This window comes from Ostrea edulis, chromosome 6, assembly GCF_947568905.1.
Source record: "Ostrea edulis chromosome 6, xbOstEdul1.1, whole genome shotgun sequence".
Taxonomy (NCBI): domain Eukaryota; kingdom Metazoa; phylum Mollusca; class Bivalvia; order Ostreida; family Ostreidae; genus Ostrea; species Ostrea edulis.
Genome location: NC_079169.1, coordinates 21604814 through 21676902, shown reverse-complemented (window position 1 = coordinate 21676902; position 72089 = coordinate 21604814). Strand labels below are relative to the sequence as shown.

General features: G+C 35.7%; 3 protein-coding genes across 6 annotated transcripts in view; 1 reads left to right on the top strand and 2 right to left on the bottom strand.

Annotated features, from left to right (window-relative positions):
* The window catches only part of LOC125648202 (putative ammonium transporter 1), a 16253-nt gene extending 11489 nt beyond the window's left edge, over positions 1-4764 (bottom strand). The window contains exons 1-4 of the mRNA XM_056142078.1: positions 4246-4764; positions 3735-3824; positions 984-1211; positions 540-658 (exon numbers count right to left, since the gene is read on the bottom strand). Of these exons, the coding sequence (XP_055998053.1) occupies positions 540-658; positions 984-1211; positions 3735-3824; positions 4246-4384 (576 nt within the window). The 5' untranslated portion in view covers positions 4385-4764. The remainder of the gene's footprint in view (positions 1-539; positions 659-983; positions 1212-3734; positions 3825-4245) is intronic.
* A 12460-nt stretch (positions 4765-17224) lies between these two features.
* Positions 17225-47691, top strand: LOC125683871 (homeodomain-interacting protein kinase 2-like). 4 transcript variants are annotated; one of them, XM_056142076.1, is made up of 17 exons: positions 17225-17261; positions 17435-17767; positions 18369-19364; positions 29132-29255; positions 30883-31005; positions 31602-31688; positions 34746-34930; positions 36253-36415; positions 36685-36886; positions 37371-37459; positions 38396-38461; positions 40219-40413; positions 40527-40621; positions 41063-41326; positions 41414-41502; positions 41611-42262; positions 42979-47691. In XM_056142076.1, the coding sequence occupies exons 3-17, from the start codon at positions 18382-18384 to the stop codon at positions 43325-43327; spliced, it is 3666 nt and encodes a 1221-aa protein (XP_055998051.1). In that variant the 5' UTR covers positions 17225-17261; positions 17435-17767; positions 18369-18381; the 3' UTR covers positions 43328-47691. The 4 variants fall into 4 exon arrangements, with proteins under 4 accessions (XP_055998051.1, XP_048781326.1, XP_055998052.1 ...); XM_048925369.2 differs by having other exon boundaries at positions 17241-17767; positions 41066-41326; XM_056142077.1 differs by lacking the exon at positions 38396-38461 and having other exon boundaries at positions 17241-17767; positions 41066-41326.
* Positions 47692-56023: 8332 nt separating this feature from the next.
* Positions 56024-56470, bottom strand: LOC130047215 (uncharacterized). The gene has a single exon (XM_056141824.1). The coding sequence runs from the start codon at positions 56468-56470 to the stop codon at positions 56024-56026; it is 447 nt and encodes a 148-aa protein (XP_055997799.1).
* Positions 56471-72089: the final 15619 nt, after the last annotated feature.

Sequence of the window (72089 nt, the reverse complement as noted above, 5' to 3'; positions counted from 1 at the left end):
CAGTAAAACTGATGGCTGTTCCTTGAGATACATCTAACCAATGTACTACTTCATACGACGAATGACTCACACAATTTAATTGTTGTAAAATTGTTGAAATGAATGTTTTTATTTCATTATTACGGTATGTTGAGTGATGTTGACATTTACTAAATCACCTTGAGTTCTGAAAATCATTTCCTTATTACTTATTTGTGTGATATATATTCAATACCTGTTCAAAAACTGTTGAAATAAGGCACTTTTTTTCTTATATAAGGTATATGTCCTTAGTGATATTGACCTTTCTTAAATGACTTTAGTCCAAAAGTCCCTGTCTCAAGGAATATTTGTGACTAATTATGAGCAATTTCTGATGGACATGTGCATATAAAACAACGTGAGATGGGGAACTTTTATGTTCTGAGTGACCTTGAACCTTTCCAAAATGACCTTGAAAGACCTTGGTCCATAAGTCAATTTTCGGGGAGCATAAAAAAAAATGAACATGGATATCAATTCGTGTTTCTATGAATAACTCCACCAAATGCGGTCTGTACCTGGTATGATATGGTAACTGTACCGGTAGTTGAGTTGTCGCCCGAGTCATAAGTAAAGCCCCGACTCAACCAACCTTCAGAGGTCCATGCCCAATGCGTCAATACTGGGTAAATAAATCCTGCAATACACACGAAAAGGAGGTAAATATTCTAAATGTATTTTCGAACGAACGTCTCTTTAAAAAAATTAATGCTTCGTGGAAATTCTTTTCTCTGTTTTTAGTGTTGAGGGGTGGGGGGTGGGGGTCACATAGTTTCGAGGTCCTCTTCCTGCATTCTAAGACGTGGTTCTCTGAGCTTGATTTGACAATGCTTCCGCTATCATCAGAGGAAATATTTAGGGCCGGGCTGTACACATACAAAAAATTCCTCAGTATACCTCGGCCGATTTCGTGAGGCGAGCTTTATCGACCGAGGTTTGCTGATGGAACCAAAATATTTTACCTGTAATTACAGAGCTATATACAAGGTAGGCTGCGAACTCGCATCTCTCTGCCACTGCTCCAGAAACTATGGTGGCGGCGGTAGCCGCGAAAACATACTGAAAAAACCACGAGGAGTACGAGGAATCACTGAGGCCGATGTGGGCAAAATGCTCGTGTCCAATGAAGGCGTTCCCCGCCCCAAAGGCAAAGGCGTAACCGAAAATCCAATAGAAAACTCCCGAGATAACTGAAAACGGAAATCGGCTGTCAATAATCAAACCAACCCAACCCGTGAACCCCCCCCCCCCCCACCCCCACCCCCCCACACACAAACATGAACGTGTCTTATCAACAGTCACAAACATGAAATTGTCTTATCAACATTACAGTTACAAGCATGAAATTGTCTTATCAACTGTCACAAACATGAAATTCTCTTATCAACATTACAGTTACAAGCATGAAATTGTCTTATCAACTGTCACAAGCATGAAATTGTCTTATCAACATTACAGTTACAAGCATGAAATTGTCTTATCAACTGTCACAAACATGAAATTGTCTTATCAACATTACAGTTACAAGCATGAAATTGTCTTATCAACTGTCACAAACATGAAATTCTCTTATCAACAGTCACAAACATGAAATTGTCTTATCAACTGTCACAAACATGAAATTGTCTTATCAACATTACAGTTACAAGCATGAAATTGTCTTATCAACTGTCACAAACATGAAATTCTCTTATCAACATTACAGTTACAAGCATGAAATTGTCTTATCAACTGTCACAAGCATGAAATTGTCTTATCAACATTACAGTTACAAGCATGAAATTGTCTTATCAACTGTCACAAACATGAAATTGTCTTATCAACATTACAGTTACAAGCATGAAATTGTCTTATCAACTGTCACAAACATGAAATTCTCTTATCAACAGTCACAAACATGAAATTGTCTTATCAACTGTCACAAACATGAAATTGTCTTATCAACATTACAGTTACAAGCATGAAATTGTCTTATCAACTGTCACAAACATGAAATTGTCTTATCAACATTACAGTTACAAGCATGAAATTGTCTTATCAACTGTCACAAACATGAAATTGTCTTATCAACATTACAGTTACAAGCATGAAATTGCTTATCAACAGTCACAAACATGAAATTCTCTTATCAACAGTCACAAACATGAAATTGTCTTATCAACTGTCACAAACATGAAATTGTCTTATCAACAGTCACAAACATGAAATTGTCTTATCAACATTACAGTTACAAACATAAAATTGTCTTATTAACGTCATAGGAGTACGAATTTAATTCTTAAAAAGGTTGTTTTTAAAGAATGGATTTTGACACTTAACGTTATGCTTTCATTTCATTTACGTTGATAGTATTTCTGTATCGGACTTGTCATGCATATTGCTTGATGTGAGGATGATGGTTCTTAACATAACAGTCGTTGCATTATGGTTTCAGAGTTGTACATAAACTCACATCGTTCAAATCGTTATCAGTATAGATGTTTAGCTACCAAGTCAACCATGGAATGGGTAACCGCCTTAAAATGTACACTTATTTTTGATGCGGTTTAATGGCTCTCCTCGCGGTAGGCGGATTGTTGATCAGAAAGGTTATGCATTACCAATTAAAGAGATAGGAATGTTTGCCTCTTCTAGCTTACAGTACCTATATGAGGCTGTTCATAGTCGCACATGATGTAATAGTTCCCACCCAACCTCCCCCTCCCCCTCTCCCTACTCACTATGTTCAACCTGACATGCATTTGCAAGAAGTCAGGGTTTTTTTCTGCTGCGAATGTAGTTGGTACAATCAAGCAATACACGTATATATTGTGGAGTATCAGTAAGAGTTATCTGCCTTTTCTATTGTGGAGTATCAGTAAGAGTTATCTGCCTTTTCTATTGTGGAGTATCAGTAAGAGTCATCTGCCTTTTCTATTGTGGAGTATCAGTAAGAGTTATCTGCCTTTTCTATTGTGGAGTATCAGTAAGAGTTATCTGCCTTTTCTATTGTGGAGTATCAGTAAGAGTCATCTGCCTTTTCTATTGTGGAGTATCAGTAAGAGTTATCTGCCTTTTCTATTGTGGAGTATCAGTAAGAGTTATCTGCCTTTTCTATTGTGGAGTATCAGTAAGAGTTATCTGCCTTTTCTATTGTGGAGTATCAGTAAGAGTTATCTGCCTTTTATGATACAGTTTTCATAGGATTTGGTCAAGAATTTAGAAAACCGAGTCTGAAAGGCGAGGTTTTTATTTTACAACAATATTTCCTGACCAGGGTGATTATTCCTGATTAATTCAAACAAAGAGGCAACTACATGTGTATTTCTATTCTACTATGATAATGTTTGGTGAAAGTTGAATATAACGAACAGTGATCAATCTCATAACTCCTATAAGCAACACAAAATAGAGAGTTAGGCACACATGGACCCCTGGATATACATGTACCAGAGGTGGGATCAGGTGTCTAGGAGGAGTAAGCATCCCCTGTACATCGTGGGAATTTAAATAATAAGTATCAATACCATAATGCTCTTCTATTGTTCAAATAATTCAACAATAAATTGTGGTAACTAATAGAAACTGGATGTGCTGCTCACAGTCTAACGTTTGGACCATGAACAAGCCCTTTCAGAATACACAATAAACATGCAATAACGAATTAAAAGATTAAATTATATACATACGTTAAACTAACTGAAAGCGTTTAGAGGTAAGATTTTAAAACTTACAAGAATCTAACAGGTTCTTAATAAGAATGTTGGTAGTATTTTTACTTCGGACACAGCCAGCCTCGATCAAGGCAAAACCACCCTGCATCACTGCAAAATGAAAAAGTATTTTACTAATGAAAATAAAAAGAGTATGTCATGTACATCTGTGTACTACACGGTGTGTATAGTGAATTTCACCCATACATGTTTGTGCTTGATACACTTCATCAAAATTCTATCACATCTTCAGCTGTGATTGAGAGACTGATTGCTTGCCTCGGGAGTTAGCAAAATTTCACTTTTATGACCTTGTTTGGGTTTTTTTCCTCTCAAATTCGTCATTAGGATTCTAAAGAATTCTTTCTCATCAAATTTAAACAATTTTATTTAAATATCGCTGGCACATCTCTTTTCTAAATAAACATTTGGATGATTAACATCCATTTAAAATTGGGTACTTGATGTTTTTATACTGTATGCAATCAGTAATTCAGTGCAGCAAATAAATGAATGAATAAAACCAACTTACGGTAGATGATTATCCCCATAATGATTAAGAACATATCGTCCATATTTTTCGCCGTACTAATCTTCCATTCCTCTAAAACTTTGGCTGCTCTTGCGAAACTTTCAAATTCTTCTGTCAGGTTCGCTAAGCCGGTAGCCATTCTGCAATTTCTGGCACTTTTCAAATTATACTTTGACTGTAGAGTGAATTATCATACATGCAGCTCGTCGTAAATCCGATGTGACATTCGATGACCAGTCAGCCAATAAACCCCAGTGGCGATATTTCACACACATATTTCTATCTTCTATGCTAAAAGGCTACTTAAACCAATTTAAACGTATCTATGGCCACGCTGGAAAGTGTCTGGTATGCCGCTAGGCGTAATGAAATCAGAAATATGTTTAAGGAGATCATTGAAATATAACCCGTCCGCAAATGAGCAATTTACATACTGAGTTTTCCTCTGCAATTACATTGCTCTGTCAACACATCGATTCTCGCGCTGTTATATATCTTTACATTGTATCATATCGTGCACACCATTCTTCTATTATAAAACTGATTTCAGTTAAACAAAAGTATATATATATATATATATATATATATATATATAACGCAGATCTATACAAGGTCCAATACAAGAATTTTACAATTTAACCTAAGCACTAAGATGACCGACGACTTGGAACATGTCCCTCAGGTCGAATAAAAGATTCACATCAGATGGCGAAAGAAATACAAAAACACTAGCACTAAAACTACACTAAATCAGCAAACGTAATTACACTGCGCATCACATGTTTATTGTTTGTTTGTTTTTACTTTCTGGGGAGCGAATTTGGAAACGTCCTATTCGTCAAATAGGCTGATCCACAACGGGCAAACTAGTAATGATAGACTTAATTAATGCAAAGGTCAACTCGTACCTGGTGAGATTCTCTCGTTATTGTGTACTAAGAATAAAAAAAAAACCATAGATGATTGATAATAGATATATAAAATAGATATAAAGAAATGAATAAAAAAATTCAATAAAAAGACACCCCCCCCAAAAAAAAAGAAGAAAAAGTATACAATGTGGACCAAATAATCATCAGGTATTCCCGTTCTGATCATGTCCAGGGTAGAAGGGTAAAATAAGCTATCACATAATCTCAGAAAACTAATACATGAGTAATTAGTAATGTCAGATTCAGATAATGGTCAAAGTAAAAAAGTGGATAATTCTGGCAGGTGAGATGCATGTATAGCGTTAGGAAACTAGACCAGCTACATAGTCTTATAAATCAGTATGTAGTCTAGTAATTTAGTATGTGAAACTAGTAAGCAGGGATTTCAGCTAGCAAGAAAATATGGTTGCAATGTTAGGGACATGATCAAACGTGTAGGTGAAGCTCATAATTTAGTAAATGTTTAGTGCGTATTAATCCTGGTGAAGTTAGTAGGGTTGTTGATACCATGAGGGTCGAATGACTTTCAGCCTGTGCATCCAGAAATTTTCGCTTTGCTTTCTTTTTGGTACATGGCCAACTTGGGTCATGGTCAGTATCTACTATTGTCATGTGGACTATCATTGAGGTACTGGTAAATCTTCTGACAGAGGACCGGTAGCTGTTAACTCGACTATCATTGAGGTACTGGTAAATCTTCTGACAGAGGACTCGACTATCATTGAGGTACTGGTAAATCTTCTGACAGAGGACCGGTAGCTGTTAACTCGACTATCATTGAGCTACTGGTAAATCTTCTGACAGAGGACCGGTAGCTGTTAACTCGCGAAGGTCTGTTATTTGTCGTTGGTACTGTTCCTGGCAGACATATCAACTGAGATAAATGCAGTTATTAGTTTCTGGGTTACATTCGCATGATTGACATCTGAAGTCTGAGCATGTTTTAAAACCTCCATTAATTAGGTAAAGGGTTATCCCTTACTACCTTGTCCTTCAGGTTTCTAAGGTGTGCGATGGATACCATAGGGGGTTCCTTGAAAACATCAGCCTTTCCTTTATTGGCTTACAGAATGGGCACATGTTTTCTCAGAATGCCATTGAAGTTGTTGAAGGCGGGATGGTTAGTAGGGACTAGTGGAACTCTGTCATTTTGAGGTTTTCTTTGTATTGGAGGAGGGAGTGTCGGTCCCGTCATGAAAGGTGAAGATAACGAACAGTGATCAATCTTATTAACCCCATAAGCAATACAAAATAGATTGTTGGGCAAACACGGATCCCTGGACAAAGCAGAGGTGGGATCAGGTTCCTAGGAGGAGTAAGCATCCCTTGTCGACCGGTCACACCCACCGGGAGCCCTATATCTTGATCAGGTATACGGGGTTATCCGTAGTCAAAATTCGTGTACCACGAACGGTCTAACAATTGATATGAAACACGTCAGACAGCATTTGACCCAATGATAGGTTGTATTGGCAAACTAGATCATTATAACGACCATAAAATTTGCGAAATGCTGAGATTAAACGACACTATGTTCGTCAGTAGCTTGCCTCGATTTAAAAACTGACCATACGCAGAACAAGCTCTTGTGAATCGAATCAGTTGAGAGATATAAACACCATATGCAGATGATAATGGAATATTGCTACATAAATATGGAAAGTTGACGATGGAGAAGCTGAAATTCTCCCGTTTGTCATACAGTTGAGTTGTTGTCGAGGGCTGTACGTTGCAAGGATCATATCCTCTCTTTGTCAGATGAGTTTTAAGGATTTTACAAGGATCATATCCTCTCTTTGTCAGATGAGTTTTAAGGATTTTACAAGGATCATATCCTCTCTTTGTCAGATGAGTTTTAAGGATTTTACAAGAATCATGTCTTCTGTTTGTTAGGCTTTTATAAGGATCGTATCCTCTGTTTATCAGATGAGTTTACAGGATATCTCCTTGCTCTTGGAAAGTAGTAGGAGTAAATCAGGTGCGGCGGATTCGGTTTATAGAGGGTTTGACTTTTATATATAAAGGTAAGCATATATGAGTTAAGATGAGTATATAAGTATAGAATACCAACATATTATATAGAGCCATTGACACGAGGATAACACATTATCTGCACACATAAACTGTCAAGATTCGAGCGATAACACCGCATAAAATTCAAACTTGATCTATTAATTTGACAGCTTTAGACCTGTACGCTGGTTCTAGAGAAGACTTATAAAGATTTTTCTTTCTTATGTATAGCTTTAAACCTCTGTTGTGGCCATGGCCTGACCACGGGGCCATGTTTTTAACCGAAATCAATATCTGTTTGACATATTGTATTCCCCGAGAATATCAGTTCTACAGCTACTTTAGTCGTACAGTGGTTACAAGGTTAGCATTCGGATTACAGAATGCATTGCTATCGCCTATCAATATTGCTGATAATATATATTTTTTTAAAAAATGAACTGAGCTATTTTGTCCTTTTATATTCCTTTGTCGATTTTAGATATCATTTGCCATGGTTTTAAGAAATTGAATTTCTAGAGATATGGTTCTTAAGAAACCCCAAAGGCTTGAAGGAACTTAAATCTACACTATATGGGGATACTTGCATTTTTAGCTCACCTGTGCTGAAAGCTCAAGTGAGCATATCTGATCACATTTTTGTCGGCCCTTCCGTCTCTCCGTCCGTAATCTTTTTGACTTCTTCTTTGGTAAAGGGAATTCAAAATTGTTCAATTTCAAACTATTGTTGTACATATCCCCCACTTTTTATCCATACCAAATTTCTCTAGTGTAGCATACCTCCTTAAAGTTGTATGGTCCGAATTTCAACAAATTTTTCGACCTCGTTTACGAACAACTGTCACTCGGCCATTTCTAAAGCATATTCAGAAGACAAATGCTGTGACAGTCCTGTGTCCAGTTCAGACTTTCAAAGGTAAGATGATCAGTGGTCTTATCTGTGTTTAGCTATGTATTCAGTTTAAAAGAAATGAAAATATCAACTACCTCATAGCAATTCTTTCTAACCTAAACTTAGTTGCGTCTGAGTAACATACATCATGTTGGGATTCCCCTCACGTGGGGCTATCTATAGAAGCCTAACAAACTTAGCCTAATGGTATATGTGCCGTATGTATTAAACAGTATTTTGTTCGATGTTAAAAACCAAACCAAAATTTTGTCAGTATGATCAACCATGAAAAATAATACGATTTGATTGATAGGACGTTATATCTTGTTTAACGCCTCTCTCGAGAATTTTTCACTAATATGGAGACGCCACCAAGTCCGGTGAAGGGCTTCAAATTTAGGCCTTTGCTCGGCGCTTACGGCCATTGGGTAAACAGTTCTTTTGCGTGCCACACCCACTGTGGCACGGGACATCCGTTTTTAAGGTCATCCCCGAGGACCCGCGACATTCACACCTGATGCCGAGCGTTTGGCGATGGAACTGTCCCTACTTGTTTTAACGACCTGGGTCTGTCACGGCCGGGATTTGAACATCCTAACCTCTAGACCACCGGCTTTGACAATTTCGACAAATTATATACGGGTATTAAAGGAGTACTGGTTTACTCAATGTAAGGAGAAAACTATGATTTTCAAATGCATATTTATGAAGGAATAACGTTTATAGTGGATGTGCGCAAGCGCGCGAGAAAAATACTATTAGAATGAGACATGTAGTCGTACTGAATGGTGATTTCATGTTAAACATGAAAATGGTTCTCTCTACCCTGTTTCCGTCTCACTGTCCTTTATCGCTGAATAAAGAGAACGAACAGTGATCAATCTCATAACTCCCACAAGCAATACAAAATAGAGAGTTGGGCAAACACGGACCCTTGGACACACCAGAGGTGGGATCGGGTTCCTAGGAGGAGTAAGCATCCCCTGTCGACCGGTCACACCCGCCGTTAGCCCTATATCTTGATCAGGTAAACGGAGTAATCCATAGTCAGAATCAGTGTGCCAAGAACGACCTAACAATCGATATGAAACACGTCAGTATCCCGCTACTAACACAAAGCTAAAAAAAAAAAAAAAAATTAACGACCGATTTGATGTTTTGCATCAAAATTATCGTGTACAATAATGAACTACCGTGTCCATACATTTTACAATAGGAGCTTTGAATCATTGTTTCAGAAATTCGTGCGACAAACATTTTTATTTTCCTTCATGTATATGTGTAAATAATGATGATTACCTCAAATATTTTTTTCTGAATGTTGGGAAAATAAGAAATTGCCACTATCATAGAACTATTAGAAATGGTTTTGATCAAAGCAAGTGTGGGAAATATTGAGATGATAATTGCTGCATGAGCAACGCCCTTTCAGATTCAACTCGCGGATTTAGATTCAGCTCGCGGATTTTTACATGTACAAAAATTAAGTTTTATTTTAAATGACAATTAAGACACAACCAGTATTGTTTATTAATTATGAAACATCATTCATACAGCATATCGTTCATGTATAAAGCAATTCAATTCAATTCATGCAATTCATTCGATCTCATCACCATTATCCAATGGTATACAGAGATATAAAGACAAAAAGCTGTTATATATACATTTAGTAAATAATACATGCGTGTAATGAAGTAATCAAGTCAGAAAAAAACCGTGTTATTATTAATGTGAAGTATGGGCATTCTAGGTAGGGGAGCACGGTTTTTTTTTGTTTTTTTTTTTTATGAAAATACAGAACTTTCTCAAAAAAAAAAGTTTTTATTGTTTGACATGATTTTTTTTTAAAGTAAAGATATTTTTAATTTTTATTTGTTTAGGTGATACAAATTTCATTCTTTGTTCTTGTATTGCATCACAGTTGAGTACATAATGAAATTCATCTCCAATCTCATGTAAATTACAGTATACATGTACATATTCTATCCTTTTTTGGTATGTTAATCCAACGCCCACTTTCAATCGGTAGATGGTGATTGCATGTTCGAAATATACAAAATGTAATCGCATCATTTTTTTAATTATAATAAATTAAGATAATTCTCAAATTTCAGTTCTTCTTTATAAATTCTGTAGTTTAATGCTTTTGGTGAAATTTGAAGCGTAGAGTGCCAATTGTGTTTGAAATGATCAATTAATGTTATTTCACTTTAGCCTTTAACCATCTTGCATTACATGGGGTTTGGTAAAACCAAATGTTAGAAAGTCCATAAGAGTTCAAAATATTTTTAATATATTCAATCCAATCGATTTTCCCTTTTATTTCTTGATTTATGATAAATCCTAATTTATAAAGTGAATTTGCAATCTTTTTTTCTTTTCCACTAATTGATTTTGACCAGTAGGATATCATGCGCGTTTTAATTTGACAACGTGTATCATTTCTTCACATATAAAAGTCATGCACAAAATAATCCATTTGACAAATTATCTATATTTAATGACCTAAATATCATTTATACACACATTTTGCTTTGGGGCAGTGAATCACTGACATCAATTAAATAAATTGCGAACTCTTTGCTGAAATCTATAAGGTTATTAACGACTCGTGTAGGTTTGATTATAATAACCAGTAACAAATTTCGGTCTATGATATTCGTGAATTTCTATATGCTATCACATCTTTTTAAATACAATATATCTTACACGAGAATTTATTGATTATGTTAGGAGAATAACTTGGAAGTTGTAGAACTTGTTTCAGATCCACTTCATTACATTGATGAAATATGTACTGTACAGGTAAGTTCAAACCAAATGTAAATGGAACTGGCCTTAACCCACGAGTGAGAAACAAGTTTTATAAGCTTCAGCCCCTGTGGAATAATATCCGAGTTAATCATCTTCAATGATTAATTAATAGAGCGCTGTGGATATTTCTAAGTTGTAATGAATGGAGAAAACATCGATCCAAAGTTTATAAGAAAGACACAAAATGTTAATTCATGGACCTCCAAAGTACAGCGATAATATAATTGTCCGAAAAATCGAGTCTGTATCTTTAGTGTTGTGCAATATAGTTAACATAGAGGATAAATAAACATGTAATATTAAAATCAGATCCTTTGATCCGCTCATCTATGATTGCTTTGTGTAGCGTAGTTCGTCCATCATGTGTGTGTGCGTGTGTGTTGTTTGCGGCATTCAAGAAGAAGGATAACTCTAGCCAAAGTTTCATAATCGACACATTTTCTCGGTTATCTTTCCAATGTCGTGGTATTTTGGTAACACTATAATTTTTAAAAAATTCACTATCAACAAACGAACTCATAAAAACATAATCGGAATCCTTTTAATTTCTCGGAACTCTTCAACAAACGAACATATAGAGAATTAATCAGAATCCTTTTGTTCGGAACACTTTTACATACCGAAACGAAATCCAAGCAAGAATTGTAAGCTACCCAAGGATAGGCAGGGATTTTTTTAACCCTTGAATCCAGGGGCCAGGGCCTTCAAGTTTGGGGAAAATATAACGATATCCTATTGAAATTGGGAAATTTATTTCATATAAATAAATAAGAAAAACTGTCAAAAATGCAACAGAGTGGCACCAAGGTTGGATGGTGCCTCATGGCATATTCTCATCAAAGCATCAATCATTTGGGAATTTTTAGGCATCATTTTGGGGAAAACACCTGCTCTTTAGCATTGGGAATGGGGCCGAATTTCGCCCCTTTACAGACCCTAAAAAAATCCCTGAATTAGGAGTTGCTTACTCAGCAGATCCACTTATGTCAGGATAATTCCAATGATCCTTTAAAGTCAATAAACAATAATACTCCATATTACTCAATTCTCTCCCATTCTGGTGAAGAATACGAGAAGATGTTTCAGTCCTATTCTGTATTTATCATGGTGAATAAACGGAACATATCTTCACGTGGTGAATTCTGTGTTATTAGCAGACGTCCCAAGTGAAATTAGTTTAGTTTATGGAAACATCTCATTGGTATGATACAATCATATAATAATCAAGTAATAATATATACTAGTGATTATAACCATGTGAAAAGAATCATGTGACCAAATATGGAGGATGGACAAATATATGATGTTTTATAAGTTGCTTAGGCTCAGTGCCTTTTATATGAAAGGTGAAGATAACGAACAGCGACCAATCTCATAACTCCTGTGTAAGCAATACAAAATAGAGAGTTGGGCAAACACGGACCCCTGGATATACCAGAGGTGGGGTAAGGTGCCTAGGAGGAGTAAGCATCCCCTGTCGACCGGTCACACTCGCCGTGAGCCCTATATCCTGATCAGGTAAACGGATTTATGCGTAGTCAAAGTCAGTGTGCAAAGAACGGCCTAACAATCGGTATGAAACACGTCAGACAACATTTGACCCAATGATAGGTTGTATTGACAAACTAGATTGTTATAACGACCATAGGATTTGCGAAATGCTTACTTTAAACGAGACTGTTCAAATTCCTGCACCATCAACTTATCTGTCAGTAGACTGCCTCGATAGCCAGTAGATTTTTCAACACAAGGGGAAAACCTCCTATGTGTTTTTCTCACCAAAAGGCCATTACTACACCTTTCAGCACAAAAAAGCACGTACAACCTATGCTTACATCTTCAAGGTCATCCGTGAGCTAACGAGGCGAAAAACAGAGTATACAGCAGAGCCCAAAAAACTGGCATGCAGAAGGACTGGGGCTGCTACAAATATGACAGAGAGAGATACAGAGGGTCTACCAAACTGCCTACAATAACTATATCAGCGATATGGTTAAAATCGACACAGGAAATTTCCTACACCAAGAGCAGACAACGTATAGTGAAGTATCATCTACAAAAAACATCACAAATATCATTGACGTACAAAAGAAATAGGACTGGTCCCAATACAGAGCCTTGGGGAATACCATCATCAACTGTTAACGTGTTAAATCTAAAATAATCAATTACAACTTTTTGTTGTCTATCTAACAAATACTTCTCAATCCTACCTAATCTAATTAGATTGCAAGTTACCACCTAATATTGTAATTTAGATATTCTTTGTCAAATGTAACAAAAATGAATCTTACATCTTTACTATTGCCAAGACTTGAAATAATATTTAGTATTACATGTATATATTACCACAAGTTGTTTAACAGCACGAGTTTCCAGGCTGGTAACCACATTGATGTTGTGAAATATTTCATTATCAGTCATTTAATTATGTAAGTGTTTATATAAAAAAAAAATCCCATTTATTTTACAATGGATGCTAGGTAGGGATATTGGCCTATAAGTACATATTCCTTGGGCACTACCTTTATTTCAGAGACTAGTGCTAATTTCCATAAATCTGGTAGCTTCCATAGTCTTTTAGTACGTTGAAGAGTTTGGTCAAATGTTGCTTGGTAGATCGACATTCTTTGAGATAAACCATGTGAACCAGGTGGTTTGTTGTTGTCAATTACATGTATTAACACTCCATTTTCTTTAAAAGTAGAGTCTGGTAAAGATTTTCATTCTACATTAGATTGAGGAAAGTAATTTAGAGAGGTTTTTAAACACTCTAGAGGACGAAGATCCGGTTTGTATGTACAACTATATGTACATGTTTTGAAATTCCAAACAAAACATTTGATAGGTAGAAGGAAATAATTGTGGAAATAAATTTATCAAGAAATTCCGAGTATTTCCCTGATAGACACTGTATATCATGTGTATTAGCGGATTTAGTAGGGGGGGGGGATAAAATTTAAAAAAGAAAATAAAGATAAATAAAATATGGGGTACAGAACTCAGAACTTGAAGTGAGCTCTGGAATTTGCAACGCATATACCATCACGATTATGAAATAAATGAGTCATTATATAATGAACTCGAACTAGGACAGAAGCAAATCACAAATTGATCATGAAAAAATCAAAGTATTCTCAAAAGAATATATATATACTGGATCGATTTGTTTGGTATCCTTATTTTTCATTTACAATTCACAAAATTACCGGCGATAGATATTTTGCACCTTTCACTATTTCGTCACATTTCTGGACGATGTAAACCGTTGAGTGAAGACGTCACAAGCTGCTGCATTGTTATATAAAGCCGTTGACTGGTACAGTTTAGACTGTCAATACTTTATTCCTCATTAGAAATTGACCGTAAAAAAAAGTGTGCAATCCTTTATCAGACAGGGAAATTTAGTCAAGTCTCTTTGGCTAATAATAATAGAATAATGATAGAAAACAACACAAGACAAAAAATATTTGATTGCAGTATGTGTCGTCTAGGTATTTCAACCTTGTCCATATGCTCATTTTTAGAGGGTTGGGGATTTTTTTTTTCTTGCCAAACGTTCGGACCGCCCCAGAAAAAAAAAGATGGATCCATGCAGGTACGTGTACATATGTAGGTACACAGATACAGGCAGTAATATCTGAAGATCATTTTAAGTTAAAGAAGAAATGCATTAAAACAAATTAGTTTAACTAAAGTGGGATCAATATTTCTTCATGTCATTAACATCAGTGCCAAAAAGTATGCAGTAATCCATACTCTAACCCCCTTCCCCCCCCCCCCCCCCAAAAAAAAACCCGTTTGAGTAATTCAGATGGTGTAATACCACACAAAAAATCCTAAACAAACTTAATAGTGTTCACAGTTGAATATCGACAGTTTATCTACCCAAGTATCGTGGACATTTTGAAATATGTAAAAAGGGCTGCCCATAAAACGGCGAAATGTATGGTGAATCTTAGTATCAAATTCTCAAGCAAATCAAAACTGCCTACTGATCTTTTGAATATAGAAATAAAGGTATAACTAATTTAAATCAGTGTGCTCATTTATATTGGTAATTTCAATTTGATTAATATGTCGACAAAATACTTTTTGAAAAATATTTTGTTCCAACTATTTTGAGTGTTATGCTGTGTAATATACAATGAAAATAGTTTTCTAACCTTGGGGGGTGAGGGTGGGGTGGGGGTGGGGGTAGCACACTTTCATATATATTGCCGTTCTCACAACTCGTAGAAGCCCACGGAAGTTGTTCAATAGTATTTCTGGAAGCTATACATCTAAGTTCCAAAACAGGATATTTACAATATATATAAATACGTGAATCTCCGATTTCATCCTAAACTCAGAATAGTGAATACAAGTAGCAATGTAAACAAAATGTGTAAAACTTTAACGGCAGTTCCCTTCCGTTAGTAAGATTCCGCGCATTTCTTGATAAAGTCATTTGAGTACTAGAGGAAAAGTAGAGAATTCATATATATTCGGACCGGTGTCATTGAAACTTTAAAAGATAAAATCTTGAATTGATAATACATATTATCACGTGATCATGATTGTACTCTGTGAATTTAAGAATGAGATCAAGCAACTGTAATACATGTATCAAACATCATATGCCCAAATTATTGTTGATTGAAAGAGGCTCACAGGCCTTATCGGTCACCTGATCATTAGTTGATAGCATTACTAGCCCCAGGGCTATGGTCTTGAGACTGATTTCCCTGTTCTTCATGTGTATGCTATAACTTCTAGTATTTAGCAGAAGTACATGTATATAACATGATGTATTCTTAAAACACAAATGCCCCCGAAAAGTGCCCATACTGATGTTCAAAGACTTCACATGTATATGTTATATTGACAATATACTGGTATGACTAGTTTGGATAAGCCCTTCAGAACAATGGGATTGCAAAATCCACAATTTTGGCACATTCCTTTCTCATGCTTCTGGCTTTTCTTAAGTATGCCTTTAGTTTTTATACAGTAGTAGCAAAATTTAAGAAAAAGAAGTTTTTAAAATGATAAACACAATGGTCACTATTATAATTTTGGACCCACTCTGTCTGGTACCAAATTTTTAAACCCTTAACCCTCAGTGATCATCAAATTTACAATGTTGATAACTTAGAGTTATACCTTCTCCTTCTAAATATCCATTTACTTTAAATTTAGTATCAATAGCATTAAAGAAGATGTAATTTAAGTGTTTTACACATAAACACTTATATACTAAGTTTGGTTCCGCCCTGGGGTCATTTTTAGTAGTTGACGATGATCTGGACAACTGCATACATTACGAGCCCTATATGCGTGTGATATCGTCAGTGTAGCAAGGTACGGTGTTTCTATAGGAGCTCTTAACAGTTTTGCAAAACGGACAATCTCATTTTAATTTTACAATTGTTATGCCCCCAGAATCAAACGTTTGTTGTAATCCGGGGGCATCCGTGTTTCACGAACACATCTTGTTGAACCTAGGCTTAGTTTAATTCAATGAAAATTTCTCCACATCATATATTGCAGTAATTATAACATCAGTATTTCATTAAATTTCAAACACTTTTTAACCTCAAAACAGGACATGGATATGTTATTTTGGTGATTAAATAATTATTGTCTTGCAAGACAATACTCCTTCTTTAGTCTATATATTTAAACACTAAAAACGGTTATCTAACGTAGTCTTATTAGGTTTCTCTTGATTTGTACAAAATGAATATTTTATCAATCATTATTTATATTTTCATATGCCATCGAGAGATTTTGAAGGGGAAACAATGGTTGTCATCACTTTCACAGCTAATGTTCCCTTTAAATTGGATATTAATTCCCGACATTTTCCCTTTTAAAATAATTCACTTAAAAAAAAAAAAAGAAAAAAGAAAAAGAAAAAACAAAGAAGAAAAAAAGATTCTTCATCTGTTCCTTTATCAAATTCTTATAAAAACTTTCACTGAATTCATTAGCCTAATACATTAATACTCTGTAAATTTTATCAAAATCATTAAAAAAAAGCCAGAAAAACGTCAGATATTTCACACTTTTAAGTTCAGGTGAGCTAAAATGTTCAATGAGTTTTTTTGTTATTGTTGTTGATGATGATCCGAACAGGCTTCAGATTCCCACCATAACAGTTTCTTTCTGAATTTAAATACACAATGTAATGATTAAAACAGTATTAATTATCAAACGTTAATAAAAATCTTTCGTCTTTTTGTTTGTTTGTGATTGTGATGTAAACAAAAAGTTTTGGCGCACTTGCTTGGAGACGAGCGTGCTCATTGGTCATATTTTATTACTTCCATTTACACATAGTTCCATGACGTCATATTACAGAGAACCGAAGGGAAATTGTAAGTCAAGCCCATCTACTTCCTAAATATTGCTTTTTATTATTCAAACAACTCATTATTATCAAAACGTTACTTTTACAGTAATTGATTTTGTACTTTTCTTCACGGTGAAGTTATTATATGAACTATTTTACGTTAAATAAAACAACAAGGTTTTTCGACATATTTTAAAGGAAGTGAGATGGAGCCCTTACAGTTCTTCTACATGAACTCGACTTGATCCCCCGTATGCTTCACAGAGAATGATATTTACTTCAAGAATGGCTCAGACAGAGCCTTGATTTCGGGGGAAAGACGACTTTTATTATTGTGAATGACAGTGGTAACACGGGGCATTATAAAAACGTTCGGAGATGAACGAAGGAGTCGCTGCAACCAAGAATTAAGAGAAAACACATGTTTCACGGAAATGGCTTACAGTCATAAACATTGATAGGGACATTGTTCAGGCGACAAACGTTTTCTATTCGACAACTCTGAAGGAGGGACAGTTAGAAAACAAAGAGGTAAACTGCTTTATTTTTTTATTTTTTGGAAGATCGTGTTCATGGAAGGAAATAGGTCAGCTTGTTTTATGGTCAAGGTTATGCGATCGTCATGCCTGTAAATAATCCTATCAGTCAAGAGTTTTGTCATGTGCAACTTCAGCAGTTAAGTTGGTCGTCGAAAATAGAAATGAAGTTTTTTTTAGATAGAGAGAGACGTTGCTTTGTTTTTTTTTTTGGGGGGGGTATTATCACATGTGATTGAGAAGAATAGCAATAGAGTTGGCGATGCTCATCACCATTTTTGGTAGTGTGAGGTGTTTCTGCATCAGATCCAGAACAATCTCTATATTAAGCTATATATAGCTTTATCAAGGTAATTGAATTGGCTTAATCTAGCTACTGTGAGAGAAGAAAATGGTAAAAAAAAATATATAAAAAAATAAGGGAACCACAATCCAAATCACGAGTATTTGTCAGTAAGTTCATCCACAGGTGCTAAAAGATTGAGCGACGTGCTTTATACCTTTTCTTTTATTTGTGAGGCTATTATGAATATTTACAATATATAATCAATACCTTTCATTGAATTTTAATTGAATGAGTATTTTTTTTTTTTCAGAAGGTGGTCCCTGATGCAAGAAGGAAGCTACAACTCAAAAATAAATGTCTTTAACAAGAAGATTAAGTTAGAAGTTTTTCCTGATCTCCATAATGTAGCTTCATCAAGTAACCTTCATAGTTCACAGAGTCCATTATTACAATCAGACTACGTACAGGGTAACAGCAACCAGACATTGTTTTATCCACCAAATAGGAATGTTTACAGAGACGTGGAAAATATATCCCAGAATTACATTCGTGCTTCAACCTTAAAACTTTTTGATTCATACCAGAGATGTGGAATTAAACGTAAATGTGAGGAATTGGAAGTACCCATGCAGCTCACAGACGTGCAAACAGTACCAAGCGAGGATGAGAAGCCCCTTATTGCCACGACAACTACAGCCACAACGAACACCTCCAAAAATACGTCCTCCTCCAACAGTGAGGGGGACTACCAGCTAGTGCAGCATGAGGTATTGTACTCTTTGACGAGTCACAATGCCTACGAAGTGCTGGAATTTCTGGGTCGTGGCACATTTGGCCAAGTGGTCAAATGTTGGAAGAAAGGGACCAGTGAAATAGTAGCAATAAAAATCTTGAAAAACCACCCTTCATATGCAAGGCAGGGTCAGATAGAAGTTAGCATACTAACAAGATTAAGTCATGAAAATGCTGATGAATTTAACTTTGTTCGAGCATATGAATGTTTTCAGCACAAAAACCATACTTGCTTGGTTTTCGAGATGCTTGAACAGAACTTGTATGACTTTCTCAAGCAGAACAAATTCCAGCCTCTACCCCTGAAGTACATCCGTCCTATAACGCAACAAGTGTTGACAGCATTGCTGAAACTTAAGAGCTTGCATTTGATTCATGCTGACCTGAAGCCAGAAAATATTATGTTGGTGGACCCCGTTCGGATGCCTTACAAAGTGAAAGTAATTGATTTTGGTTCTGCAAGTCATGTGTCCAAGGCAGTTTGTTCAACATATTTACAGTCAAGATATTACAGGTAAGAAAATTAACAATTGTCCTATTTTTTGATGTAATATTTTATGCTCCCTTGGATTGGACCCAAATTGATAACAAAAAAGTGTTGTTATGATCAGGAAACAGATTGTCCTGACCAATTTTCTTCAAGTTTTATGATTCCGAGATTGAAGATGAGCGGAGCATGTTGTTTTTGTCCTGTCATTCCATCACTGTTGTTCAAAACTTTATAACCTTGCTGACAACTTTTGAATGGTGAGGGAATAGGCATATTTCATTTGTGCTTTCTTTGTGATAACACCATTTAATATTTTGGTACCAAAGTTAGTGACCTTGATCTTTGAGTTTGACCTACATTTAAGAAAAGTTAACTTCAGAACTGTAGTCCTGAACTATTTAAGGTTGGGTTTTCATATTTTGTATATTAATAGATTTCTTATGACAGGAAGTTTTGTTTGATAATTATTCTTGATCAAGTGACCTTGAAGTTTGACTCAAATTTTAACTTTAGTGTGCTCATAACTCTACAGGTGAGTGACAAGGATCTCATATTTTATATGTGCATTCCTTGTGAAAAAGACTCTTAGTTTGGTACCAAAGTTTTTGCTTCAAACTTTTTAATAGTGGGTGACAGGGATTTCATTTCATCTGTTCATTCCTTGTGACAGGGTCTTTCTTTTGATACCAAAGTTTCTGACCTTGACCTTGGACTGGAGGTTGGCTTACTTTTAAGAAAAGTTAATCTAGGAGAAACCTCCAAACTGTTTTGTATTTAGATTCCTTATGACAAGACACCTTTCATTTGTTAATTTCAGGGGCAAAGTGTTTTACAAATGCATCATATTATAAATATGACTAATTTTATTATGATTACAGTAGTGCATCAAAATGGCCTCAAAATGCTACTGAAGAAAGTAAGTTGTCCCCCCCCCCCCCCCCAAAAAGAGAAAAAAAAAAGCCAGTCCTGTTGGCAAGACTGATATAATTTCGTGTGGAATAGTGAATTTCTTGGGTATGTTAGTCCAGATAAACAATAAAGTTTCTGATGTGTCGCAAAATTTAATTGGGTTTCGCTTCAGCATCAGACATGGTGTTATGGGTGATTAAATTCATAAATGGGGCTAACCTAGATAAAAGGAGGAAAGCAAAAAACCAAGGAATGTGGAAGAAGGGATAATGTACAATACGCAAGTTCCGAGTTACACAAAAGTTATTTCCCTTTGTCGAACTCTTTCGCATTTTATGACGTATGGTGGGTACACAATGTATACATTATCGTAGATTAGCATTGTACATAACGATTACGTACGATTAATGTAATAAAAGCTTAACTTTTGTTTATATCAATCACTGGTATGCATATTCTGGCCATATCAAGCATAATTTGTTTGAATAAGATCATCAAATTGGCTATTGAATCATTATTCGTTTCCTCTTCTACATGAGTGACGGTTTTATCAAAGAAAGATGGCAATTAACAATATTTGTTTGAGCCATTTTGTTATCCAATACTCATAAACTCACTAAAGTTGCCTTTTCCCTGAGATAGGATGGTCTCAGAAACTCTGAATATCATCTTTTAAGGAATAATACAACGATAGTAATAGCAAATGTACCCACTTTCATCATAGTTTATGTCATAATTTACGGAAGAGTTCGACAAAGGGAAATAACTCTTGGGGAACTCGGAACTTCTGTATTGAGATGAGTCTTATTAAATGCAGTCGATCTCATCATGAGAAAGAAAGATGGATTAATGCTGAAAGAAAAAATGAAAGACAGATGCTGAGGTAGAGAATGAGAGACTAGTGAATGTAATCTCAATGAGATTTAGTCAAGCTGTGATATTTTTACTGATGCCACCGTCAAACCAAATCTCAGAGATTATATGGCTAAAAATTCGGACCAAATTACTTGCCTGAATGCAATGTAAGACAGTCAGGAAGTGAAGAATAATTGTAATGTTCAATCTTAGGAAGAAAGGTGCAAGTGAGGTGTTTGAAAGTTCAGAGAGAGGGAGAATGAAAATAAACAATTTGCAGGGATTTTTTAAGGATCTGTAGAGGGCCGAAATTCGGCCCCATTCCCAATGCTGAAAACCAAGTGTTTATCCCAAAACGATGCCTAAAAATTCCCAAATGTTGGATGCTTTGATGAGAATAAGCCTTGATGGGCCATCCAACCTCGGTGCCACTCTGTTGCAAAAAATGTGTGTCATTTTTTTCTCTGCCAAGCCAGCCACATTGATAAAAAATATCAAATGGTTAACTTTTTGTTTGTTTTACTTATTTATTTGTATGAAACAAATTTCCCAATTTCAATCAAATATTGTTATTTTCCCCAAGCTTGAAGGCCCTGGTCCCTGGATTCAAGGGGTAAAAAAATCCTTGATTTGGTAGTGAGAATGATAGCCTTAAGTAGCAAAAATGTTGTGATTGAGTGTGAGCTTGATTTGAGTTAAAAATGACAGTTAACTTTTTTTTTTTACTTCGTTTAAAATTTACTATTTGGACAGATAGATCTGTGGTCAAACTGACAGTATTTTGAACTCTTATCAATTTCAACAACTCCATCTCAATTTCCTGTACTGTGTTACATGATTTATTCTCATATTTTTGAAATTCTCATCTTTCTGTTACTTTATTGTTCTGGAGACAAAATTCAGCAGGGGTGCAAATAAACGTTTGTCCACTCATCAATGCGACCAAAAAGTCTCTGGTCTCCGAATTTCAATCAAATTCTGATCACCCACTTGTTGAGCATAAAATTCCAATTGTAGTTTTTACCAGTTTAGTTCCAAGTCTTGTTTAGCAGAGCTCCAAGTCACATAAATTTGCAATGAAGTTGCTAAATTATGGCGACCTAGTGATTGTTATCACATCAATAAAAACAACACCCATACATGCATGAGCAGGACTCTAAACCTCGTTTTTCCACCATCTTCATTGCTCTCAAACATTGATCTGACTGAGACTAGTAAACATTTATTCAAACCTTTAATCCTGATTATGAAATTTTACTGGATACCCAAATTTTCTCCCCTCGGAAAAATGCAACTTAATCATAATCTCTAGTTGTAAAATCAATTTTCTGTGCTGTTTAAGTGCTGTTGTTACTAAATCTGACTATTTGCACAGTGTTTTCCTTAAGAACCGGCCGCCGGCCAAATTGACCGTTTCAAACGATTTTCTGGCCGGTTCAAATATAAAAAAATCAAAAAATAATATGTTGTCAATTTCAGTGATGTTGATTTACACGATCGATCTTTGCAAAGAATGTATGCGGTAGCAATTGGTTGGCTATAAATATCTTTCATATTTCTTCTTTGTTTATGTTTTTATCGAGAACTTTTTGAAACGGCGATTTTGATTGGACGATATTTTAAACTCTCACCTTGCGCGTGAGAAGCACATGGCAGTGAAAAATAATGAAGCGTCGAACGAATACATTACATGATTTCTTCCAGTCAAAACATCGGAAAGGTGTGTATTTAACACCACTGTGACTAACTTGTCTGAGGTAAAAATGTTCAACCCCTTGGTATATATTTAAAAATGTAGGTTAAAAAGTGGCATATGAACAAGGGTCATTTTGCCCCCTGAAATACCTCAGAATACAGGATTTTGCGTCTAATTTTCCAAAATTTCATGGGGGGAATCCTCCATACCCCCCCCGGCCTGTTACAATTCTAAATGGGCCTGTTCAAATGAAATGAATGGAAAACACTGTTTGCAACTTTAGGACTAGGCTGTTACGTGTGTACTAATTATGACCTTCACCTTTTGTATCCAACATGGTGCAAATTTTGACTTTGTTTATTGTTAGGAAGTATTTTATCTATTGGTTACTTTCTTCTTTTTTCAATACAAATGTGTAAATGAACTTTTAAAATGTTAAAGTGTAAATTGGTTGTATTGGGGGATTCTAACAATTTGATTTGTACAGTTTTATTCATTGAATAATACTTTACAAATGAAATTGACCGTAAAAATTTCAATGAATTTTCATTCTAGAGTTAGTAAGTATGTTTACTTTTAAATTTTTTATTTGAGGGAGTAACATGACATTTTACAATGCCCTTGATTCCTCTGAAAATATGAATTCCTGAAAATTGGAAGTTTCCCAGAACCTGTGTAAGCAAAATGGAGTAAAACACCTCCATTGCCCACATGTTTCATTATGTAAGAAAATGCTTGCACATATGTTGCATATCTCTAATTCAACTGAATTATATAACAAGTAAATTTTTAAAATGGGCCAGAGGGGGGAGGGGGGTGACATTAGTTTGCAAGAAATGGTGTTAACTTGATGGCAAATTAATGGTTAACAATCATGAATGGCTTTGTCACATTTAACATTACAGATTTTACATAAATTTTGCAACTTTAGCTGAAACCCTACTAATATTGCTTGTAAACATGGATGATATGTATACTATCAGTTTTATATACCCCTGTAATTACAATTTTATTTGGGGACACATGGTTGGTTAGTCCATCCATTTGTTTCAGTTTGTCTGCAAAAACTTTAACCTTGGCTGTAATTTTTAAATGAATGGTGACAGAGCTTTCGTATCTCACATGGATGAGTATTCCTTGTGACAAAACCATTCAAATTTTTGACCTTGTGACCTTTGACCTACTTATGACAAACGTTAACCTTGCTTGTAACTTTAGAACAGACTGTTATAGGGCTTCAACACACACACACACACACATTATATAATTTGCTTTCATTGTAGATGCTATGTTCATTATACATGTAGCATTCATGATCTAATTGTGTGAATATATTTATACTAAGTTAGAAGTATTTGTTACTACTACTAGAGTTGTATTTTATGATCGTTTTAACATTCATTTACATCAGGACCATGGCAAGATGCATTTAATCATGTTTTAATGAATGTATGTACTAAATATTTTATTTTCATATGCATCAAAGTTATATCAGGCAGCCCATCATTGGTTAATACCAAGTGAACAGAGTGGTTATTTCCTGATAAAATGATCAAATACTTTATACATATTGTACCAAGTCACCAATGACCACTTTAGATTTGTTTATGTAAGGCTATAAGTAGAAATATGTGAATACCATCTTGATTGTTTAGTGGTAAAAATTTTGTAGATAAACCTTTTGAAACTTAAATTGATAGACCTGCCCATGTGTGTTAGATGCTACAGACATGTAGTTTAACAGCTAATGTTTTAAAGGATGTTGAAGAAAATTCCATTTCACCTGGAAGACCTTTTGGCATGAAGACAATTCTGACATCTTTAAACAAGCAGCACGAATCCATTTTGTTTTAGTGTGTTGTTAGAAAGCCCTCTGTCTTAAAAATTTCAGTGCAGTATCAACATGCTTAAACAGTGACTGGTTCTATGCCAGAGAAGGTTTAATTTGTTTTGAAAAATAAAAATTTCTGCATTTAATATATATATATATATATTTATAGAAATGAATCAGGATTGGTAAAAAACATAACTTGTTGCCAAATATAGGAATGCTTCATGTATTCACATTGTGCACAGTACACATAAGTGTGAAAGATGACTGTAGTATCTTTACACCCCAGAGGTAGTCAGTAAATTGTTCTGCCACAGTCTGATACAGAAATAGCCAGATAGTGACAGATGGCATGTCCCTGTACTCTAGTAATAACCTCTTTTGTGAAAAGAAGCAGGAATATCTCACAGGTGCACTGTGTAAGATCCCGGAATACTAAAAAGTTGGTATGGTGTGATAGATATATAACAAAGAAAAACTGTGTGAATGGTGGGTAGCTGATTATTCCCTGTAAAAGTCAGTGACATAATATGACTGATGAAGATATGAATTATGTAATGACAGGAATGTTGGTGACAGACTTGTCTGTGCTGTGTAATTATTCACTGTTATGTAAGGTTGTAGTTCAAGCAGGTCAGGTTTACTGTGCAGTTATATGTAGAATCGACAACACAGTGGCACTCGTATTTTACAGAATTTATAAATAATGTCTGATGAAGTTGGGAAATCAAGTGTATTAATCAAAAGATCAGAAAACTTTACAGAATTTGATTACTAGCAAGGAAAGTAAAACATTCATGCAAGTCTTCAAAAACCACAAGGTCAAACTCAAGTACATTTTACAGTCAGAAGCTCAAGTGCTGCAAGATTTCAAAGGACTGACTTCAGAGCTCTGCCAATTTGCAAGCACTTTGAAAGTGTACAGCAGCTTAATAAAGAAAATATGAAACTTCTTTTCTGGAAAAAATTAGCATAAGATCCAGTGCCCAAAAGCCTATGGGGTGAGTGAAGACTGATATTTTGTGTGTGTATATATATGTATACATAGAAAGGAATGATCATCATGTGTGTGTGTTTATTGGTGAACAGAATAGTGTTGCCAGACCAAATGGAGATAGTGTAGAAACAGAGATACACTTGGCTGCCAATTTCTAGAGAGTTATTGGGAGGGTTTGAATTTACTAAAATAACAGAAACATGAATCACATTCCTTTGTAATAATTCAGCAACTCCACACAATGCACCACTGGCTGAGAGAGATAATTATAAGCATCAGAAGTTAAGAAAGATTAAAGGAGTTCAGAGAGAAACCAAAGGTGATTTAAGATTTAAGCATGACTTGGTGTAAAGCTGGGTATAAGTCCACCACCATTAAGAAACTTGTTAGAGAGATCTTCCAGTGCATTGTATGTGGAGTTGAAGTTTTCATACATAATCACACTAATGACTTGTGAGGGTACATGTATGGGATTGGTATAAACAATGGCAATAAAATGCTTTAATGGGCACCAGGTCCTGCTATTACAGTTGTTGTCCATTACTGTATGGAGCACTGATTAATTAGGACAGTATCAGTTGTGACAGTTTGGATTTAGTGTAGGGAACTCTGTCAGTAGGAATCTCCAGGGTGGTGTTTCTTTATTGCTACATGTGGGAGAGAGTAGTCTCCTAGTTTGAGTTGTGCCTGACATACAGCAAAGACAGTCACAGCCATGAGCACATGATAGCCATAGCAAAGCTTGCATGTTTAATAACAATATCATGTACCTGGATAATGCATACTGGTATATAATAGGACAAATATTGATATAGAATGAAGAAATGTGGTTGATAGTGAGTCACATGGGCAGGCTTGCATATGTAAACAGCTTTTCAGTGTTTCCTTTGCAATGATCAGCACTTTGGCTTTGTTTGCTGGCCACACAATACATGGATACCCAGTCACCAGATTACACACAAATAATACCTGAACTGTGATAAATATTTAAAGGTGTAGATGGATTATAGGCATTCCCCACCATAGTGTAAATAGTTGGAAACAACACACTGTAATAGGATTTTGATTTTTTTTCCTGTCTGACCAGAGGGGCAAAGCCATTAGTGTACAAGTCTCTGTATTATGTTAGGCCCTAGAGAATGTTCATATTCATAAGTAAGTGATAACAATCTTAGATTTAATAAGGCTCTTATCTCCCTGTCTCATCAATTATGCTGACTTCTCCATTGAAGGAAATAACTTATTGACATATATATGGCAAGAAAAGTTACTGTAAAAAAGCCCATAGTGGAAATTTCCTATAGTGCAATGTTGACTTTGGCTCTGAGCTCTGAGCTGCTCACGCATTTTAATTTAAATATATAAAGATATTTTTATTATTCTGGCACAGGTATGAATGCCAGTTTCTAAAGGCATGCCACTTGGATTGTTTGAGGTCAATATTCAAATTACAGGTGGTGTGAGCAGGAAATGGAAATATTGTGTGGATTAAAAGTCCAATGATTGCCCCACAGACATTCATAGACACTAGTCTTAGTCCTCCATAAGTTTAGTGATAGGGTCTTGATAAGGCTTGCTATCTGATGTGATGTGAAGTCATGTCTCCTCTTGAGACTATTTGTACAGAGTGATATATGTAAATTAAAAGAGATGTAGTCTATACTTTTATAATTTTCAGTGTGTTTGTGAAGTACTACATCCTGATTAATGAGCTATGTGTGAAGTTTTAAGATATCAAGATACACAATAATAAGAGTTTTTCACATTTTGGATTGAATCTATACATGTACTATAGTAATGAATATCATTCAACTTGATACAAAATGCCAGAAAGGGTTTATCACAATTTAATCAAGTTATCTTATGCCCCCTGAATCAGAGAATCATGGGCATATACTCCATATAGTAGTTGCATTCATGGTCTTTTATTGAATCTTTGTGTTTGCATGTCTTCAAAAACTTAGCCTTGATAATAACATTTGAATGGATGATTATAGGGCTTTCACATTTCGCACATTGTATGCATGTTTCTTGTGACAAGACCTTTCTTTTGGTCCCCAAATTTTTTTTACCTCATGACCTTGATTTCAAGGTTTGAACTTTATCTTTGGCCAAAACTTTTGAACAGTTAGTTCTGGGGCTTTCATCATGTTCATAGAGTTTCACATGTTTATTTTTTGTGACAAGACTTTTCTGTTGGTACCAAAATTTTTTTACCTCATAACCTTGGAGTTTGACCTACTTTTGAAAAACTTGAACCTGGTTCAAAACTTTGAATGGTTAGTGATAGGGTTTTCGTATTTCGCATGTGTATTCCTCATAACAATACTTTTCTTTGGGTATCGGAATTACTTTGCTGCCGCTCGGGGACATCTTTTTGTTTTCTGAAGGTGGAGTGGGAGAGTGGAACTTAATCAGATTTTTCCAGATGACCTTTAGTTTTCTCTATAGATATGATGAACTAATGTTTTATGCACCATTCCACCTGGAGCTTTCATGAGAAATTGTTTTGAATGTCATAATTATGTATTGCCCAAAGGGTTCAATGTTAAAAGTAGATAGGCAATATTTTTAGAAGTGCATGATAATTTTTTTTTTTTTAAATGTGGTGAATAATTTTCTATGTTGATTCCTTGTTAAAGTAAAACCAGGGATTTAATATCAGGTTTTCTTTGATAGATTTTATTTGTTAATTACATGTTAATTACATTGGTTACCGTAAGCTGGGTATATCTGTAATATGTTGTATTACAGAACTTGACCATTCTCTCACCTATACTTCTGTCAAGAGTTGGGAAATAGTACCTGCATCATGTGGTAATTTATAATTAAATGAATGACATGATATAACCAAAAGAAATAGTGGGTGGAAAAAACATGCAATCCAAGCTATGGGGCAAGCATAGCAAATCAATTTGTGTTGAAAATATACATGTGTAGTAAAGTAATTGATAAGAAACTAAATTCAACTTAAAAATGAAAGCTTTCAGTCAAAAGCTAATGTGCATGTTTGGTCAGTCTGAATTATGTGTATTGAAGAGGCCATATGGCGATGATAACTGGAGTGTTTGAGCAAATTCTGTTATCCCACAGGGGAGTATATCATTGTAAAATATCATGTGAAGTGTTTGACTGCTGTATTGTAGGAATTTGGTTTGTTTTCATTCATGATAGAGTCCAAAGTTAAGGAAATAATAAGAGGAATTTACATGGTGTAGTTAAAATTATCAACGCAACTACAGTTTCCATCAATTAGATACTTTATTTTAAGTTGAAAAACAAAACTGGAATTTGTTGAATTCGTTGTCAAAATCTGGTACAAAAACATTGGACAGGTGTAAGTGAGTAAGTAACGCATCTTCTGGTGAAGGAATGGTATTTGATGATGCTCCTTAGTCCACAATCACATGATGAGCTAGCCTATTGTAAATGTAATATTGTAAAAATGTGTATAACAGTATATTTCTCTTTCTTGTATAATAATGGCTATTGGTCCCTTTCAGAGCTCCAGAGATTTTGCTTGGCCTTCCATTCTGTGAAGCCATAGACATGTGGTCCCTGGGCTGTGTGATAGCTGAATTGTTTTTGGGCTGGCCCCTATACCCAGGATCCTCAGAATACGACCAGGTAACGAACAAAACATCTCGACCATTGAAACATACTCAAAACTAAATTGTGTACATCTTTATAAATATCAGCCAAAATATATTAAAACAAAAAAGCAGAACTTGTTTAAGCAGCTTGCCAAGAATGATTGTTCTGTGCTTGATTAGAATTTGAACACAAGCCATTTACCGTCTTGTTGAAAATTACTAGTGCACTTGGAATGAAGCTAATGAAACTGCAGAGGAGAAAAACATAGCATCTTAAGGTCTCATTGACATCTCATTGTTTTTGTCAATCCCAGAACCCACAGGCTTTTGTTTCTGTTTAATCCTCTTAGAAACACTGTTACCTTGGTAGGCTGACAGTTGTGAAGTACTATTGACAAGTAAATGGGCTCAGGTGATCAGACAGCAGCATGTCTTTTGTTATCTGAAGCTCATCAACCCAACACAAAATAACAGTATCTCTGCGCTGTGTGTTCTAGATGTACCGCCAGTGTAAATGCTGTGCATTGTCTCGACATGCAGATATTGCACATGTTGCTGTTTTTCTTCCTTGTATAATATTAACCGGGTTCTTGCATGAAAAACAGGAAGCTGCTCTCTTGCTTGTTTTGATGGAACAGCAAATGAATGCAGCTTTCTGTTTTGATACAGACTCGTTCTGAGTATTCATCTTCCATATTTGTAATTTTTGGCATAGATATGCTAGGTTAATGATATTAATGCATTTGGTGATATAATTAGTATATCTGTGTTCAGTATGATGAGACCCTTGATAAGGTTATTCCCTTTTTGAGTTGCATACTTGGAGATTCTTGGGTGTCTTTTCTTTCCTTGCGTCGGGATAGGATTACACCATCATACAAATGGTTAGAACTTGTGGACAGTACATCTTTTTCATATTATCTCATGTGTTCAACTCCAACCATTAACCCACACTTCTAGAGAATGTTAAATTGGCAAGTCATGAAGAAACAGGTGCTTGTTAGTTAATTAGCCTCATGTCTTTTGTGAATTTGAAACTTAAATGATTTACAAAATATTACATTTTTTATACAGTGAAGTCTATGAACTGGAATTAAGGGTCAGGTTTTGTTTTGGGGGGACAATTATATTGCATAACATGGAAGGGATTGACTATCATTTGTAAATACTGAATTATGTTGGGGTACGTGTGTGTAAGAGAAGAAAAAACATAATGACCCATCTGACAACGTATAGATGATGAAAATCAACCTCATTTGAACTATTTCATATCCTGTCATCATGTCAGTCTGAATATTACACATGCTAATAGTTTTTATCTCTCTGTAAATGTGTGGCAAGGGGGTTGGGGTGATGAGATCATGAAGTATGTTAATAAATCAAATTTTTAATTTTAAAAAATCTATAATTTTTTTTTTAGTTTTCTTTGATACAGGTATCAGTGGTGTATCACAGTGCACATGATATTATAAGGAACATGTATCATTTGAAGCCTGTTTTTAAAATACTTTCATTGGTACTACTTTTAATGTTCTTGGACATCAAAATAGTTAGATCTGATGAAATCTATTGCAACAGTTTGTATTACACTGACTGCCATGGAAGTTAAGATTCATATGTATATATAGTGGTTACGCTAACTGCTGTATGCTTTGTTACAGATTCGCTACATCTCCCAGACACAAGGCCTGCCAGCTGAACACATGCTCAGTGCAGCTACCAAAACAACCAGATTCTTCATTCGAGAAAACACAGACAGCAACTATCCATTCTGGAGACTTAAGGTAGCTCAACACTGCTAATGAACACAATCTTGTTAAGCATCATTCTCAATCAATAGACCATCCTATTTTCTGGAGTAAGAAATTTTGTAGACAAAATCCATAGCATGTCAGACAAGTTAGTTATGTGTGACAAGAAGACAAACAGTATTAGTCATGCATATTTCAAGTGGGTACCTGGTATGTACGGATTGAGTTTATTATATAATAGGTATATTGTTCCATGGCAGATGGACTTGCTGTGGTCTACTTGCTCAATGTTATTGTCCCATCGTAGTTGCCATTGGTTTCTTCATTTTCTGTACAAAGATAGATTGTCTTGATGCATGTATTATTGTTGAAAAAGTAGGAGTGGAATGGGATCCCTGATAATACTAATAGGTGGGGATGTATTTAATCATCAATACTTAAAATGAAACTGTCGGTTTAGAAGCTGTTGGGTAAAAACAACCTTTTTTTCTCGGAAAGATGATAAAAGATGAATGAATGAAAGAATGAAATAAATTGAATTTTGATGGGATTTGCTATGTGTACAACATTTCTGGAACTGAAAGAAACTGATGATCAATAATTGTTTTTCTTTTACCCTTATTTTATAGACTCCAGAAGAACATGAAGGTGAAACAAAGATAAAATCAAAAGAAGCCAGGAAGTACATCTTCAACTGTCTGGATGACATGGCACAGGTAGGGGTTATTGGCAGAAAGCAGGGTAGAAAAATTCTGTACTTTAGCTTTATTACAAAATGATGTGGAAAATAGCAGTTGTAAACATCACTGGGTTGGCTGTTATAGGTTAAACAGCAATTCCATTAGTAGGGTTATTAGTGGTGATAAGCCAGGATTTTATTGAGGTTCTTTTTACTACTGGTACTTTTCCCCCTTTGACATCACAGGTAAAAATTTCTCTTCAACTACACAAAATTATATGAGAATTTTTGCAAAAATCATTTTCTTATATATATTCTAAGTCATTCCCTATAATTATTAAAGTCTTACAATATAGATGATCAGTAATCAATCAATTTATATACCTGTTTTGAAATATTGCACTCTGAGGATGTCCCCACCCCCTACCCTGGAATCTCACAACTGTATCCCCTGCCTCAAAAATTCCTCTAAATTATGAAATAGGTAGTAACATCTAAATGCTGGATAAAACCTTGTAAGCAGATTAAAGCAATGATATAGGTTAACAGTGTGGGAGTGTTGTGATTTTAGAATTGTCTTAGCAGGTATGAAGGAACATAGATTGGTCAGAAACAATTGTAAAGATGATGGGAAAAGATTAGTGTGTCTGTGGACTGAATTTTATTTAGAAAATTTGTGATGATGTTGGGTAGGAAGGTACAACAATGCATAGGTCACTGGCTGATGTGAGTTAAAGAGTTAAAGGACTGATTAGAAAAGATATAGGAAGTCATCAGATTTACAAAAGATCTGTAAGATGTGATCATAACTTTGTATTTATATTACAAATTGCATTTTCCTCTATGAACCAACTAATTTCAGCATGCGGCACAATCTGTTCATATTGACTATGAACAGATTATGAACTAGTTTATCGCAATTCACCTTTGAATTAGAACGCTTTGGCCGATATAGTATTGCGTTGTGTGACGACACAATTGAATCCGTTTGTAATACAATTGCGATATGTAACAGAAACTCTCATTGGTTCATATGTATAAGTCCGCCCAAATTCCCTTATACGGGAGTAGTCAGCATTTGAAAACATGACGTCCAGATGCTAGATGAAAAAAAAAACTTCAAAGGAAGAAAGAGAAAAAGTTGTATTCTTGTGTTGTTGTCTCATGAATTTAATATCAAAAAAATTCCTAACATATTTTCCTACTATACTTGTGTCCAAACATACCTTCATATATTTATTAAAGCCCCATACGACCCAAAAACTCAATCACAGCTTTTGATGATTTCGTTCGTAGACGTAGCCATGTTAGGTAGCCAGTCAATTCGAATCCCGGTTCATTTTCTTACTGGCACAATAACGTTTAGGTGTGTTCTAATACCCCACAAATATTTTAGCTAAATAGTTTAAATAATATACCACCCCAGTCCTATTAAATGATAATTATTCAAATAGCCAAACTCACGGCAACGCGGCTTTCAGTAGTCATGGGTGGCCGCGCCGACCGGTCTCCATGATCCATCTAATGGGCTTATGTAGCATTTTCGTTAATCAAGAGCTTATTTCACCTTTACAAAGACTGGTACAAAAAATGTTTTAATTTCTATTAATTATTCGTGTTGATAATAAATGAAGAGCGAATACATAACTTACAACCGATTTTATGAATAGATAACAATAGCAAGAGTTCGAATTGACCGGCTACCTAACATGGCTACGTCAACAAACGAAATCATTTGAAGCTGCGAGTTTTGGGGTCGTGTGTGGCTTTAATGAATATTTGAAGGTATGTTTGGACACAAGTAGATCTATATAGTAGGAAAATATGTTAAAGATTTTTTTTATATTGAGTTTATGAGACAGCAACACAAGAATACACCGATATCAGGCCTCAACTGTCCGCAGCTTTTTGTGGCCCGCAAATCGAAGGTTTTTATAAGAGGTGGATCTTTTCAGAGAGCTATGTACAGTTCTCCAGCTACACTGAATCCGCTCGAGAAAGTGGGCGGGCTGTAATCGGCCAATGAAAACTCTTGTTGTATGACATCAAACATGTCATTCAAATTGTTCAATCGTCTCATTCAATTGTGTCGTCACACAACGCAATACTATATCGGGTAAAGCGTTCTAATTCAAAGGTGAATTGCGATAAAGCACGTGACCGAGAGAGCATAATGATTTAAAAAATTACAACATGAGTTACAAAGATCACGCAGTCACACCTTGGATTAAGATTGTGAATTTACGTGGATTATCATCCCAGTCTTGTGGTCTCCTAGCTTCAAAATACAGGGCACCGTGCAATGTTGATAAAAGGCAGGGTGAGACGAAGTGTGATGTCATATCTTTGAGTTCACATATGTCACAATACAAAATATTTCCAGACTTGAAGCAATGTAAACAAACAGTGATTTTGTAAATGAATATAAATATAAGAATTGAACAGCACTTTTGAGCTGTTCATGGTCAATATGAACGGATTTGGATTTGAGGCAAATTCTCTGTGAATCGCACTAAGAATTTGTCTCAAATCCAAATCCATTCATATTGACCATGAACAGTTCAAAAGTGCTGTTCAATTATTAAGTATTTCTATGTTTAAACATTTCAAAAGGTGTTTGAAGTGTTTCTATAAGAATAATTGTTTATTTTATATTCCTATTTTTTAACAACTTCCTTACTGATGACTAAGAACATGCAAGCTTATCTCTTGTTTAGTGTCAACATAATTTCCTGCACACAAAACCCCATGTGGAGCTGATAGGCTGGCTTATTGAGGTTTCTTTATTAGTTTTCCCAAGTATTCTTCCTTTGTATTTATGATGAAAGTGTTTATGGAAAACAAGAATTCATTGTCACAAGTGTTTCCATAATGGAAGTATTGATACAGTACAGCTGCACAACAAGGACTGTCTGGTGTGTCATATTCTTACAACAGTTTCCTCCTTGTTTAATTACTCGTGTCAGTCACCAAATGCAACCAAAATGTTATTAAAGAAATGTTGTAGGAACTCATAGAACCACTTCTCACAAATTCTCTCTCAAATATGAAACATTTCGACCATCCACCACCAATATTGGTTGTCTGCTTACAGATCAATGTACCAACGGACCTGGATGGCAGTGAGTTGATGGCAGAAAAAGTGGACAGGAAAGAATTTATTGACCTGTTGAAGAGGATGTTAACATTGGACCAGGAGAGGAGGATCACCCCAGGGGAGGCCCTGAACCACCCCTTCATTACCATGGCCCATCTCATAGAATACGCTCCATGTAACATGTAGGTATCAGGTCAAGGCCCTTCTCATCAGTTAAATGTAACACGTAGGTATCATACCTCAATCTAGTTAAATACTCGCAGCTTTCAGGTCATGGCCATCTTATAAGGTATGCTCCGTGCAACCCATACATATGTCAAATCCCACCACGCAGAATATGCTTCATGTAACATGAAGTTAAGTCTTGGTCATCTTGTAGCATATTCCCCATTTAATCTGTTTGTAGTATGTCACAGTCCATCTCGTTAAAGAATACAAGAGTAAATGTTTCAATATCTATACTTGCTTGCATAACCTATTTGCAATGTGCCTGAGCTATGATGATTGCTTTCAATTAAAAATAAACATAGAATAAGAGTTGTCTTCACTTACCAGAAGAAATCTTTACTAATTCTTCTCAATTTATGCTTGGGCATAACAGCAATGGTTTTCAGGTTGTTTGGTGCAGGGGCAGACAAATAAATTTTTGAAGTAGGCACACTTACCCAAGGACAGGTAGAAACACTAAATTCATTAGACCCACCTTAAAGACATAAATAAAATTATTTGATACTGTTTATCTTGTGGTGTTTTATTTAATCAAATTATTCATATCTATTTCTGTAAGCCACGGCCAAGTATCCTCCCATGATATGAGATAGCCCTGGGTTCTTTTCTTTTTGATATCATACTTTGCGTGCTTTTTAGATACAGATCGCTGATCATTGTTATTACAAATCTTTTCCAGCTATTAATTGTCTCAAACTTTTCCATGTATCAATTCATCAACAAATCACATGTCTAAGTATGCATGGCTTTTTGCAGTCAGTTTTAACTTTGCCGTACATTTAAGCGTTTTAGTGCTCCATGTCATTTCTCACTAGAGGGGTATCTGCATTTCTATTGAATGCTGACCTACTTCCAGTTTATTCATGATCAACACTGTCAACACATTTATATTTATGAAGTTTATATTATTATATCATATTTTTTTTACTTTAAGTATTCCCTTGATCACGGCCAAGTTCTTTTAATTTTACCTGCCTGACTCTAAATTATGGTTGTCCCTGGTGTCAGGCAGTGCTGTTTGTCTAGCCCTGGCCTGTGGTGGTGAAATAAATGATTTATAAACTGACTATTGTGCATCCATCAGTTTTGAAAATACAAACTTTCCACAGTCACATTTATCTCAAATTAAATTTTTTTTTTACATGTTAAATAATTATGTAAAAATGATTTGCGTATATCAGTAAAGGTTTTTCTCTTGACATGATATGGTTTTCTCTCTGATTTGCATAAATCAGTAAAGGTTTATCTCTGACATGATACGGTTTTCTCTTTGCAGGTTTAAACAGAGTTTGTCAGCAATGGACATCTGCCGTCGGTCTGTGAAGAGCATATTTGATGTGAATCAGAACACTAGTTCTATCATGTCGAATCTGGTGCCACCCTCCACCAGTAACCTGACAGTCAGTTTCAACAATCAGATCAATGCCCTTCACACCCAGGTACTGTCTCAACACCGGTCTATGTATAAGCCACAGGAATTGTGAAAGTCCTTTTTTGTATATTTGGATTGAAGGAAAACTGATATATACATGTAACAGGAGACTACATTTATTTGAATTTGCAAAACTATTTCAAACAAAATCTTAAACCACCGATTATGAAAAGATTTAAGACAGCAGTAGTTTTTCCCTGTAATTTACTTGATACTAATTATGTATGATTTTGTAGAATTTATTTGTATTTTGATAAAGATCCTTTGTTCTGACAGATGGCAACCCAGAACTTGAGTGGCACCTCCCATCCTGGTACGGAGCTTCAGTATTTGCCGTACCCCCTACAGTCACGGCATTACATTCCCTATCAGCCATCACAAGTTAACACACAGTTATCAGCACCCAGGTCCTCAACACAGTTTAGCCGCACCGATCCTTTTATTCACGTCTCCTCTATTGTGGTGCCCGGTATCCAAGGTACACTTCACCCCTTGTTTCACTATTGGGCAGCTTTCATAAAAGTTCTGTATCGTGAATTTTATTGATAGATTTTGTAATATAGGTGAAGAGAGAAATGATTTTAATTCAGTTAAGTTTTTCACATAGATTTATTCATTGTGTTTGTGCTCTTTTGTTAAAACTAAACGAGATTTTGGACTCAGTTATGGATGGGATGCCAAACTGATATTGTGCAATATATTTATTTAAAAACATGCATTAATACAATGATTATGTTAAGATTAAAGTGTTTCTATTGATCTATATCATTTTCAGAGCTTTGAATAATTTGATGCACTTGTTTTCTAGACACCTCTAACATTTATCTGGTTAACTGGTTGCATTTTTATTTCAACCAGCACCTTAAAGACAAAATAATATTGGCATTCATAAATTTTTCTTGAAACTTATGATTGACCATGTTTGTTGTCATCGGCGAATAATTTTGTATTTGTTTCTGCAGGACTGAGCTCTCCAACACGGTATAATCATGTCCCCATGGTGACCCAGGCACCCCCCACATTACAACTTCAACCTCAGCTAATCGCACAGGTAAGATTTCTCAGAAAGTCCATAGACTGCCTCATATCTAATCATCCTTGCATGATGTGTTTAGGAAGATATAAAATAAATATCCTTAAAGCAACGTCATCATATAATGCTTGTTGGATAGGGACATTTTCATTCAAATTCATCTTGTGATCAATTCTTATGTGACGTGTTGAGAGTTAAGGGGAATAACCCCTTCAAGCATACCCACCATTTTATGTGCTGTTTGCATGACTGTACATCCAAGTAATGAAATGCAGTGTTACCCATAAAGTAGATTTGATTTGAATTAGATTATTTGTGAATGTAAAGACATGTACCTAGAAGCATGGTTACATTTATAGTTCTGTTGTTGGCATTGTGTGGTAGACATTCATCGAATGCTTTTAGATGATAAAGAAGTCATTTGAACAGCTGAAGTACAATTAGAACATAATAAAATGTTAAGCATTAATTAAATCACCAAGTGAATGCTAATATTAATTCTTACTAAAGTAGTGATAGAAAATTTTTGAAGTCGTTGGCAAAGTCCACCATTAGTATATCCCACATTGTGCTTGGAGTTGGTTACACTAAACTTACACAGGGGCAAGTGAAAGCACCTCAAACGTTTGTAATGTTTGATGACCATCTTTTTATCTTGCCCTAAAACATCTTGACTTTGCACCAAAAATGAAGAATTGTGAGATAGATGTAATCCATGATGTGGTATTTATATCCTATGTACATTTTACTATGAAATGACATAGTTCCTGATTTTAAAAAAAAGTTAAGGAAATAAGATTTTGTTTAAAATATGTATAACAATTTTTTAAAAAAGATCATGATTAAAAAAATTCTTTGGACTATTAAAATGGTAGGAAGTATGATCAACTAGACTAATTGTCCTTAAACTGGTCAGATGACCTGTAGGTAATATTTAAAGGCTTGTCTTTGTAGAGAACAGTCAACCATTCCCAGATAAGCCCAGTGACCATGATAGAACACCCAATATTCATGGCAGCCGTATGTAATCCCTTGTATCATTTTATTATCCTGTGTGCCATGTCTCTTTATTTCTGCTTACAGTTCCATCTATGCTGAAAAACTTCTCTTCATTTTAAAAAAAAAAGAAACCTCAAAGGATTAGAAAGAAGTCACTACTGTGTACTGCTGTTTTAGTGTTGCTTCATATATGAATGTACAAGGAAAATTAGTTTTTAGAGAAGACCATGTGAACTATATCTGTGCTCCAGTATTACACAAAGCATGTCATTCTTCTAAACATGAATGAGAGCTTTCAAACAATTTCCCCCTCACTATACTTTCTAAATGGAAATGTTGCATAATTGTATGCACAAGGCAGATTTCATTGTGTTAGTCTCACTCTCTGTTAAGAGACTGGAAAGGCATCTGCTAACTATAGATTAATTATCATTCAATCATTTTCACCATAGACATTTAAACTCCCAAGATGTGTTTAGGTCAGCTGAGTAACCCTTTAATGCTATTGATACTAAATTGAAACTGAATGGATATCCTGATTCCAGGCCAAAATGGTCATAGTGATTAATAGTCTATCATTTAAAATACTTCTTTAATTTTGCTGATACTATATATATATATATATTAAAAAAAAACAACTAAATATATATTTAGGAAAAGCAGAAAGAAATGTACAAAATTGTGAATTTTGCAACCCCAGAGTTCTGACTCTAAGGCAGGTCCAAAATAGTCATATAGTGTTAATATAACATTTATTATATTGTGTAGTCTTTCATCAGTAAGGCACTTTTAGAGTTTCTTAAAAGAAACATCTTGTTTTATACTACTATTAGATATTTAGAATTAACTTAAGTATGCAGAACAGGAAAATCATTATAGATGTCATAGCCCTTGGGGCTAGTGATACTTATAACTAACACTCAGGTGACCGATAAAGCGTCTTGTATATTTTATTAGGGGGGGGGGGGGGGGGGGGGGGGGTTTCCTTAGAAAGCACTAAGTAATCACTTAAATCATATGCAACGTTTCTGACATTTCCAAAATTAAATAGGTATAGATTTTATAGTAATTTTACTAAAATTTGTATACCAGCCTGTTAGATCACCTAACTTTTAATTAATTTTAAGGATCCAAGGATCAATCCCCGATTGATCCTAAGATTTTCCTCCCCTTCTTTGCTACACTATCTATGTAGATACAATCTTTTGTAATGAAAGTTGACATATCTTTATGCTTGCAACAACCAGGAACTATCAAAATATACCAACTCTAAAACAGATCTGGTATTAATACACCAGAAACAAGATAAAATGCAAGTGAAGTATACCTGAAATGTCATTGAAAAATTATATATTGTTGAGAAACGATGCATATGACCTTAAGAAATATAATACTATGTCTTTTTCACTCAAGTTTTGGAGATTTTTTATTTTCAATTTTTTTTTAAAAATTTAAATATTTAGTGCATATGATGATAGATTCATATGTGTCATAGAATAGTGCTTTGCTTTTCTTAACATTTCAGAGATGAGCATCAGCTTTGTATGTTGATAGATCTATAGCACATCATTTTATTACACAAGTCAATATTTACACAGATATAGAATTTTTTTTACAGCCATTTAGAATGAAATTGTGGAGAGCCATATTATTTCATCAGTTCATCTAGAGGATTTTTTGTTGTTGACATTTTTATAAAATATGGTAAAAATTTAAAATGAAAAAAAAAAACCCGAAATTTTAAAGTCGTGTGATACATTGATGTGGTTTACTTATAGAATGCAGGAAACACTTGGCCAGGTACACAGCAAGTCCTTGTAGGATCTTGGCAACAGATTCCGGGAATCCCCACCCAGAGGGCTGTCCAACAGCCACTACTGACCGACACACTGGCAGCATCCCAGGCCCTGCAGGACTCCTGGAGACAGTCCTTGGTGCTAGACAATTTGGAACAGTCCTCTTTAGCTTCACTGGTAAGAAAGTCAATCTTCACGTGACTTGTAACCTGGTGTAAGTCCGGTACACCTAGGGGATGAAATGTCCATAATTCATCCATAACTCAATTTTAATTTCTATTGTGTTTCAGGGATCATCATCACAAAAATGGAATATTGGAGTTGTGCCAACAAATTCTTACATACCTAAGGGAACTGGTTCAAGTAAAAGGCAGACCAAACAAAGGTTTGTCCTATTGCCCTGACTATTGTCAGCATTGCACTTTAAGGGGTTAAAAATTAACTTGGGGTATACATGTATCTTTTGAATCAAGGGGGATAGGGCTTTGATGTTTTACTTATAGATTCCTTATGATAAGGCCATATGGTACCAAGACTTTTGACTTAGTGACCGTTACCTTGTACTTTGACCTTCTTTTATACAAACTTCAACTTTTGCAATGTCTTTTAAACCAAGGGGGATAAGGTAAATAGAGATGTGATTTCTGATGAGCAATGTTGTCTTCTGACAGCTCATTTGGTTTTGCCAACTTGTCAGGAATTGGATTTGTAGACCACACTCTCATTGAAGGGAAGATAAATATTAGATTTTTATTATATTGACTAACTATTGGAAGGTTTTATAGCATGAATTATTTATCAAGTTTAAATGGTTTCCTCGTTACAGTAGAAGCTACAAGAATGGGGCTACTTCCACCCATTTATCTCCAGTGAAAAAGAGAGTCAAGGAGAATACACCCCCCGAAACATTGGTCCCTGATGACAATTCCCTCCTACAGGAATGGGCCGACAACCTAAAAACAGGACGGTCTGGCAGAGAGCAAAAACAGACAATTGTGATAGCAGACACTCCCAGCCCCACCCCTAGTATCATCACCATCAGCTCAGACAGTGAAGAGGAGGGGGAACACCGTTTCAACAGGAGTAGAAGGTAAGATATGTCAATCAATTATAATTTCACTGATAAGAAATGATGCAAGTTGAAAACGTTTGAAAAATTGTGTTCCTTCTTGTCCAGGGCTGGAAGCCTTCGAGTTCAGAATTGCAACCAAGCAGGTGTAGATTCTCGTTCATTTGTGACTAGCAGTGCTGGAAACGAAATTTTCGGTAAGGATTTGAAGGCTTTATAAATATGTATCAATACTTCGTCCAAGAAATCAGCTAACATATGCTCTTCTGTTTTTATTTTTTTTTTTATTTATTTTTGTTTTTTAGAATCCTCCAGAAGTCATAAGAGTTTACTGTCAGGTGTTCCAATACCTGAATTGACTTCTCGAGATTCTGAAGCAGAGTACCCGAACACACTGTTCAAGAAACAATTGGCCATGACGCCAATCAAACATGAGGAAATTGAGAGGACGAATGAAGATACGAACAGAAATTACCACATAAATACAAATACAAGCTATAATATAGTGCCACCAAATGTGTCACTGGACATGCCCAAGAAGGCAAGGGAACAGGCCAAAGTGTCACCATATATGATGAGTGTTCCAAAGCAGGAAGCAGCCCCCTATATACCCTTCAATACATCTGCCAATTATGACAGGTCAAGAGGAGGGAAAAGCCCAAAAGTGGAGGTGAAACTACCTCCACTGGAAGTGGAGATCAGCAATGCTGCCTTTCAAGGAAAGCTAGCATATGTGTCTCCCACTGTTCGCAATGTCCATAGTCAAGCTCACAAGCAAGCTGCCTCTGGCATGGCATTTGTCAACTCTAGCTCGGCTTTTCAGCAGCATAAGGCAAGGCCGGCAAACATGAACTTCACCAGACCAACAGGACCCAGTCAGTTGTCACCAGTTCAGACTGGTGTAGCAATTGGTCAGCCAGTTTTCCTAAATACAGGTCCACAAATGGAAGTTCACAGGTAAGTTGACTGAAAAATGAGACCAACATGTACGGGAGTTTTATGTATACAAAAGAAGTAAAGAGTGTACATGGAGTTTCGCTTGTTTTGTTAACTACTACAACTTAGAACACGTACATGTAAAATATTGAAGAATGAATGGTGCAATTATAGCACTCAAATTTCATGGCATATGATATACAATTCTTGATTAGTAGCAGTAATTGATCTTTCTAAAATTTCAGGAAATTCCACCCTTCTGTTTACCTCCTTTTTAAAGGAACCATTAATTAATGCATGATAAAGACCTTGAAACATTTGAGCCTCTTTCATTGCTTCCTTTTGTAACAAGACAGAATTATTTCTCTAGATTTTGTTTGAAATAAATTGACAATTTAAGTCCATATTACTGGTACACATTTGACAAAGTGTCATGCTGCCTTGAGACCAAAGAAGTATTGGGGTAATGTGACTACACCAAACCATATATCAGATTCCTAAAGTTTACCTAAACCCACTGTTGTTAAAATACATTGTATGTTTAATGCTATGTATTAAAGCTACTTGTGATCTGTTGCTTGTACTTGGAGATGTATATGATGTCACTTGTGAAGATCATAGATGGCAAAAAATGATGTTGTACACATGTATTGGCACAAGTAAACTTCACTAGAATACAATGTTGATTATAGTTTTGGAGAAGATGATGTAACTAATGGAGACACTGTTTTTGATAGGGATTTTAGAAGGCCCCCGGCTTTGCAGGGCAGTCCAATCCATCACTATTTACTGCCAGCTCATCAACAGCCCCAGATGGCAGCCATTCCTACGGCTATGAGTCAGTACACCCCATTTTCACCCACAGTGGCCCCACCTCCAGCTCATCAGAGTCCAAGACATGTCCAGTATACAACACACCCCCTGCCAGCTCACGTACACCCTGTCCTGCAGTCATCGACCCTCCCTACAGGGCCATATCCCACACAGATCGCCTCCCAGTATGGCAGCCTCAATCCTGCAGGGGGCATATATGCCACATACCCTCTCAGCCCAACCAAGGGCAGATCATATCAATATTTTGCATAACATTCATAACAATGTCATCCTTTTTGACTTTCATGGTGCTATTTTGTGGTGGCTTGCATTTTAGGATCACCGAATCACAGACCTGTGTACTTTGGTTGTGATTCACGACAAGGAATGGAATCTGGTTGATTTTAATGGTGTGGTTTTCCTCACTAATTAGTTCTTTTTATCATCTTTCTCAATGTTAGATGTAACAAATTATTTCCCCATAATATTAATTGCTGTATGTTTTGCAGTTAGATGCTTTTTTCTCATTGTATCTGTAGTGAATTCAGCATAGTATTTATTTTATTGGCCTTCGTATTTAGATGCACTTCAGCCAGCCATGTGTATTGTATATTTATCAGTATATTGTATATTTTACCAATATATACATATTTTATTACCTACACAACAATCATTTTAAATTGCTAAGCTATATATTGCTGAAATAGTTTGTTATGTGTGTGTTACCAATTTATTACATGATCTTAGGACTTTTAACTAGTACACTTACTCTTTTAGTCAGTTAATGTACGAGAATTGTTGGATACAAGAAGAAGGGTAGATCTATTGGGATTTTGGGCATTGAATATTTTGGCAACATCTTCAGTCATAACATAGCCTCAAGATTCACATATAAAGGGTACTTCAATACTTGCCAGGAATATTGTAGGGGAAGAGCTTTCTTAGAATTTAGATATCTATTAATGATGAAATTTGACGAACATTCCACTATGTATTGTATTGCGAAGCACCAAGTTAACAAATGGGGAAATATCATGTTAAAACAAATTTATGTTCAGCAGTGTACCATGTTGGATGTTGTTTCTCAATGATAGTCTGTGATCATTCATTAATTCTGATTATATGTTTACGCACCTTATCTGGTTATTTTCAGGTGTGGAATTTCAATATGAGGGCAAATCAGTTAGATATCGAAAATGCATTTTAGTTTGAGTTTGATCTTGAGTAATCTCTTATGATTTACCTTTGAAATGCAAATTAGTTTAATATGATTAAGATTAAGGAATGTGAATGAGATTGCTTTAGAGAAATGTGATACTTAATGACAAGCCAAAATAAACGGCAGAATATAGAAAGATGATGTTTTGTCAATCAAAGAACTACATTGTATTACACTATTTTTGTAATGAGATATTAATGTTTATACGTGGTGCACATAATTTAAATCATGTTTGAACAGGCATGTTTGCATTTTTTTTTCTTTTCAAAAGGAATGATGTGCCATTGTGTAAGTAATTGTATAGCAAAGAATTGTATTACTCCTTCTATTTTCCATGTCTTCAAAAGATTATTGTCCACAATGATAAATTTATAGGGAGTGTTCATTACTGCCCTCAGATGTATAGAATTTTTGTATATTTGTTACAGATGTAAATATGTTAGATTTGTATATTAGAGGCCTTTCTATGATGTTGTGGTGGGTGATATGCACTAACATTTGTGATACTCATTTGTGGGAATAATGCCAAAGTAATTTTTAAGGACACACCAACTATCCTAGTTTGTTTGTGTATATAAATACTATTTTTCTGTAGCTTGTCTTTAAATGCTGAAGCATTATGATACTTGTAGTGGTTTTTTTTTCTGATATGAAATTTAAGTAAAGGGGTCAATTTTAAAATCAAAATGTTTGGTTAAATTTTAATTTTAGATTGTTCAAACTGTTGGAAAGAAGAATTTTTAAACTGTATGTTGTCCTTTGTTTGGTGTCTCCTAAAACCCTGTTATAAATAAGTAATGATAAACAGTTCACTTGTATTTGTAGATAGGATGTACTGTACATGTAGCATGTATATATTTAACACTTGCCAGTATTTTATTTTTTCATAGTAGTCTTTCATGCACCACATCGTTTTCAGTAATGATCACTGATATCTTTTTATGACTCCAATGTTTGTAAGTGTGTGATATTACATAAGGGGAAAAAATGGCTAAATTTACTGCAGTCATTCTTTCATGTTTTCCAATGTCAACAGATTTCTTATCAGGCTTATAAGTAGCTTGTTCATGGGTACATTAAGCATTCGTTAGAAATACTAGAGTTGTCTACCTTGCTGTGTTCATTCATTCAGTGTTTTTTATTTCCCCCTTCATTTTAATTATGGTAGCTGTAGGAATGTACTTTATGATAGTGTATTTAAATTAGCCTGTAGATTTCTTCAAATGTATGGATGCTTGTTGATTATTTATTTTGTTTCTATAGAATTTTTAAATCCATGTAGTTTAACAGTGCTAGTGGTTTCTGGTTTCTGTGTTTTTCATGGCACTTGATTGGTTTTATCATGTTGATAGCTAATAATAACCTAATGTGTTTTGTATTGTGATTTTGTATCATTCCGTGTTCAGAGGTATTGTACAATGGTCAGATTTTTTAGCGGGTCTTGGTTAACCATTATTCTTTGGCCATGATTATCATTAATTGATTCTTTTTTTCATTTTAAGTTAGTTCCTATGATTTTTAGAATTTTGCCATGGGGCGATCAGTTAGAATAAAAATATTTCAGTGACACTTGTCTTAAAAAGTGCTTTTGTGATGTAAAGCTTACTTCATACTCAGGGTTGCCAGTCATTTCTATCCATAAATCATTGCATTTAATCAGTCATTTTACCCAACACATGATATGACTTGCTTATGCAGGCATATTTACATGTAGATAGCATCATATAGCCAGAGACAAGTTTTGCAATATTGTAATGTAAATCCATTACATTATCATTGTATCATTGATTAACCTGAATGTATTTATCTGACATCAATCTAGCATTAGTCTCCCTCATCTGTCTCAATTGTACTAATCAGAGGCCTTGCTATGAAACTTTTACTTTTTGTTTGGTGGTTGAATTAAAAAAATAATTGACAATAATAGAAGGACCTTGAAATGGGATTGGACATTTATATTTGTTTTCAGATAGAGTAGTTTGTAGAATAAAAATTTAGCCATGTTAATCCAGAAAAATTTGATCTCTTAGTCAGAATTTAACATTACTTCCCATGTAAACCTATGTGTAGTGGGCTTTTTGTTCTTTTTTTTTTTTTAGCCTAAGTTAGTGTTTTAACCTAAACTTATTATATAATTTTAGGTTTGTGTAAGGGATGTATCATGGTGTTAGATTATTTTAGGTAAAGTGTGCCTGGCATTCCAGAATATATTTATACTGAAGCTAAACTTTTATCAAATTTCAATATTTTGTATCGGTGGATTTTTTTTTCATTGCTTTAAAATACTGATATTCTAACTTTATATCAGAGAAGTTTGGTTTTTGGAATTTGCTTTTGTTTTAAGATTTCATTTGGTTTGTTCACAAATTGGAGTGTAGGCATTTGGTTGTGTAGTGTTTATAGCTTTTCCCCCTTTTCAGTATGATCATTTAATTATTTTTTTTTTTATACCATTATACCACAATGTATTGTGTCTAGTCAGTATTTAGCGCGTGGTTTCAGTGTTAATCAATTTTATATTTCGTCATTTAGCCATTAACCCATTATTCATACAGTATTTATGCACCCAAATGTTTCTATTTGTTCTAAAAATCCTCCTTTCTAAATTGAAAGATGTTCAAATCCAAGAATGGTAGTTCTAAATGCCTGACATACATATCTTAGAAGAAATATTATGAAGAAGTTTAAATTTCTGTGAAAATGTTTTCATCCAGTAACAAAGTGTGGTTTCATTTTTTTTTTTTTTAGTTTAAAACATGGGTATTGAACAAGGTTTTATTATTTATTTATATTATGCCGAAAAATGGAAGAAACAGCATTACTACTTAATTTTCATACGTTCAATGTGTCATACAGTGAATTTGTTTCAACATCTTTTGAAAAATCATGTTTGACTTCATATTTTGCTTTGTTGAGTATTCTTGTCATTAATTTGTCACCAATGAGTGTAGCCATTTTTCATTGTATTTTCTTCTAATATCTGTGTGCAATATTAAACGTTGGACAAGCTTGTGCCTATCTCGCAGACCTCAGGACAAATATTTACTTTAGGTTTTGGAATTTCTTTTTTAAATTTTTAGATTATTTTCTATTTAATCGAAAGTCAAATTAATGCAAAGGTTTGAATGTGAACTTAAAAGTCAGCTAGCTGTTCATTAATTAAATGCACAGTATTTGTTAAATGTTTCAGGTCTGTTTATGTATAGAACAAATTATGGGATAAATATGGACGGTATAATGGGGGTATTTGGGTTGGGATGTTTGGACAGGATAGATGCAATTGGCTAGAAGGGTAGGTTTGTGAGATAGGTTACAGGAAGTACTTATCACAGCTCTTTGTTGTGTTGATCTGAGATATATCAAATGTAGAAATTAACTCACTTGGGATCAATAGGAATAAATCTTCACAGAAATTTTACACATATTTGTTGTTTATATATTGATATTGTAAGTTAATATCAGAAAGTCGAGTAGTACATCTATATGCACCATGAAGGTTCAAGAGAATCTTGGTGAATTTTTCTTGATTGGGGGGAGGGGGGGGGGGAGTAATATGTATAATGATGTACAAATTAAGGGTGAGGGAAAACTATGTTTAAATTTATAGACATATTAAAAATAGCTTTTAAGTTATATCTGTACCGACTGGATATTGAATTCCTCATACATCAAAGTTGCTGGGGATATTAGAAACTTATCTCGGAGAATGTAGATACACTGTAACTACATGTGAGTTATCAGACGGGGAAAGAAAGGTTTGGTCGAAAGGCCATTGACCAAAGTTGCAAACATTGAATGTATAAAATCTACAATTGCGGTCTTCTCGGATATGCTACATTTATAGGGATGAAAGGAGAGGAGAAAGCTGTCGATTGAGTGCTTTGGTCTAAAGGTCATGGGTGAAGACAGTAGTAATTGAATGATATATTCTGAGTTGCAACATGATATAGGTGGGAGGATGAAGATGTTGATGATAAAATATTGTATGAGAAAAGCCGTGTTGTAAGGGAATGTCCTGTGTGGAGGCGTTTATAAATATCAACTTGCGAAATCTATTACCTCTAGGTCTAGGGTTCAAGCCCCAGGGTTGGCAAAATGGACCATTAACTACATTAAATATTAAAATACATGAATATAATAAATGAAACTCGTGACCCCTGAAGCTGGGGTTCTTGGTGCATACTAATAATGAGGGGGGGGGGGGGTGTGTGTGTTAAAAATTGTTGAATTATTAACAAAGGTTTTTTTTGTTTTGTTTTTTTAAATAAATTGAAATTCGAAGTCTTCCTTAATTTTCGGAAACTATTAAAATTTCTACAATAGTTGATTTAAAAAAAATTGTTGAATGTAAATATAGCCATAGAGATATTGTGATTTTAGTTCATGTCACTACACTCATTCCGGCTTTTACACCTTACCATCTTATCTTCTGAAATTGAAGAGTTCCTATGGTCTGTTTTATCTATCTAGTTACTGATACAGTAGGCGCACTTGTTTCATCGCCCGGGTCGATTCGGTCGATACTTCCGGAAGCGGGTAAGTAACTTGTTTCAAGTATTTTGAGCCGCCGGTCGACCGAAAAGTAGCCCGGATCGCCCGATAAATTTAGAGCGGGCACATGGAAAACAATATGGCGGAAAATTAATAGAGATAAACATTTTCTTGCTCGTTATTTATCCATTTTTCATTCATTAAAAGAGTTTAAATTTCAGTTAGCATAAAGTAGTGAGTTAAGAGGTAAGTTTATTGTTTCCGAATGCTGGATGATACGATCAACGCCGCTTCTCTGTGGAAGTTACAGCTTAGTCTGCAGTGTTTGTGTACAAAATGTTTGAATATAAAACTGATTAGGGCCTATCAAATATGATTTTTAAACTTACATGGGTTACTTTTTCTGAAATCTGTTTTGCAGATGTTCTTTGAAAAATACATAATTTTTGTTTTTCATTTTGATATATATTTGGCCGATTTCCCACTCGTTTCGCAAGACAAACCGGGTCAAAAATTCATGTGATAAATGTGAACCGGGTCGTAGCCCGGATTTCTGAAACAAGTACGCCCAGTGTATCTCTACATACCTACTTGTATATCGCTAATCCAAAAAAACAAAACAAACAAAAAACAAAAACAAAAACAACACAACCTATAGGAACTCTTCAATTTCAGGAGATAAAATATTGCGCCATGGAAGTCTTTATTTGAACAGAAAATTTAATGATAGTTTATTTTGTGGAATTAGACTTAGACAGCAAGTAATGCTGCATTAATAGTGATACATATTGGTTTAATAGTCAACTAACTTATTTGTAGCGAACAGCAGGTTACCTAAGTGCACATTAATTGCTAGAACCGACCGAAGCTGAAACTAAATTTCCAGACATGAACTGTGAAGGACTGCTCCGAGATTCGGCGAAGGTGTCGATCCAAATATTCAGCCGAGATTAATGTTTCCCCCTTCCCCAAATCAGTCTATACCACTACAAAACATAATGGTGGTCTTCTCCAACATGGGTCGACTACTGTTGTGTAAATGATGCAATATATATAGGGCGCCAAATTAATTGAAGATACCTTTAAAGGTTGAAGATCTCATCAATTTTATTACCTAAAAAATAATTGAATTCATGCGCGCATCAATTCAATTGATGAGAGCAATATTTTTTTTTATTTTTTATTTGACTTTTACATTATATACATATATGTAATTTAACTACACAATAATACCATCAATATTCATATGCAAAAGACATTTTCATAAATATAAAGAAAGAGAAAGAAAGAAAGAACACATAAAACAAAGTGGGGCATGGAAAACAATCTTAGGTTTAAAAAAAAACTTTTAATACACTAACACAATCATAATTTATCTTAAATATTTTGCCAGTATCTCTCAAGCTCCCTATACCTGCAGTTTTTCAACAACAAAAGTTTTTCAACTGTAATTCTATCAATGATAATTTTTTTTGGATGCATCCATACTTAATTTGCTTATACTTGATGCTTTTTTTTTTTTTTTACTGATATAGATATATTGCTTTATCATCAGAATTATCAAATTTTCCACCTTGTGTATATTCTTATTAGCAAATTTTCCAAAAAGAATTGCTTGTCTATCAAAACTAATATGCCTGTCCAGTTTTTCGCAAAGCCATTCTTCAATTTCATACCAGATCTCTTTCACACATGACATTCTACAAACATGTGATCAATAGTTTCAAAAGTCCCTCTTCCAAAAAGTGCAAATTGGGGAATCAACAATTCTAAGTTTATGTAAATAATAGTTGCATGGAAATATTCTGTGTAAGATTTGAAACTGTAACCATTGCAATTTAGATTCTTGAGTTGTTTTAAAAGGAAGTTCAAATGTATTTTTCCATTCTAACTCTGAAAAACCTTCTTCTGTTTCTTCCCATTTTGATATAGATTTAATTTTGGTTGCTTTATGGCTTATCAATTGCTTATACATATCTTTACAACCTTTTTTATCTTTGAAAATATTGAGATAGTAGAGGGAATGATAGGCAAAAGTGGTTTTGTAGGTCTTGTATTGTCTTGTATAAGAACTTGTCTTTGTTGGATTGCTTTCTTTAGTCCTGCATATTCTACAATATGAGAGCAATATTTGATTTGATGTGCATTAATTCATTTGAAGAGAGCAATAATTGATTTGATGCGCGCATTGATTTAATAGATGAGAACAATAATTGATTTGATGCACGGTGAATCCCGTGTGGATCCGGGTTAGAATAGGTACACAATTTTCTTGTCGTAAGAGGCAACTAAATGGGACGGTCTTTCGGATGATACCGCAAAAACCAAGGCCCCGTATCACAGCAGGTGTGGCACGATGAAGATCCATCCCTACTCATATGGAGCGCCAAATTAACATAAACTCAAATAATTGAAGATATCTTCAATTAGCGCGCAACAATTGAATTAAAGATATCTTCAAATGATTAATGATATCTTCAATTCTGAATTATTGCACGCACTAATTGTATTGATGATAGCATTAATTCTTCAGCTGAATTGCTGCGCGCTTTAATTGAATTAATGATCTCTTTGAATTAATGATATCAACAATTGAATTGATGCGCGCTACAATTCAATTGAAGAGAGCAATAATTGATATAATGCGCGCATTAAATCAATTGATGAGAGCAATAATTGAATTGATGCGCGCATTAATTCATTTGATGAGAGCAATAATTGATTTAATGCGCGCATTAATTCAATTATTGCTCTCTTCAATTGAATTAAAGATATCTTTAATTCATTTGAAGAGAGCAATAATTCTTTTGGAGAGAGCAACTATATAATTAAAGATATCTTCAATTCAACATACCCACAATTGAATTAATGATATCTTTAATTGAATTGTTGCTCTATTTAAAAGAATTGATGCGCGCATTAATTCCTTATACGAAAGCACTGTAAATGAATTAAAGATATCTTCAATTGAATTAAAGAGATCATCAAATTATTTATACCGAGCTCTAATTTAATTATTGCGAGCAATATTTCTACTAAATTGATGCTCTCATCAAATGAATAAGAGAGGAATAATTGAATTAATGCGCGCATCAAATCTATCATTGCTCTCATAAATTGAATGAAGAGAGCAATAATTGAATTAATGCACGCATTAAATCAATTATTGCTCTCATTAATTCAATTGATGCGCGCATTAATTCAATTGATGAGAGCAATAATTGAATTGAAGCGGGCATTAATTCATTTGATGAGAGCAATAATTGATTTAATGCGCGCATTAATTCAATTAAAGAGAGCAATAATAGAGTTGAAGATATCTTCAATTATTTGAGTTTATGTTAATTTGGCGCTCCATATACTCAAAGGCCGTTAGCACCCAGCATAGGCCTAAATTTTGCTACCCTTCACCAGCAATGGTGACGTCTTCATATTCAGTGAAAGATTCTTGCTGTGGCCTTCAGTTCGACACTTAGATATATCGACGACGTATTACTATCAACAATAATGATTTTCATTTATATGTCGATTCGATATATCCCAGTGAATTCGAAATAAAAGACACCACAGAGTCGTCCACTTCTGCTTCATGCTTAGATATTTTATTGAAATTAAACTAACAACTTAACTTTATGATAAACGGGATGATTTCAGCTTCTCCATCGTCAACTTTCCCATATTTATGTAGCGATATTCCATTATCACCTACATATGGTGTTTATATCTCTCAACTGATTCAATACGCAATATTGAGCTTGTTCTGCTTATGGTCAGTTTTTAAATCGAAGTAGGCTACTGACAAACAAATTGATGTTAAGGGGTTTCAACAGTATCGTTTAAAGTCAGCATTTCACAAATTCTATGGTCCTTATAACGATCTAGTTTGCCAATACAACCTATCATTGGGTTAAATGCTGTCTGACGTGTTTCATACCGGCTGTTCTTGGCATACTGATTTTGACTACGGATGACTCCGTTTACCTGATCAAGATATAGGGCTCACGGTGGGTGTGCCCGCTCGAGACGACGGGGGATGCTTACTCCTCCTAGGCACCTGATCCCACCTCTGGTGTGTCCGGGGGTCCGTGTTTGCCCAACTCTCTATTTTGTATTGCTTATAGGAGTTATGAGATTGATCACTGTTCGTTATCTTCACCTTTCATTCTCGAGCGGGACGTTAAACAATATACCATCAACTCAATTGATGCGCGCATCAATGTGGTGGAATTATTGCTCGCAAAATTCATTTTGGAGCTACGTATAAATGATTTGACGATCTCTTCAATTCAATTGAATAGGTTTTAATAACAATGTTTTTGTATAAGGAATTAATGCACGCATTCAATTATTCTTTTAAAGAGAGCAACAATTCAATTAAAGAGATCATTAATTCAGTTGTGGATATGTTGAATTGAAGATATCTCTAAATATATTGTTGCTCTCTCGGAAAGAATTATTGCGAGCATTAATTGAATTACATGTAATGATATCATTAATTCAAGAGAACAATAATTCAGTTATTGCTCGCATTAGATGCCCTCTTTGAACATGTTGAATGGTGGCGCGCGTCTGACCTTGGACATCCTGACTTGCCGAGCAGTAGGGATCATTTGTACGTGGGTGGGTACAAATGGAAAACGCGTTACTTCCTAAGCTAATTAGGTTAAGAAGTGATGCGTTTTCCATTTATATTTGTTGCATAAGATCCATTAATATAGACATATAGAAAACTTGTTTGGCCTTTTACTGAACTGTGCACAGAGTAATACGGGTGTAACCATTCACCGAATTTCGGAGCAGTCCTTCGTCATTTACATTCAGCTTCGTTCGGCTGTAGCGATTAATCAGAGATTAGGTTTATCCAGAAGAAACATCTGTTAAGATAATTTACAAATATGTAAATCAAAGAAGCTGTAGTACTTACCCGGTAGTAGTTAACTATATAATTCAATAATGGTTATTTCTCACACTTCTGAATCATGGTACTTGTATAGCTTGGTTTCGAATTTACTATTAAAGAGTAAATTTGAACTCAAGCGATACATTGCCTGTGATACAAAATATGGTGTACTCTTCATAAGAAAGACAACTCTTTTACACTTTTCAGAGTCTTAATCGCCTAATCATACTAAAGGTATTTCAATGTCACTATAGTCCCAAATAGCAATCAAAATATCATCGTTCAGTAAATTTCAACTATGCTTTTAAATTTAATGCTTAAAGGATTTCATGATTATATTAACAGTTAGAACAGCAAAATTTTATTTTTCAATGAGTAATGCAAATATAGAAACTTGTTTAAATGCGCGACGATTGTTCATGTGTATATATTCCCTCACTACACCTGATATATTCGAGGTCTGTTGCCCTGGGACTTTATGATTAATCGTATGGTTTACGTTGAATTTGACTTGAAACTTATCCCTTGCCCACGGCGTCCTTTGACCTCTTTTGCTGTAATCAAAGGCCTGGAGTATTCCTCTTGCCCACGACATCCCTTGACCTCTTTTGCTGCATCCTTTGACCTCTTTTGCAAAGACCAGGAGTATCCCTTGCCCACGGCGTCCTATGACCTCTTTTGCTGTCTGGGGTTGGAACCATAACAGAGTTGAATTCCAGTTTCCTGCAAACTTCCGCCAGAGCTCAAGCCCGTGGAAAACTCTTTCGAGTTTTGGGAAAACCCAAGGTATCAGATCCCAATATCTCAAGCTGATTTGATGAACTGTAAAGACATGAGCCATCATCGCACTTTTAATGTGTGTACAGCAAAAAGTAAAACTTTACTGTTCTAAACATAAAAGCCTAAAAACAAGAAAACTGTTTTAACATCATAGCTTTAGCAATAAGACTTATACTGACATATTTGAATTAGAATCAACGCATGATTGAGAACAGCAAAAGAGATCTCAGAATACCGTGAGATTTTGGAATCCAGTGAAAAACCTGGCCCTTCGCACCAAAACGCGCCTCCATACACTTGAAAAACTCCATACACGTGAAAATTTGGGAAAAGCCACGGCATAAGATCCCAAACAAAACTACTGATTTGAGGATTTATAAAGATATAAGGAATCACCGCATTTTAAACGTGTGTACAGCAAAAAATAATTTTTTTTTACTGTTCTAATGCTCATTTTATTTTAAAATCGTTTTTAGCATCAAATCTAACACCATAATTAGAATTTACTGAAGGATAATATTTTGAGTACTCAATGGGATATCAGTAACATTGAGTGTTATCTTTAGTATCAATTGGCGATTGCGACTAGGATGAGTATAAAAGAGTTGTCTTTCTTATAACGTTTACGTGTCTAATTTCACGAAAGTATATGGTCAAACATCAACCTCATTATAGCTCATAATTAGCTCAAGATATAATTTTTTTTTATTAAGATAGGCCTAACTGACACATGCAGCTAAATATTTCATCATAAATTTCTGAATGATCCCTAATAGCCATTTATTTCTAGCTGCTTGTTTGTCTCGAACTATAACAACATCACCTTCACACAAGTCTCTTTTTAGGTTGTAGCCATTTTCTCTTGTGTTGAAGTGTCTGTAAATACTCTGTCCTCCAGCGTTACCAAAGCATCTCAGCTAGGGCTTGCACTCGTCTCCACTCCTTTCAAATAAGGTCCTTGGTATATTATGTGTTTGAGATGGAGCCATCTTGCTCTGGTGTCTGAGTAAGCAGTAGAGATGGTGACAATTATACAGGATCATCTGCATCTGTAGTTAGAGGGACCAGTGGTCTTGCATTCTTATGGCGGATACTTTAGCAAGGAAGGTTGAAAGAAGTTCATGCATGAGGCCTGTTCCTGGAACATCAGTAAGAAGAGAATCTGAGATCCTCCTTGAAATCCCAATGACACTCTCCCACACTCCTCTCATATGGGATGCGTGAGGTGGGTTGAATAGCCAGGTGCAACCATGGGAATACAGAAATTGTTTCTCACTGTAGTCCTCAACGTTAATAGCATCGATGTCAGTTGAGCCAACAAAATTTGTTCCTCTGTCAACGAAAAAGTTTGACGGGACCTCTGATTGCCGTAAATCTTCTCAAGGCGTTGATGAAGGCTGAAGTTAGTTCCTCTACCACTTCTATGTGGATAGAACGAATAGTAAGACACGTAATTGATACTACCCATCTTTTGCTGCATGCTTGCCCTCCACGGATCTTTCTAGATACAACTTGCCGTGGTCCAAAGCAATCTACCTCGACGTTAAGGAATGATGGCCCAGGTATGGTGGAAAGTCTGTCACCTTTTACTTCCCAGATCGCCTTTTATCTTTCGACACTTAACACAATTGTATATCATTGAAGACACAAATGACTTAGCTCCTGTGATCCATAAACCTGCTGAACGTACGGACCCTTCAGTAATGTGTCGACCCTGATGTTGCATCTGCTCATGATGGTGACGGACAATGAGTAGAGCAATGTGGTGACGCCCAGGAACAAGGATAGGATGTTTCTCTGCATCTGTCAAACTAGAGTGTTTAATTCGGCCTCCTACACGCAAAAGACCATCCGTGACGACAAACGGTGATAGCGTGGATATCGAGCTGGACTTTGCTAAACACTTACCAGGTTGAAGACACTGAATTTCACCAATGTAAGCTTCCTGCTGGATTTCAAGAATCACATGTTTCTGCGCTGCTTCAAAAACACCTATACAGTCTTCCACTTGGAGCATGCGTGCCATCCACAGCAATCTGAAGAGTCTGGGTTACAGAAGGATTGAATTATGTGTTATAGATTCAACAAGTCTTCTCCAACATGAAAATTTACTAAAACGATGAGTTCCCAGCTGATCATGAAGTTGGTCCAACCCACTAGTTTTCAGAACAACCAAATTGGGTCTCACTTCTTTATTCTCATCTGGGTTCTGCAACTCATGTGTTTCCTCTATTGAATTGTGTTTGTCTAGTAAAAATGCTGGTCCTGTTAACCAAAGGTTGTGGTAGATTTCACAAGCTGCTCAGAGCGTGTTGCCTGATCTGCCGGTTTATGATTTTTTGGTACATAATGCCACTGTTGAGGTTGTGTGCAAGCTTAAATTCTCTCAACTCGATTGGCTACATATGTGTAAAATCTTCTGCTTTCATTTTGAATATAGCCCACCACGACATTGCTGTCAGTTTGGAATGTAAAGTCCTTGATGCAAAGATCTAGATGGGTAGCAACCGTTTTGGCTACTTCAACGGCTAGTAATGCCCGACAGAACTTTAATCTGGGAATGGTATAGTGTTCTGGCGCAATCTTTGACGTACCAAGAATGAAACCCATTTAAGACTTTCCCTCTTGTTTTTTTTTTTTTTTATATACAATACATCCTACTGCTGCAACTGCTCGTTCCGAGGCATCTGAAAAGATATGTACAGATAGGTTGTGTGCACTGGTCCACGAGACTGAAAGGTAGATACGAAGAATCCTTAGACCATGCAAGTCTTTCAAAGAGTTAACCCAACGTTCCCACACGTGAAGTACTGCTGAGGTATGGGTTTGTCCTAGTCACTGGTATATCCTACTAAGTATCGCATAGGTGTTTCCCATTAATGATGTCTGGTGCCAAGAATCCTAAGGGATCAAATATGAAGTTGATCGCTGAAAGCACCCCTCGTCTTGTGAATGGTTGATTGTCAGTCAATATGTGGAATAGAAATGTATCTGACTCAAGACTCAAACGAACAACAAGACTGCGTTGAACTGGACTCATTACCAAACTCCAAGTCCTTCAAATCCTTTGAAAGGTCCTCATAAAAGATTGCTTGCATACCTTCTTCTCGGTTTGAAGCTATCTTGTGAAGTTTCAAGTTTCCTTCAACCATTAGTGCTTCCTGTGTCGTTTTAATCAAATCAATGGCTTGTTTAACTGTTGGTGGTGATTTAAGGCCATTGTTGACGTAGAAGTTTCCATGCACAAAGTCAATTACATCAGAACCAAGGTTGCTCTAATTTGCTGCCAATCTAAGGCCATATGTGGCAATGGCTGGAGAAGCTGTGTTGCCAAAACCGTGATTACATGTGGAAATCAACGATAGGTTTATGAAAGTCATTTTCATCATGCCATAAAAATCCTAGGTAGTTGCAATGCTGTATAGCCGGTTAATATCTCGGTCGAAAAACAATTGCGATTTTTTCATTTAGCAACAAATCGCTATAGGTTTAATTTGCGGAAAAACAAATCTTAATATCATGAACCCGATTTCGTATCAATATGAAAGATTAATTCACTAAATGTTAAATTCGTGGAAATTTTGTTTCAGCGAATATAGCGAAAATTAACTCCGCGTGTTAATTTCCTGCTATGCAGTAAACATTTGCTCGATGTCAGCCACAATCGCCACAGGTTCCTGTCTGAATCCTAGTAGACTATTTGTTACATCTAGACCAGAACAAAATACGTCATTCAATGAGACCCCATTTTGTTTCACAGCTGAATCAAATACCACAGGTACTTGACCTTTCTTTTTAGGGTGATAGAACCAAAGATTGGAAGAAACCAACATTTTTCTCCATCGACACACAGCAGTGCTCTTTCAGCATGACACCCTTGGAGCATCTTCTCCATGAACGCCAAAAACTGCTCCATCTTAAACGGATTCTTTTCCAGACTCCTGTCTAGACTTTTAGTTCTTTCCAATGCTAAGTCATAGTTGTTCTGAAGTTAAGGACGATTTCGCTTAAATGGACGTGTGGAGGTCCAAAATCCATCCTTGTCCCGTTTGAAATGAGAACTTATTGTTTCCAAGAATTCCCTGCCATCTATGGATAAACCTTGTTTTTCATCATCCGCTGTTCTCCTGAATAACTTGTCTGTATACATATCACGGAAATGTAATAACCAAGATTGAAGAACAACTTAAGAGATGGAAAGAACATTTTCAGGAAGTACTAAATAGACCACCACCGACAAATCCACCTGATATAGAAGCGGGGCAACCACGAGACATAAATATTGAAGAAGTTACAAGAGATGAAATAGATAGAGCAATAAAACATCTTAAAATGGGAAATCAGGAGGAGTTGATAACATTCCACCAGAGGCAATTAAAGCCATGGACTATATTTCAGTTGAGGCCCTTCACCGCCTGATAAACAGAATCTGGAAGGAAGATCAAATTCCAAATGATTGGCGAAAAGGACCCCTTATTAAACTTCCAAAGAAAGGTTACCTTTCCTCATGTAACAACTAGAGAGGGATCACCCTGTTATCCATTCCAAGCAAAATCCTATGTTATGTCATACTCTATCGAATTAAAGCAAAATTAGACAAAATGCTTAGAGATGAACAAGCAAGATTTAGACAAGAGCGTTCCTGTGTAGACCAGATAGCAACCTTAAGAATCATAGTAGAACAGACAATTGAATGGCAAACATCTCTTTATATGATCTTTGTAGACTTCGAAAAGGATTTTGACAGTATCGACCACCAGGTACTGTGGGATATTCTCAAACACTATGGCATACCTCATAAAATCATCTCTATCATTCAACAGCTTTATAATGGATATAACTGCCAAATAGTTCATGATGGAAACCTGACCGATCCGTTTGATGTCAGTACTGGTGTAAGGTAAGGCAAGGCTGTCTCCTGTCCCCTCTCCTATTCTTGATGGTTATAGACTGGGTAACTAAAACAGCATATAAAAACCCAAAAGGTATACAGTGGACAATGCAAAACCGCCTGGAAGATCTTGACTTTGCTGACGATATATGTATGCTATCACATAAATTTCAAGACGCAAAAGAACAGACCATCAGTCTTGAATCAACAGCAAGACAAACAGGCCTTCTAATCAATCCAGTAAAGACAAAGATAATGAAAATAAACACTGCTCAGACAGATAAACTACAAATAAGACACAAAGAAGTAGAAAATTAGAAGAATTCACATACCTGGGCAGTATCATCAGCACTACAGGTGGAACCGACGAAGACATAAAAGCTCGGAAAAGGAAAGCTCAACAAGCCTTTGCCATGCTAAAACCAGTCTAGAGAAGCACCACCTTGAGAACTAGTACCAAACTAAGGCTTTTCAACTCTAATGTCAAATCTGTCCTTCTCTATGGGTCCGAAACTTGGAGAGAAACATCAGCATCCTTCAAGACACTCCAAGTCTTCTTAAACCGCTGTCTAAGAAACATCCTTGGTGCGAGATGGCCAGATACGATTAGCAACAAAGAACTGTGGAAAAGAAGCAAACAAGAACCAATTGAGATAACAATTAGAACAAGAAGATGGAAGTGGATTGGACACACCTTAAGAAAACCTAACACCAACATAACTAAACAAGCTCTAGAATGGAATCCACAAGGCAAACGTAAGAGTGGCAGACAGTAAAACACATGGCGTAGAGGGATCAATGCAGAGCTACAGGCCATCAATAAAACATGGGGAGAAACCAAAAGAATAGCCCAAGACAGAAAAAAGTGGAAAGCTACTGTGGTTGCCCTATGTCCCCCATGGGACGAAGTGGATTAAGTAAGTAAGTAAGTAAGTATACATATAACACAGAAGGTCACTGACAGATTTCTGAGTATCTCGTTTCTCACATACGTTACACCGATTTGGACAAGGGTCAAACATCGTGCCTCGTCCAGTGTTAAGAATTTGTTTTCATAACGTTGACTTTGTCTGGCAGATGGGTACCTCCTAAACAGGCCTCTCCCATAACAGGTCACCCTAATGGAAGTCTCTGCATATGGAGTATCTGGTGGTCCAATACGTGGGACATAATGAGTTTGGATGACATCTCGTCTAATCAACAACATGGTCTGGGCATTGTCGTCCAATGGCGGTATATGCTTCACGGTGTCATGCAAATGATTGTAGTGTGTAGTTCTGAGCTATCTCTGGTGTAGGAATTTCTTCACGATTGTCTGGAAGATGACTGCACTCAGTGGCAACAGGAATTTGAAGTAAAATAGAACGGTCCATTGATTCCACCACGATGTTATGAGCTCTCCTTCCAACAGCTTGTTTCTTTTCTGAGCATGAAATGAGCATATTTTCGACATCCTTTCCCTCGATTCCAAGTAAGTCGAAGAGTTGAGAACTGGACAAAGAACGGTTACTTTGGTCGTCTAGCATAACATACGCACGCCTGTGTGTTCAGATCATCCACAAGATGCACATTGGCCAACAGTATTTTAGCGCATGATTTTCCAGGAAATTTACCACAAATTTGAGTACATTTTGAAAAAATATCAATAGAAGCCTCCCCATTGTAAGTTAATGCGACTGCATGCAGAGCAGCTGATGGCGTATCAACATGAAGGGGGTAGGAGGACTGCTGCTGTTGCTTTCTTTGTATGTCACTATCCCGGCAAGTCTTTCTGAAGATGATTAGTAGAGGCATACCATCGGAAACATATTTTCTTCTCTCTCAAGAATTTCATTCGTTCCTGAATTTTTTTATCTGAAGGTCCTGTACTTATTCAGTGAATAATCTGAATTATGAAATGGAAGTACATAATTGTCATCAATACACAGAGATGCATTCTGGATTTCATGACGAGTGTTACATGTTGTTTTCTTCACTACAACAGAGTTTTTCTGATGATGATCTTGACAAACGTTGTCTCATATAGGAAGCTGGGATTGTTCCTGTTGCGACTTTGGTCTCCTAAAAACTCAAAAATATAGGTGAATGGAGGATAGGCAATGTGATGTTCCTTCATATATCTGACAGCTGAAGATGTCCATTTTTCTCGTAGATTGTGAGGTAACTTATTCACAAATGGGTTCTACACCAGTTGATGAGTCACAATAGCCAAGTAAAGGTTTCATTCATTCATCATATATGATGGATTCAATTTCAGAGACTAAATCTGATAGTTGGTAGAGCTTCTTCGAGTCTTTAATAGCGAATTTTGGAAACGCCTTTAATCTTCTCCTTAATGACGATTCTATCATTTTTGCGCAACCATATCGTCTAACCCGCTCCAAAGCTCTCTCGAGGCCTCGAATCGGGTTAGCGATCTTTACTGATTTTATTCTCTGAATATGTCTCTTAGACTCTGGTCCACTCCACTTTAACAGAAAACCAAGGTCTTCAAGAGGGGAAACATCTAATCCACTCATCGCAGTTTTGAATGATACTTTACCCGTCAAGTAACTTTAATAAGTCCTTCTTAAGCGTGTATCTTGTAAAATCACTGAAAACGGAGTGGTTTGGTGTGAATGAGGAATCGTTCGGATTCAAGTCGAGGCTGGTGGGATCCATTGGAAGAATCACTTCTGTTTCTAGAAACAAGTCATAGTTAGCACTTTCGTTTTTAGTGTTTTTACACACGTGTTGGGAATAGGTGAAGGATTTGAACAACGCACTCCAGTATTGTTGTTTTCTTCAACGTAGGCTTTTGTTTTACTGAAGGATTAAATGAGTTAACAATTGAACATTTTTAACTTCTTGATAACTACTACTCTAATTCTTGTACTCAGAAATTGATGACATCATTATACAAAAATGTTACAGGATCCCCCTTGAAGGCTCGATACCTCAACATTCCTGGTGCAGATCAGGTCACATGACCCTTGACCTCCACAGTTCTTACAAGGACTATTTCTGGAATGTTTGTTAAAATTTCAATGAAATAACATCCCTGCCAATATCCCATTATTCCTACCAGCTAATTCACTTGCAGTTGCCCATGACCACTACTACTTGAAGTATACCCCAGATGACATGTTCTTGAATTCAGCCTGTATTAATGAAATAAGATTGATTGATTGATGTTTTCCGCCACACTCAACAATTTTTCAGTTATCTGGTGGCGCCCAGTTTTTGTTGGTGGAAGAGAGAACCCAGTTACAATGTACCTGGGAAGAGACCACCGACCTACCGAAAGTAAACTGGGAAACTTTCTCACTTACCGGCGCGAGCAGGATTCGAACCCGCGCCGACAGAGGTGAGAGGTCGTGTGATGATGAGCGCGATGCTCTAACCACTCGGCCACGGAGGCCCTAATGAAATAAATAAATTGCAAAAAACATCCTGAAATTAACACTTTAGGTCAAAGTCTGTGGAAAGAAGAGCGACTAAAGAGGCTCCAGTCATCTGAATTTGGCAGAATTTGCAAGGCCACAGAAAAGACGGATAATTGTAAACATGCGAAGTCATTACAGAATGACAGAAACATACTCCAGCGATATATCATGGCGCGAAAAAACATGAAACCGTTGCAATCAGGCAATAAGAGAAATACTATAGTTGAAATACAACAATGTAGCATTTGGTGTATCACCCGGTATCATCAGCGATCATGCCATCATCGAAGAGAAATCTCCATACAGTACACATGTACTTAATGAGGATTTCAACATCTAACTTACCGTACCTACAAAATGGAGATTACTTTTTTTTTGGACAAACACACGACTGTTGTCATCAGATTCAAGGCCAGTTATTTTGCTCAGGGCGGAAGAAATGTGCCCTGATTATTTACACTTGTATCTGGATATTGAAAGAGACAAATTCATATCAAATATCATATCTGATATTTAAAAAATTGACAAGTTCTTTCAACTTGTTTTGTTAGAGATACTATTTTACAAGTCCTACTACATTGCAGTGGTGACTACAACAAAATTGATGAATCCTCATTAAACTTTAATGGAAACTGCACTGTTAAAAAGATTGTATGACTAACATTGACTACAATTTGGTACAATTGTCTTCTTAAATTTACACAGCATGAATACAGTGAAAATAACTTCACTGGCCATTTTGATGACAGTTGCAGACATTGGCTGGGTCAGTATTCTAAATGTCTGCGCTAGTCCTATATTCCGTTGGTTGTTTAACGTCCCCCTCGAGAATCTTTCACTCATATGGAGACGTTACCACTGCCGGTGAAGTGCTGCAAAATTTAGGCCTATGCTCGGCGCTTACGACCTTTGAGCAGGGAGTTTGAATTTCAATGAAATAACATCCATGTCAATATCCCATTATTCCTTATTATTGTCTCATGGGAGACTTTTCCGATTTCCTAAATCTTCAATTCATAATTTCGACCGTACATTTTTACCATTTACTACTACTATAAAAAAGTGGGAGAGGGGGCAGTACAGGGCCAAACAGGGTTTATATGTATAATGGATCTGCAACAAAAATATCAATGATTGGTTGGTTGTATATTGTTTATAAGCTGTAGAAACATATTCTCTCCGGAGTTTTTCACTCACATGAAGAGGTCACCATTGCCGGTGAAGGGCTGCAAAATGTAGGCTTATGCTTGGCGCATAGGGCCTTTAAGAAGGAAGGGATCTTTATCGTGCAAGATCTACTGTGACACGGGACCTCGGTTTTCGCGGTCTCATCCGAAGAACCGCCCCATTTAGTCGCATCTTACGACAAAACACTTACTGAAGACATAACCTATTTTTGATCCCTCGTTTTTCAATTCGCCAGACCTCTATTTAAATTTCCCGACATAGGAGACGAAGAAAATGAACGTAACATTGGCAGCAAGAAGCAATTATCAATTGGCCTTAATACTTTACCCTTTCTAATAGGCGCGTGTATTTTTCCACGTTCATCCGTTTGTATCGTGGGTCTAGAAATGACAACCTTTTCGGCACGCACAGAAAAATTCAGGATCCAGATACTCTTTTTTAAAATCAGAAATATACTATATAGAAGAAAACAATCAATCAGTTACCTGGGCACCTATTCACAAAATATCTTGCACTGTAATTTTCTTATTTTTCATCTCTTGTAGACTTTCTTGACACGTAAAGTACATCCATGATTTATAAAACTTGAATACATACTTTTGACCTTGTAATTGGTATTTGATTATCAGATAGAATTATTTTTTCAGCTTAGTCGTAAGAGGTTTGTTGTTTTTAGAATAAGGGCCCTGAGTCTTAGTTAAAAGTAGATGTATCACTACTCCCAAGGACTATGGAATAGGTACATTAAGGGATATTTAAATTTTAAAAACAAATCTTGTTTTATACACTTGATGAATATTAGAGTTTATCTTAGCTTTGCAGAACAAGAATATGACTAATTATGACCTGTCCTAGAGTTTAAAAAAATCACGATTTTGGCACGCCCTTTCCTGGTTTTTCTAAATTTACAATTATGGTAGAGGATTTCCTCTTCCACATCAGTAGGCATTTAGTTTTTTTTTTTATAGAGATGTGCAGTTGTAGAGAAAATTCTTTAATTTTGGCAGCTTTTGTCCCGCCCATAGGACCCCAGGGGTGTAGGAATTCTAAAATTCACCAGTTAGGTTCTCCTATTTCCAAACATGCTTCATACCAAATCTGAATAGAATTGGAATGGTAGTTATCAAAAAATTTAAAAATGTTCTATTGTTAACACATTTGATAACTGATCATTTTGGCCCCATTCTGATACCAAAAGCCCTACCCGTGGGATCATCAAACTTATGAAAGGTCAATTTGGGAAAGGACTACCTGTTTCTTTCTAAATATTCATTTATTTTTTTTAATTTAGTTTCAATATCACTAAGTGTAGAAACACTAAGTGTTTTACACATTAACATTATATACCAAGTTTGGCCCCGCAACAGAAGCATCGTATTTTATTTTCCAGTGGGAGATGAGTTGTAAGAGTCGTATCATTCAAGGAAATTGGTAAAATCAAAATCGTAGTGAATCGGCGGAGAACCATCTTGAATTGGACGCTGACTATACTAGTCAATCGGTCCTGTTACGAAATTAGTGGAGTAGTTACGATTGTATACGAAATTAGTGGAGTAGTTACGATTGTATACGAAATTAGTGGAGTAGTTACGATTGTATACGAGGCTGACTACGTCACCTCATAAAAATGCACACTATCTAAGATGACAAAATGTATAGTTAATACATCACCTTTTAGATCCCCCAAATTGGCCATAAGCAAAACCTAAGTAGTAGTTGGGACTGTGGATACAGTCCGGTTCCGGCTTCAACTTTATCTGCAGTGCCGTGACAATAAGTTTGAAATATTATTAAAGTATATTGTAATAGTTAAAAAATTATTAGTATGTAAAAACATTACTAGATTAAAAATGTCAAGTGTAAAATTTTCAGTTGCATTTTCCTGACAACGATTGTGAAAGATACTACATCATGCATGTACGTTTGTGCGGACACAGAATTTTCTTTGATTCTACTTCCTGTAAGGTTGGGTCCCGTTTGTTTTACAGATACACGATTTGACAATATCGAGAAAATAACTGGCGATGGTCATGCGATTTGTTTGTATAGTTTTTAGCCCCCTCATCAGAGAGCGATCACAGTTCATTAAAACCGATGTCAACAACCCCCGAAATTCTGGATTTTTTCCCCGTCAACCCATTAAAACCATAATTTGGCTCTGGGGCTCAAAAATCTGGAAACGGAGATTTTTGTAGGACTTACAGGCTCTTATTTGTTAACGATTGTAGAAATTTTTCGCTTCGATGCCTCCTGTATAGCGCTTTAAAAAAGTAAGTGGATCAATTCAATTGTTTCGTGGATTTTATTAAATCAACAATATTACGATGTTTATTTGGCCAGTATGTATTTCTTATGGTCAAATTTACATCATTTGCATAATACCTCTCAATAGTTTTCATACTTCTTCATTTGCGCACATCTGCTAGATATACAGGTATTACTTGAGTAATAAAAATGCTGATTTGCATGCAAGCTTTTGTGTTGATTTGCCAACAGTTTTTGTTTTTTGACACTTGAATTCAGAGTCACTTGAAATTCTACATCTTCTCTTCGCATGTTTGTTTTCCATGTTGCATTCCGCATATTTTTTCACAATGCAATGAAATATGGAATTCACATTCATATTTAAATAGGCACTTGTTTCTATAAACCAAATGTTCATTTCCACAGCAGCTAATATAAATGCGGATTCTGTTGAAACTTTTCTTGATGAAACTTTGTCCATTTTGTTACCCACCAAGACGATGTTGGCGAAATTCAGTCCTGTAAAAAACGAGATAGTCATTCTTAATTAGCAAAGTTTTCATTTATAACAATAAAAGAGGACTGGAAAACTAAAGAAACAAATGAAATGTGTGAACATCATTAAATTACCTTTTTTTGATCGAATCTCATTGCAAAGGTTTTGTGCAGTTAGAAAAGAGCTGGGACTTTCCACGGAATATACGACAACGAAAAAGTCTCCTTTTTGGATGTAAACTTCTCGCATTGCAGGAAATTCTTGTTGCCCAGTTGTATCCAAAATTTCAACAATTTGGTGAAGGCCATCTGCAAAATAGAAGAAAAAAAAGTTTAAAATTTGGTTTCTATTTTACAGTAACAAAGACAAATTCTCATTAATTGAAATTTAAAATCAATCGGTCAAATTAATACTAACTAGGAAGCCGCAATGTTTCATGGTAAGACTGGCCAAGAGTTGCGGGCATCCTCTCCGTAAAAACTCCGTACAGAAACTGGTTGATGAGACTAGTTTTCCCAACCTCTTCTTCACCCATAAAAACTATATGAATAGGCTTCATGTCACAATTCACCAACTGTATTCAAAGCTCGTAATCGTACAATTACACAGAAAACATTGTCAAACAGCTCTTATATAGTAAGTATAAGTTTAATTAATGATATTGATTGGTGGAGAAGGAAAGGTGCTAAGTAGTACAAGAGGAGGAGCTTTTTGCTTCAAGAACCAGTTACATCATTGTTGCACATTTATCAGACGAAACTGTTAGAATGTAATTATCATATTCTTTGCGTTGGTTCTTTAACAACACTTCATACAAACTTTTCCCAAAAATGAAAATAAATTGATGTTTTTGTAATTAAAATGAATACAACTTACGGTATGGAATATAATTTATCTTCATATTTTTCAGTGAGGTACAAAACAGAGAGGAAAATTTGAATATAGTTACAATGTATATAAGGCGTTAAAACGCGAAAATTATGCGTCATTTTGCAAAGCCTACGCGTTATTTCGCGAAAAGTTTGAATTATAACGCGTATTGAGGAATCTTAATTTGGAAGTTTGACCACATGTATTGTTCTTTCTAAACACTGGATGCCGGGATGGAATTCTGTTTGGACGAAATAAAAGAGAAATAAACGGGAAAATCTAATATAGTTTAATTTTAATACTCAGAAATATTGAACATCTTTTGAAGAAATATATTTCCCCCATTTATTAGATATATGTTATATAATAAATGATAAAGTATAATAAACACTTCGGAAAGGAGGAGATGCCACATGGCCACACATAACACGCTAAACGTGATAGATCTCAACTCATTTTAAGCTACGGCTTATGTTGACTTGTAATCAATTGACCTACATGTACATACACCCACATCCCTTTAACAGATGGACTTAAAAAGAAACAATAACTTTGAGATCTTCTTTAGACTGTTATGAAACAAAAGACTTTTGTAATGAAAACAAATGATGTTAAGGCATTGAAGATATCAATTAACTACATATATTATTCAAAATATGGCAACATTTTTCTGATAGATTCTAGATGAAGCAACCAATTCTCAGTAGGATCAGTAACGAAGAAGTCTCTTCTGTTCATGAGTTTTCCCCTCTTTAATATTCTCTCTCGAGTACAGCAGATCCTGTTGGAATTCATCAACTCGAGACTATTTTAAGAGTACGGGCCCCTGGACACACCAGAGGTGGGATCAGTTGCCTAGAAGGAATAAGCATCCCCTGTCGACCGGTCACACCCGCCGTGACCCCTATATCTTGATCAGGTAAACGGAGTTATCCGTAGTCAAAATCAGTGTGCCAAGAACGTCCTAAACAGACAGTATGTGACCCAATGATATACTGTAATGGCAAACTAGATTGCTATAACGACCATAAAAGTTGCGAAATGCTGACTTTAAATGAGACTGTTGGAACTCATGCACCATCAACTTGCGGGTGTGACCCATCGACAGGGGGTGCTTACTCTTCCTAGGCACCTGATTCCACATCTGGTATGCCCAGGGGTCTGTGTTTGCCCAACTATCTATTTTTGTATTGCTTATAGAAGTTATAAGATTGATCACTGTTCGTTATCTTCACCTTTCTTTGATTTTCGAAAAAAAAAAAGTAGGTTCACTGCTGGTTGTTAGGGAAACTCAAACCCTCACAACCAAATATATTCGAATTAGTTAAGCGCTGTAAAATGGCTGGAAAATTGTTAAAACGGCGTAAAACCGTAATTTGTCAATCATAACTGATAGTTCAGTCGCTTCTTTTATTATTTTGATCATATCATCTTACTCCGACTTGTCCTGTATGCAATTTGCATAAAAAAGGAAGATGAAGACTGTTGTTCTTTTACACATCTTGACATTTGACTTTCCTTTGGATTCTGTGAAAATAACTTGGCCTTCTTAGTGTTCCTTTGATTTCCTCTTCATCCAGACCGAAGTGTATAAAATGTCACCACCACAACGCAGCTGCCGTTTGGAAAAAAGGTGGCTGATACTAATTTGTTCTGCATTGATGTCCTTCCCCTCTTCTCACTGGCAACACAATACATATCGACTGAGTTGACTTGGTGTGCGCAACGCCTGCATCACAAAATATATGCCACGACATCATTAATAGGAAACAGCTAACATCTCGTATACAAGGGCAGGGAACGAGTATCTGAAAAACACACACACACACAAAAACCAGTATCCAAACCTTGAAATATGTACATATACCATATGGGATGGATGGGATGGATTTTGGACAGATGGCATAATACAATGTCTATCACAAAAATATATTTCTCAAATTATTTCTTCGATTGCTCTGGTTGAAGGCAGCACCAGAAAAGAGGCCGATCCCAATGTGATGCACATTTCTACTTATTTATTGGGGCCCCAATATCCCGGACCCGAATTTAATGCAAGTATTTCTCGTAAAATAAAGACATCTGTTTTATATGAAAAATAAATGCTCTTATTCATACGGAGAAAAAGACAAGCAAAACCAGTTTAAACTTTATTTGGCAAGCATTGGACTTGGCATAAAGGAAGACTTTGTGGGATGCTATTAACAATACAAATGGGCAAACCCACACAAAATGCATCATCAATTGGAAAATTCAAAATTGACCACCCCAGGTCAACCGCGGATGGTTACGTAATTATAGTGTGTAACATTATTGCAATATTTAGCTTAGTTATGCAATGAGTTATGATTAAAACACTCATTTTTTTAACAGTCAGTTTAACCAAATCACAGTTCAATTGTACAGAACAGTTTCAAATTCACTGGCAACACACTACATATGGAATCAGTTAGAGTTAATTTAGAGTTGTGAAATCAGTTGGGAGTTGTGATAATAGCAACCAAAATGGTCACAGTTTCACAAATTCAGTGACAGTACAATTGCTCCGAGTAGTTTCAAATTCACTGGCAACACACCAATAGATATAGAATCAGTTGACGTGGTGTGCGTAAACACCACATGGCTGCAAACAGGTAAGTCTTGTTTGCAGTCATCCCACCAAAGGGGAGTCACAGATCAGCTGACCCACGACCAACCCCGCCTAATTTTCTTAAATTTAAGGATACATCGAACATTACAAGTTTCAACACATGAAAACCAAGTCCTTACTAAATTACTGAGGTACACATCATAAAAGACAATGCCGCCCATCATACCCCCTTACCTGCAGCATGGGCTCACTTACTACACTGTTGATTGGGGAACACTATATCTCCATTTCATCATCATGCTGGAATACATCCACTTTGATAGAGGAAGTATTAGGACACAAATTAAAAATCACTGTGTAATGAATTGCAGACGTTTCAAATAATTAACAAAAATGTATGCAGAGGAATGCTTCACTCCAAGATTATATCCACAATGCGAATCTAATTTCTTTTTCATCAATATATAAACATTTTCTTTTCCAAGTTCAAGAATTTCAAAGCAGGGTATCTCAGCCACCAGATCCACATGCACAACTCCTCCAACGCGACCGAGAAGCGGTGAAAAATGGTTGAATCAATACACCATCCAGAAGCATTACCCGTTTCTGCAACACTTAGAGCTCGATAGAAACAAGTAACTACACAATACGTAAATTTATGCTGCAGCGATTAATAAACCACAATACCCACAAAAAAATAGGTCCCTTTTAAACATAAGGCAAAACCACACAAAAATACAACCCTTTCCTAGCTTTCCCTATACACTTGGGGAGTTTATTCCATACAACGCGTGATTTGATTTTGGACTTTCATCACCCTGTTTCATCATGGGTTTTTTAAGCATTGAAGCACACTGATTCAATGCAGAGAAACATTTAACAGTTGTGGATACATGATGTGTTTCCGTAAAATATGGGTTTCATTAACCTTCAAAGAGCCTGTAAAGATAAAACAAGTACACTGTACATCACCCCAATTGTGATTTTACTGGAAACCGATAGTCACCACCTCTAGCTGCCCAATAAGAGCAACTTTAACTCGATAAGTAAGCTACAAACATCACCAGATAGTTTACTATGTTGGTCATATTAACAGATGCGAGATAAACAGACTAGGTACTGTATTTTCTGAATTGGACTGAGACATGTTTCATTCGATTTCTAGCAACTGAGACATCCTTTATTTACATGAGTTTGTCAATGAAGTCGACCGACTCCTGCAAATTGAGGATAGTACTCTGTATTTGGTGTTGAACACCCAAAATGACAATGTTTAATAGAAATTTCAACACGAAATGTCTCCCCAATTCTAATACCTACTTAGATTTGTAGCTCTATTCAATAAAAACACTAACAAATGAAAGATATTGACAAAATAGGACCAACTTTGTTCACAATTGTTACCATAATTCCTATATCACCACTATGGAGAATATCTTCAAAAAGGTAATGCTCTACATCTACATACCATCATGATCATCCATTATTTAGGCAATGTAAGAAACACACGTCCCAGAAAATAGACCCCACATCCTAGATCTGACATTTGATCCGGCAGTGTCCCTGAAAAATCCAAGACTGTAAAAACTCTGACCACATTTATGATCCTTTGATACTAGACATCTAATATGAAGATGTGGTTCACAGACCCCGCACATAGGATCATACCTTCTCCTAAAGAATGTCTGTTTGATCCGACTGATTTGCAATGAAAATTGGTACGAACTAGGGACTTCTTGAAAAGGACTTATTCGGGTAATTATTGAAAGTTTCCAAGCTAGCCTTATATTTCATTATTTATGTAAAAATGTTCTCAGATTTAGGACTACTTATGCAATCCATTGGAATGCATTTATCTAAATAGCAAAAACATTAATTGAAAATAATAATAATTTTATTGAAAGTAGACGTTAACGGCAAATTGACAAACTGTTTGACAAA

What these genes read in the sequence shown, in the direction of transcription:
- LOC130047215 (XM_056141824.1), bottom strand. Translation starts at nt 56,470, where the DNA reads ATGGCACGCATGCTCCAAGTGGAAGACTGTATAGGTGTTTTTGAAGCA.
- LOC125683871 (XM_056142076.1), top strand. Translation starts at nt 18,382, where the DNA reads ATGCAAGAAGGAAGCTACAACTCAAAAATAAATGTCTTTAACAAGAAG. An exon ending in TCAATGCCCTTCACACCCAG is followed by an intron (nt 36,416 to 36,684) that starts GTACTGTCTCAA and finishes TTGTTCTGACAG; the next exon opens with ATGGCAACCCAGAACTTGAG. An exon ending in CGTTTCAACAGGAGTAGAAG is followed by an intron (nt 41,327 to 41,413) that starts GTAAGATATGTC and finishes CTTCTTGTCCAG; the next exon opens with GGCTGGAAGCCTTCGAGTTC.